General features: G+C 44.6%; 2 protein-coding genes across 12 annotated transcripts in view; one reads left to right on the top strand and one right to left on the bottom strand.

Annotated features, from left to right (window-relative positions):
• MEF2A (myocyte enhancer factor 2A) overlaps positions 1–34,250 on the top strand; it is a 116,118-nt gene extending 81,868 nt beyond the window's left edge. For 4 of the 11 annotated variants that reach the window (XM_060755654.2, XM_060755657.2, XM_060755655.2 and 1 more), the window contains exons 7-11: positions 15,965–16,155; positions 20,084–20,128; positions 27,421–27,547; positions 29,564–29,690; positions 32,655–34,250. In XM_060755654.2, coding sequence (XP_060611637.2) covers positions 15,965–16,155; positions 20,084–20,128; positions 27,421–27,547; positions 29,564–29,690; positions 32,655–33,033 — 869 coding nt within the window. In that variant the 3' untranslated portion in view covers positions 33,034–34,250. The remainder of the gene's footprint in view (positions 1–15,964; positions 16,156–20,083; positions 20,129–27,420; positions 27,548–29,563; positions 29,691–32,654) is intronic. The other 7 variants (XM_060755659.2, XM_060755662.2, XM_060755664.2 and 4 more) reach the window with 2 other exon arrangements.
• A 6,997-nt stretch (positions 34,251–41,247) lies between these two features.
• On the bottom strand, positions 41,248–50,887 carry LYSMD4 (LysM domain containing 4). The gene is made up of 3 exons (XM_060755665.2): positions 50,784–50,887; positions 47,647–47,938; positions 41,248–46,092 (listed from the first exon to the last, which is right to left on the bottom strand). The coding sequence occupies exons 2-3, from the start codon at positions 47,917–47,919 to the stop codon at positions 45,565–45,567; spliced, it is 801 nt and encodes a 266-aa protein (XP_060611648.2). The 5' UTR covers positions 47,920–47,938; positions 50,784–50,887; the 3' UTR covers positions 41,248–45,564.
• Positions 50,888–72,089: the final 21,202 nt, after the last annotated feature.

Below are 72,089 nucleotides of genomic sequence, written 5' to 3'. Positions count from 1 at the left end.
GTGCTTTAAAATATAAGTAAATATTGAGGTGGTGCATCAGGTATAACATTTAACTGCCACAAAGAGCAGAACATCAGGAAGGAATCATGTCACTGCTGCCGTTGACACCTTCGATGAGCTGGAGACCTGATGCATTACAAGTGTGTCAGTTCTATTCAGAAGGAATCCATTTACCATGTCTACAAGATTTGAGGATGGACAATTATCTGGAAAAGGAGAAGGTATTCCTTGTTGAGGCTTCTCTTGTATTTCAGTCACAGAATTCTTTGGAAGTTTTTCCTTTGTAGCATCCCATGTTTATGAGATAAAGCCCATTTTCCCGAGAGACCGACCCTTGCTGAGCTGTTCTGGGGACTAAACCCTTTCAAGAGTCATGCTTCCTTTGGCTGTTCAAACTTTCTTTCCTCTAGGACCCATGACTTTGCACAGCATTGGTAGGAATACATCTAATAAACGTGTTGTCAAAGGATTTCATGGCCAGAATTGGGTTGCTGTGAATTTTCTGGGCTGTCTGGCCATGTTCCAGAAGCATTCTCAACCTCTGAGGATGCCTGCCACTGATGTGGGAGAAACATCAGGAGAGAATGCTTCTGGAACATGGCCAGACAGCCCGGAAAACTCATAGCAACCCATCTCATAAATTCTGTGTAGCGGCACATGTGTTCAGCCAGTAATGCTTTCTACGTGGAGCTTCTTTTGGAAATGGTTCTCACTCAGACCTTCAAAGATGCAACAGGTGGCAGGAAGTCTTGGTCACAGACTTGCTGCCTGACATCTACATAATAGCTTGCTTGTGGTTTCAAAAGAACCCTTATGCTTGACACTTCACAGTAAACACACACATACACATACACACACATGCACCCTGACCTGATCTAGTCAGTTTTAAAACCATTGCTTTGAATTAGCTTTGGATTGGCCATGAAGACAGTGATAAAGTTGTTTTCTGTGTGAAATGGACATTTTGTGTCATAATGTATTCATGTTATTAAACAAAAATATATTTATTACAATTAAATTAAAATACAATATATCAGTATTTTGGAGCAAGTAAAATAAATAAGTGGAAGTGCTTGCTCTTTGTGATTTTGGCTCAAGATGATCTCTGAAGTTAGCCACTTCTCCCATGTTGAGTAATTACATTAATTGGGATAATTGAACTTTTATTTTACTTGATCAATGAATTTCGTTTTATAGAAAGGAAAAAAAATCTTCAGGTAATGGACTTGTGCTAGCAATCAAGTAAAGCTGCTGTTTATGTCAGAGTGCTTCCAAAAAAACCCCATTTTTGGCAAGTGATGACAATTCTGCCTGGATCCTGATGCAAGCAAGGCGCATTAATTCTGCTTTGTGTTTGCTTTTCTCACACTTTTTTTTAAAAAAGATACAAAATACTGCCTTTTATCATAGGTGTGCATATATGTCCACCCAGTTCATGCCTCTGCGAACGCATATTGTGTTGAGAAGAAGGCACTGGCATGGAAAGGGTGCACCAGGCCTCCTTTGGGAAGGCTGCCTGACAATGACATCATGTTGTAATCATTATCTGCCTCTGGCTGCTGACCTTCTGCTCAAAAACCTTGTGCTTTGGAGTGCCCTTTCCGTTGGGTTGATAATTTGATGCACTCACTTTACCAAGAATGGCCTCCATCGACTCAAGCTGTTTCTAAGGTTTTGCAAACACAAATGACTCCTCTTGTTGGGAAAATATATCATCAGGAGGAGCACCATCACACATAATTCATTAGCAGAAGAGTGAGTCTGTATGGGTGAGAAAGAGAAGCACATGCATGCATTCAACAGAGGAGCATACAACTCTTCTGTTGCGCCAGCTCCCCTGGCTGCCAGTTTGCTACCGGGCACAATTCAAAGTGCTGGCATTAACCTATAAAGCCCTAAACGGTTCTGGCCCAGCTTACCTTACCTCCTATGAACCCACTAGGATGTTAAGATTGTGTAAGGAGGCCCTGGTCTCAGTCCCGCCTGCATCACAAGCACGTCTGGCGGGGACGAGAGACAGGGCCTTCTCAGTGGTGGCCCCTCGGCTGTGGAACATCCTTCCTACAGAAATTAGATCAGCCCCCTCCCTGTTGGCATTTCGGAGGAAAGTGAAGACCTGGTTGTTCGAGCAGGCATTTGAATAGGCAGTGTATTGAATATAGGAATATGAAACAACGGATTATGAGATTGGATCTTGATTCTACCTATGAGACGCTAATGAGATGTTATAGTTATGTTTAATTGATTTTTTTATTATATTATTGTTTCTAACTGTTTTTAACTCTTTTTATTGAATTTTGCTATTGTTAACCGCTTTGAGTCTCTCAAGGGCTGAGAAAAGCGGTATATAAATGGTGTAAATAAATAAATAAAATAAATTCACACATGCATGTATGTAAAACATTGGTTCTCAACCTGTGGGTCCCCAGGTGTTTTGGCCTACAACTCCCAGAAATCTCAGCCAGTTTACCAGCTGTTAGGATTTCTGGGAGTTGAAGGCCAAAAACATCTGGGGACCCCAGGTTGAGAACCACTAATGTAGAGCCTCTTGGGCTGAGTACCATAGTTTATGGTTCTTCCTATTTAGCTAGAAAATGGCTTTACTTTCTAACAGGCAGAGTGCTTCAGACCCCTCTGCCTGACTGAGTGAATGAAGCAATGTGCAGAAAAATCATTTGTGGGAAGCTTAAAGTCAGAGAGTGCCACGAAAGGGTAGGAAATGTTCCCTGAAAGACTTGACAGTCCCTTGCAAGCAGTGCTGCAGGAAATGACTGTATTGGGTGTGGAGGCAACAGCAGCTTTAACACATGCGCTGCCTGCCTGCCTGCTTGGAAAAAAGTCATCAGAAGAGGCTCCTAGAAGAAGAAAGGACTCCTGCCCTGTACTTAGGCAATTCCCATTGAGATACACAGACCTTCTGGATAAATATTCATGAGCACCTCTGCTTTGAAGAAGCCTCTCTGGCAATTAAACAGAGAATGCTTGCTTCAGGTGAAGACGCTTAGAGCGTGGCCTTTTAGACTCTACTAGCACTAAAAGACGTCTGAATAATATACAAGCTCCCAATAGTTGTTTACGAGGGCTGTGTCCATTTCAGCCAGGCAAGTATCTAATGGACTTCATCAAAGGCACATTTGGTGATGTTGAAAGAAAACCCTAAGACACAATTAACATTGTTGATAATTTCATAAGAGCATGCTGTAATATTGGTCACCCTGAGTTCTGCATCGTAGACTTTGTCTGCAAAGTGTTAAATGACAAAAGTATATATCTGATGTGTTGCCAGACATTCTTAACGTGAGAAAAACCTTTGCGGTACAATTGCAAGCATCATTTTGTTTGCATTCGAGAATACTGGTGTCCTTCGTCTTCCATTCTTGAAGAGTGGAATGGATGTTGAGTATTCATCATCTGCAAACCATTTTTTCCTTCATATCCGTAGGCAGATTTTTGTGTGAATTTGGATAGATTCTGTCTCTGCCACTTGCGACAGCTCTATTGGTATGCCATCTGTTCCTGGTGATTTATTTCTCCCAAGTACTTTGAGAGTAGATTCCACTGCTCTTTCTAAAACGGTATGTTTGTTTGTTTTTTTTGGAAGGAATCTCACTTGTTCATCTTTTTTCTATAGTTCTTCAGTTCACTGCTCCATCATATGTTTTTATCCTGATCATATAATGCATTTTTTTTCAGATTGTATGATCTTGCAGAAGAGGTTCTCCCTTTTTTGTTTTCTCCTATTTCTTTTCACTGGTGATGATAATACGAGGGGTATTTTTAAAGTAAGGTCCGTTTTGTTGTAGACACTAGTAGTTCGCGTGCATACTGCAACGAGCGCGTGCGTCATGTACCAGCATGCCTCGGGAACAACTGTGCTCAGTTTCCGCTCTGTAGCTAACCTGTACGGTTCTGTTCTGTGCTTTAAAGATGTTTAAGACTATCAACTCACCCACCGCATGTGAGGTTCGCTCAGTGATACAGTTTTTGTCAGCAAGGAACCTACCTGCTGCAGAAATTCATCGACAGATTTGTGAAGTGTACGGTGATACTGTTATGAGTGAAAGCAAAGTGTGTAAGTGGCTACGACAATTCAAAGATGGCTGTGACAACGTCTATATGAGGACCACTTCGATCGCCCTTCTTTGTTTACAGACGATTTGGTGGGTTCAGTTGAAGCGAGGATTCGTGAAGAGAGTATTTTAAAATTGGTTCAGAGGTAAGATAAGTGTTTGAACAAACTTGGCAACTATGTCGAAAAATAGAGTGAAGTATGTACTTTCTGAAAATAAATTTACTTTTTTGAAATAAACTTTCGTTGTGTTTATGTTCAAACGGGCCTTACTTAACAAATACCCCTCGTACTTCGCTCTGACATACACGTTTAGCGTGTTTTCCTGGTATTAGAGTTTTGCTCTCACTGTAGACATCCCTGGCAGCCTCCTCCTCCTCCTCCTCCTCCTCCTCCTCCTCCTCCTCCTCCTCCTTTCATCATTCTGCTTTATTTATGTGCCAGCCATGCTAGGCCAATGTTAGCTGTGATGTGACATTACATCAAAGTGCACACATCTGTTTACAGAAGCAAGCACTCATATAACGGTATTGTACATCCTGTAAGACTTACATGCATGCCAGGTTGACAGCTCTTTAAAAAACAAGACCTCAAAAACATTCCTTATGAGGATGGGCTGTAGCTCAGTGGAAGTAACATACATTTTCCATGTTGATTTCCCAGGTCTGGGCCCCAAAAGGAGAATGCAAAGAGACTGAACTTGTCCTCTCTCTCTCTCTCTCCATTTTCTCTCTCCTGAGTTGTCTTTATTGACTCATTTTATTATGGAGAGCACAGATGGGGTTGGTTAAATGCTTAACATCAACTCCTTAAAAATCAATTCGATGTGTTATGTAAATACTGCCTATTGGTTGACTGTGTGTGCCAACCAGCCTGCGATGACTCTTCAGTTTGGGCTTGGATTCCACATGCTGTTTCTTTTTTCCCCCTGTAGCCAGAAACAAATGCTTGACCAGATTCCCATCTTTTTCAGCCTGGTTACAATTACTGCGTGTTCTTCCCCATTCAGGAGTATTTACAGTTTTCAAAATGCGGTTGCTAAGTTACAGCTCTTAGTGCAATTGTTCAGGCATTTCAAATGCCTGTTTCCAAAGAACTCTTGGATATTGCTTTTAAAAAATGCACAAAGAGCTGGGACATCTTTCGTAGATATAAAAAAAATATTTTTTATATAAACTGGAAGAAGAATAATTACTCAGTGCCTGAAACTGTGAGGTCCTTTCACACAGACAGTATAACATGCAACCAAAACAGAAGAAGAAGAAAACAGAGCAAAAGAAAAATACTCAAAATATCCTTCATATCCTGCATTTCTCCCAATAAGGTTATATTTGAATTTGGGAGAACTCTGATCACAAATGCTAACTAATGCTCAAACTTTCGTATAGTGGCACTTATTTCACATTCCATAATTTTGCTTTCACATACAAGACAGACTCCAACAAGGCATGGAACAAGAGTTGCCAAATGTACAAGGGCTGAAGAATGAGAGACCAAATTGCTATTATCCCCATGATAATGGAGGAAGTTAGGGAGTTCCAGAAAAACATCTGTTTCTGTTTTATTGACTATGCTAAAGCCTTTGACTATGTGGATCATAATAAACTGTGGCAAGTTCTGGTGGTTTGGGGAGACCAAGCCACCTTGCCTGTCTCCTCAGCAATCTGTATAACGACCAAGCAGCAACAGGAAGGACTGACCATGGAACAACAGGCTAGCTCAAGATTGGGAAAGGAGTATGGCAGGTCGGTCTACTCTCCCTTGATCTATTCAATTTATATGCAGAACACATCATGCGAGGACGTGCAGGCTTGACAAATCCAAGGCTGAAGTTAAAATTACTGGAAGAACCATTAACAACCTGAGATATGCAGATGATACCACTTTGATGGCTGAAAGCGAGGAGGAGCTGAGGAGCCTTCTAACCAGGGCGAAAGAAGACAGTGCAAAAGCTGGATTGCAGTTAAACATCCAAAAAACCAAGATGATGGCAACCAGACTGATTGATAACTGGCAAATAGAAGGAGAAAACGTGGAGACAGGGACAGACTTTGCATTTCTAGGCGCTAAGATTACAACAGACGCAGACTGCAGCCAGGAAATTTATTTATTTATTTATTTCATATATTTATATCCCACCCTTCTCCCCACACAGGGGACTCAGCGCAGCCTCACATGAGCCTCAGAGGATGCTAACAGCATAAATACCATAAAAATTACAATTCACAATAAAATCATTTTAAAACATTGTACATCATCAGTAAAATTTAACAATAAATTAATAGATTAACGTGCCAGTAAAACCAAGCCGAGCCAAGAAAATCCATGTCGCAAAATCCAAATTTCCTTTTCCTATTTCCACTGGCCTCTAATCGAACGCATGGCCCCAGAGCCAGGTCTTCAGTTGTCTTCTAAAAAACAGGAGGTGGCCAACCTGATGCCCTTAGGGAGAGAGTTCCACAGACAGGAGGCCACTGCCAAGAAGGCCCTGTTTCTCGTCCCCACCAACCGCATTTACGAGAGTGGTGGGATCGAGAGCAGGGTCTATCCTGATGATCTTAAGCTTCGTGATGGTTCATAGCAGGAGATACATTCGGACAGGTAATCAGAAAACATTTCCTTCTTTGGAGGAGAGTAATGACCTATCTCAAAAAAATAGTGTAGAGATCATTCTGGCAACGAAGGTCCGCATAGTTAAAGCAATGGTTTTGTTATAAAATTAAGCATTCAGTCCCCTAGCATGATTACAAAGAGAAGTTATCAGGCATATGTGTCCATATCAGGCATGGGCAAACTTTGGTCCTCCATGTGTTTTGGACTTCAACTCCCATAATTCCTAACAGCCTCCTGGCTGTTAGGAATTGTGAGAGTTGAAGTCCAAAACCCCTGGAGGACCAAAGTTTGCCCATGCCTGATGTGGACACACAAACACCAAAAATATTGCGGTAGGCTCTTAGGAATGGTGGGAGTTGAAGTCCAAAACACCTGGAGGACCCAAGTTTGCCCATGCCTGGTCTATATCATAATAGCCATAAATAATTTAAATGTCCATATGTTACCAACATATGATTACTTTTACCTATATTGTAAAATAAGTAAGTATGTGTTTTATGAAGTTGTCTTCATAACTGGAGTCAGGCATGATTAAATCACAGTTTATCTAAAATTGGGTTGAAGGAGTTCAAGGTTGATGGTCTTGAAGCCATGTGGGTGGAGGTCAGGAAAGTCATGGGTGAGCCCAAAGCTCGCAGCGGCATGATTCTTGTAATTATAATCCACAGGTTTGGTGTTTAGCCATGGTTTAGTTCTACATTCTTCGCGTAGGCTCAGGCTTACTCCTCCCACCCCTCCCTAGCAGTTCCACAAGCAGGAGATAGGAATATAATTTTGCTTCCATTTTCAAAATAATTGTGGCTTGTCATTCTATTCAGAGCCATGCAGACTATTAATAGCAAACAGGAATTTGAGGTTAGGTTATTTACCTAAATCATAGTTAACTGATTAATCACAAGTTCTTAACGTGAAGGCCTGATGACTCCCTCCAGTTGTGGAAGCAGAAGTCTACCCTTCTGGTCCCCTCCCCAGAGATATGCTAAAGGAGGAAAAGCCCGGGTTGCATTATGTTTCAGCATTGCATTCGAGTAACTCAATTTTGCATCTTGCTCTGAATTTGCAAAATGTCTGAATGGACATTTTGGATCATATTTTCTGTGCAACGTGAGCGCTAGAAATTATTGGAGGCATTTCTGGGGTCCTTCTGTACAGTATGGCATGAGATGTTGATCATGCTTTCTTGATTTCCCAAATTAATTATTTATCGTATCAGAAGCGAATTGAAGGTACAGTTATAATGTATTTTTAAAAAACACACAAACAAAGTTAAAAACCTGACACGATACTAGGTTTCCTTTGACTAGAAGTTGGCTGCTGGTGAAGCTGTGAGAAGGTCCTCTGTTGTGCATGTGGCAGGGCTCAGACTGCATTGTAGTCAGTGGTCTGTGGTTTGTTGTGGACTCCACTTTGTGGCCCCATTTCTGAAAGTTGGCTCTGCAACACGTGGTGCCAGTTCAGCGCCTTCCAAATCGCCCACTCTTCTGTGTACCCAGGAGGGAGTCTCTCATCCGATCTTAGCCACTGATTGAGGTGCTGAGTTTTAGCCTGCCACTTTTGGACTCTTGCTAGCTGAGGTGTTTCTGTAGATCTTGGAAAGCTATTTCTTGATTTAAGGTGTTGGTGTGCTGGCTGATATCTGAACAGAGGCTGGACCGAAGATGTCACCAACTTGGCCTTTTATTACAGGCTGCTACTTCTTGATGGCTGCTACTTCCAGTGGTGTAGGACTTAGTCATCCTGTGATAATGCAGCATGTCTCATTAAGAGCCACATCCACTGTTTTAGCGTGGTGAGATGTGTTCCACACTGGGCATGAGTACTCAGCAGCAGAGTGGCAAAGCGCAAGAGCAGATGTCTTCTCTGTGTCTGGTTGTGATCCCCAGGTTGTGCCAGTCAGCTTTCGTATGATATTGTTTCTTACACCCACTTATTGCTTGATATACAAGCAGTGCTTCTTGTAAGTCAGAACACAGTCCAGAGTAACTCCCAGGAGATTCCTCCTCAAGTAATCGTCAGGCCTCAATATGCTTGTAGATGTTTTCCCAAAGACAGTATAGAAAAGTGTAAACAATGTAGTGTAGACAAGGCATTGGCAAACTTCAGTCTTCTCTCCAGGTGTTTTGGATTTCCAACCCCCCCAATTCCTAACAGCCTCAGGCCACTTCCTTTTTTTCCTCAGCTGCTTAAGTGGAAAGGGAAAAGGAAGGGGCCCAAGGCTGTTAGGAATTGTGGGAGTTGGAGTCCAAAACACCTGGAGGGAGGGAGGGCCCAAGTTTGACCATGCCTGATGTAGACAAAAGAATGGGCGCTCTGACACAGTAAATTGGGGTTTTTGGGGTTTTTTTTGGTTTTTTAGAAATGGAGCCACACAGATGTATGAAGCATTGTTCTAAGTTCTAACCTGAATTCTAACTTACTAGAAAATTGGCAAGAGTCCTTTAATGTGTTCATTAATGACAAGCAAATTCACAAAGACACTCTGCGCCTCACTACTGATCTTGTCTGGCAATATATGGTCATATCAAATGAGGGTTTTTCTAGGGCAGTGCCATTCAAAGTGCTGGTTCACAAGCCACTGGACAACAAGGAAATAAGGCAATAATGTAATGAGTATGTTACTGGTCCCAGGTATATTTGGAAGAAACGTCTAGAATCCAACATCAGTCAGCTTGAGGGCCAGGTTACAGTCAAACTGTTGGAGGGTCGGATAATAATTTGAAAAACACATGAATGAATTCCTATGCGCACTGCACATGTCTTATTTGTAGTGCAAAAAACACTTAAAACAATACAATAATTAAAATTAAGATCAATTTTAACAAATATAAACCTGCCACGCGTTGCTGTGGCCTATAGTAAAAGTTATCAAAGTTGAGGTAGATATCTGGACTATTATGAAAGAGAGGTCCCTACCTATTCCTTCCCCCTTTTCCTCCCCCTTTCTCTCCTTTCTTCCTTCTCTACCTCTTTCTTTCTTTCCTTCTTTCACTACTTGATTTCATCCTTCTCTCTTTCCTTCATTCCCTCCCCCTTTCTTCCTTTGCCTTTCCTCCCTCCCTGTTTGCTTCCTTCTTTCACTTTTTATTTCTTTTTAATTTACCACCATCATAACAATAACAATAATGCAATGCATTGCCTCTGGGACCTGACACCTCTCCCATTCTCCCAGGGTCTCATAGGAACAATAGCATAATAATAATAATAATAGAAATAACAACCTTTACCCGCCACGTGTTGCTGTGGCCAATCTTCCCTCTTTCTCTCCTTCTTTCCCTCCTTTCTTGTGGGGTTGCGTGTGTGCGTGCGGCAGCGGGGGGAGTGATGGAGTGTGGGGTTGCGTGTGTGTGTGCGGCGGCGGGGGGAGTGGGGTTGCGTGTGTGTGTGCGGCGGCGGGGGGAGTGATGGAGTGTGGGGTTGTGTGTGTGTGTGCGGCAGGGGGTGTGTGTGTGCGGGAAGCGGCGCGGCGGGGCTTGGAGTGGGCATGGTTTCCGCCGAGGGAACGTTGGCCGGAAGGCCATGTGCGCGCGCCAGGGAACTTGCGGCTGGGCGCCAATGCGCATGCTCAGTTGTTTTGCCGTTTTGTGAGTGTGTTGTTGTGTTGTTTTTCATTTTGAGTAGATATGTTTGTACCTTGTGGGTTGTGTTATGGGCACGGGAATTTTGGTTAAGTTTTGTTGGGGGATTTTTGAGTTTTGTTGTTTTGCCGTTTTGTGAGTGTGGTGTTGTGTTGTTTTTCATTTTGAGTAGATATGTTTGTACCTTGTGGGTTGTGTTATGGGCATGGGAATTTTGGTTAAGTTTCGTTGGGGGGTTTTTGAGTTTTGTTTCTCCGTTGGATGCCCCTAACAAATTTATATATATAGATTAGTATTTCAATGGGAAGTATGGGCATGCTTTTGGTTGATGAGATAGGATTGTTGTTGTTGTCGTTGTGTGCTTTCAGACTAAGGTTGGCCCTGAGCAAAGGCTGGGTAAATGACCTTGGAGGGCCGTATCCGGCCCCCGGGCCTTAGTTTGAGGACCCCTGTTCTAGAGCTTTTTTAAAATTCATGTGGAGACATAATGCATTTGGACCATCCTGACCAGTTCGGCTCCTTGTTCATTGCACAAGTATGCATCGATGGTAGATGCTTGATGTGCCAAATATTCCCTGCAAGAAGAAACCCTGAATGTCTTTGTCCTGTTTTGTCAGTAATTAGCATGTCATTCTTAACTCATTTGCTCAGGAGGCTGAACAACATGGGTTGTGGAGGCAGTGCTGTTCTGATTTTTGCATGCCTCTAAATTCAGCGTGAATCTGCTGTAATAAAATAGGGCACCGGGGAGTTCTTTGATCCAATTAAATCGTGTATTGTTCATGCCTGCACCATTTCATACTCCCATCACAGAACATTCTTCTCAGTGTTCCAGATGAACTAATAAATCTGCTGATTTGAGATTTTGGAGGAAAGCACTTTGGAATATGGCATATTTGGATAAATGCGTTCATCAGAAAAGTGTCCTTTTTTCCTCTGTGTGTATTTTGGAAATGGTAAATCCTTGCCTGGTTTATTCTTTTGTGCAAGGACGAGTAATTACGAGGCTTATCCTCACTGGGGGAGAAAACGAAAGCTCCTGCAGTCATCTTTCTCTCTTTTGTATTGTGAAAGAAAGAATTATTCTGCATTCTTTTATGCAAGGAAACTGTGTTTTGGGTAGAAGACAAGGTTTTTTGCTCAAAAAAACATTTTCCTAGTCTGCACAAGCAGTGGTATGTTCTGGAGCAGGTATGGGCAAACTTCGGCCCTCCAGGTGTTTTGGACTTCAACTCCCACAATTCCTCACAGTGTTTCTCAACCCTCCAAATGCTTTGACCCTTTAATACAGTTTCTCATGTTGTGGTGACCCCCAACTATAAAACTATTTTCATTATTGCTACTTCATAAATGTAATTTAGCTCTCGTTATGAATCATAATGTAAATATCAGATCTGCAGGATGTATTTTCATTTACTGGACCACATTTGGCACAAATACTCAATACACCCAAATTTGAATATTGTTGGGGTTGGGAGCATGGATTGCTTTTGTCATTTGGGAGTTGTAGTTGCTCGTTGTAGTTCACCTACAATCAAAGAGCATTCTGAACTCCACCAACAATGGAATTGAACCAAACTTGGCACACAGAACTTCCATGACCAACAGAAAATACTGGAAGGGTTTGGTGAAAATAGTTTGGGGAAAATAGACCTTGACATTTGTGGGAGTTGTAGTTGCTGGGATTTATGGTTCACCTACTATCAAAGAGCATTCTGAACCCACCAATGATAGAATTGGGCCAAACTTCCCACATAGAGCCCCATGCCTTGAAGGGTTGCGCTGGTGCGAGCCTTCCACAAACCTCGTGCACTCTCCCTCGCCCACCCATGCATGTGCACCATGCTGCCATGCACTGAGCATGCCTGCCCTCCCCTCACCACTTGGAACCTCAGAAACAGCCCTCCCCTTGGCTTAGAGGCCAGCCAATCACAGCAGAGGTGGGCTTTTGGTGGGAGAATTCACTCTCTGTTTCCAAAAAGGAAGAGAAGGACAGGCGGAGAGGTCTTCAGCCTTCTCTGACAAAAGGGTTCCTAAGACCATCAGAAATATATTTTTTCTGATGGTCTTTGGCAACCCCTCTGAAACCCCCTCACAATCCCTCCCCAGGGGTCCCAACCCCCAGGTTGAGAAACACGGCCTAATAGCCTACCTGCTGTTAGGAATTGTGCGACTTGAGGTCCAAAACACTTGGAGGGCCGAAGTTTGCCCATGCCTGTGCTAGAATTATTCTACATCTCCTTTTGTATAAAATTTTGAGTCTCTTAATCAGTAATTTCACTAGAAAGTAAATGAACTTGGTAATCTTCTAATGACTTCAAGAGTGGATTGAAAATTTATGTATCAGTGCTGTCCTGCCTGTGGACAGTGTTGAAATAATAAGTGTGGGCATTTTCCAGTTGTGGTCCATTTCCAGTTTTGTGCAGTTACTGTGAAGATCAGTGAGGTTTAAGAGTGACCACGCTGCTGCATTGAAAGCATAGTATTTTTCAATAAGAGAGTAAATATTTTAACTTCTGAATTCTTCCTCCAGTGAATGCCAGTGAAGGTGTTCAGAGGCAACATAAGATGCCGTTGTACTTGGTGTTCTTACCGTCAGCAGCATCTAATTCCTCCTTTGGTGATGTGTGAATGTAAAGGACTGTGTGTCAGAGAAGAGTGCTAAAGAAACTGTGAATTCTGTTAGAGAACAGATGGCTTTGGAACATTTCACTGACAGTTGAACTTCATTGGCAATTCAGAGGCTGTAGCACCTGAAGTGGTGCCATCACTGCATATTGGTCCCCCCACCATGGAAAGGTTCTCATCATCCCCCAACCCCATCCTGTTCTAAATTGGAAAATATAATGGATCACTCCACTCTTAGACGTTCCTTACATTTTCTAGCTATTTGGTACCCTTTCTATAGTAATGTCTCTGATTGAGAACTATGCATTGTGCAAGATCCTGGAAAGTGCTTGAGAACATGCAGTTATAAAGGCTGCTGGCCAAAGCTGTTGTACGTTGTGGCAAGATGGCAGCTCAGCATTCCCTTGGAAGCAGAAAAGGCATACTGTAAATACTTGAATATAAGCCGAGTTTTCCAGCCCCCTTTTATGGCTGGAAAATTAAGATACTCATACGCAACAGAGCTCAAAGAGAACTGGTATAAAATATTCTGTAGGTGATATCTAACACCAGAAACATTAGCGAAGATTAGCAAGGGTAGAACAAAAGAATGTTGGAAATGCAGAAAGCAAAAAGGTAACTTTATCCACATGTGGTGGAAATGTAGGAAAATACAGAATTACTGGCCTGAAATATATAAGAAGATTGAACTAATTCTAAATATAAAATTGGAATTAAAAGCAGAATCCATGTTACTAGGGATTATAGACTTTAAAATAGATAAAAACTCAGAAAAGATTTTCTTCTACCTTACAACAGCTGCTAGAATCATTTTAGCCAGAGTAAGGAGGTCTAATGAAAGACCCACAGTGGAGCAATGGATTTTAAAAACAATGGACATAATAAACATGGACATACCCCCCAAAAAATCACAAAATAATGTAAAACCTCATAGAATGGATTGAAAAGACTTTTTGGAATTAATAAAAAAAAGAAAATAAAGAAATTTATATCAGAAATTTTTGAATGAAACTCAAAGGAGTCATCAATAAGAAGCCAACGATTAAAGCAACCAAAAGACAAGAGAAATAGGATGCTTTCCTGGAAGTATTTTACCACCCCTTCTCCTCTTCTTCTTCCGCCCTCCTTTGTTTTTTCTTTCTTTCTCTTTCTCTTTTTCCTACTATACTATAATTCATTGTTTCCACTCTTTTTATGTAAACACGACAAAAATATAGTAATTCTACTTTCCTTTTTTTGCTCCTATCCTCAAGGAGCAAATTTATTCTAAATAAAAATAACTTTTTTTAAAAAAAATAAAAAGTCCCCTTGGCTTATACTTGGGTCAAGGCCTTTTCTCTTCCTTCTTTGTGTGTGCTTGCCTACACACAAAGGCAAGCACACAGAGGGAGAAGAGGGAGAAAAAGGAGCATATTGCCACCTCCCTTCTCCTTTGCAACGGCAGCAGGTCCCCAGAAGCAGTGTCTCCCCATTGATTCCGGAGCGCACTGTATGGAGCATTGGAAGTAGAAGGGGAAAAGAAGGAAGGAAGGAAGGAAAAGAGAGGGAGGAAAGGAGCAAGAAAAGGGAGGAAAGAAATAAAAGAGGAGGAAGGGAAGTTTCAGGAAAAGGAAAGATGGGAAAGAAGGAATGGAAGAGAAGGAAAGAAAGGAAAAAAGAAGAAGGAAATGAAAGAACAGCTTGCTTGCTGTGCCGAGAGTGGCGCCTTCCTCTCCCTAGTACCTGCTGCATTTCCCACCCTTGGCTTATACTCAAGTCAATAAGTTTTCCCAGTTTTTTGTAGTAAAATTAGGTGCCTTGGCTTATATTCAGGTCAGCATACACTCAAGTATATACGGTACTCTTGGGACTGATGAGCTGCATCGGTCTCTTCTGAGCTCATGAAGGCTGCATTTTTCTGCTGCAGACAGATTCCCAGCCATTCTGCTCAGAGACATGATGCTTATGGAATTAAATGTGTACCCCTTTTCCCTGGTAGAATTGTATTCCTTGCATTCTGCTGGGAAACAGGTGTCTGCCCTCTGTGCGTTTCATTTCCCAGCATAATAACTGGGATGTGGGTGGTAGCAGCAGACATCCGAGGAAGCTACACAATGACAGGAGGTCCACCCACCTCTTGCTTGTAGCTTTATCATTGTTCTCCTTAGCAATGCAATTTAGGGATAATTGATAGTGGTGGGCAATTCATGGTTCATAAAGATTTCTTCATCATTCTTGGTCTCTTTGTTGGTAAGTTGCTAATAGGCTTTTAAGGGCAGCCATATTTCCCTAGAATGCTGTTGTGTCCATATCCGTGGTTCCCAACCTGTGGTCTGTGGACTATCAGTGGTATGCAAGAATTAAAATATGGTCTGTAGCCTCACAGTTACTACACCTTTGCAACAAGAGCGATTGGTCTCGTAAAACCCTCTTATGGTGCCGAGGCTTATTAAATATGGTTTTCTCTAGGCCAGCATATGCTAGTAAAGGTAAAGGCATATGTTCTGCATCGGAAACTAGAGCTGATGAGGTCTATCCAATGCAATTTTTTGAATCAGCACCCCAAATAACTAAACTGAATCTAAAGTCAAACAAAAACTGATTCGTAACTCTTTTGGTACTAATTTTGGAGAGTGAGTGGTCCCTTGTCAAAGTGGTCCATTGTCAGAAAAAGGTTGGGAACCACTCATCTATATGAACCCTTATAAAAAGCGATGATCAAAAACTATCAGGTGTGTGTATGAGCCCCCGGTGGCGCAGTGGGTTAAACCCCTGTGCCGGCAGGACTGAAGACCATATCGCAGGTTCTAATCCGGGGAGAGGTGGATGAGCTCCCTCTATCAGCTCCAGCTCCTCATGCAGGGACATGAGAGAAGCCTCCCACAAGGATGATGAAAACATCAAAATCATCTGGGCGTCCCCTGGGCAACGTCCTTGCAGACGGCCAATTCTCTCACACCAGAAGCGACTTGCAGTTTCTCAAGTCACTCCTGGCACGACCAAAAAAAAAAAAAAAGGTGTGTGTATGTTCACAAGTGCAATCTTCCTGCTTAAAACAAGTTTCTCTCTTTCTCTCATTTTTGCTCATTCCTTGCTTTAGGGAATGGCTTTGTGAACTCCCGAGCTTCGCCAGGCCTGCTGAGCAGCACTGGGAGTGGGAACGGCCTGAGCAAAGTGATGCCTACCAAATCCCCCCCTCCGCCCGGAGGAGGCAACCTTGGAATGAACAGCCGAAAGCCAGACCTCCGGGTTGTCATCCCACCATCCAGCAAAGGCATGATGCCTCCATTGGTAAGCTTGACTTTTTCGCTTCTCTCTTTATGCACAGCATCCTTAAAAGTGCTCCTGTTGGTAAACCATGCGCATCTGTGCAGATAGAGATGTTATCTCAAACTGAATTCAAAGGTCTGTGAAGGGGGCAGGGCCACACTCGCAGAAGCTTTGCAAATCCTGTGCTGAACTATTTGCTTTTTTGAAACAGCAGGTTGTGACACCTGTAAGAACTTAGGAAGAACTTTCTGACTGTGAGAGCCGTTCAGCAGTGGAACTCTCTGCCCCGGAGTGTGGTGGAGGCTCCTTCTTTGGAAGTTTTTAAACAGAGGCTGGATGGCCATCTGTCGGGGTTGCTTTGAATGCAATTTTCCTGCTTCTTGGCAGGGGGTTGGACTGGATGGCCCATGTGGTCTCTTCCAACTCTATAATTCTATGTGTCATGACTTAGCAACCATTGTGGATTTATCCGTTGTGGATTTGTCTGACATCCTTAAATGTAACACTTTGCCTAAATTATATTTAGTGTGATCCAATTTTCAGGAGCCAATTTTAGGGAGATTGAAAGGATTATGCAGAACATTGGAATTCTGGCCCATCTAATTGGAATTGGTTATTTCCACAGCATTTCAGACTAGGAAAGTGTTCCAGTATAACGAACGCTGAGAATATTGTTTGTGGTTTCTGTACCTTTATTGACTAGCAATGGAGATATATTGTGACAAAATAGGAAAAGAGGAGCAAGCTAGTCCTACCCTCTCTGTTTCCATTGTTGTTCTGACACAGGAAGCAACCAACCAGAGGAAGAGAATTGTCCTTAGGTATGAGAACTGTCCTTGCAATTGGGCCTTTCTGTTTCATCCAAACCAGATTCCTCAATGATGAAGCAAATGCCCTGCTCATACATAAGGGAAGGGCTTGCCTTAAGAAACATTGCTTTTCATATAACATTAACAACATAACATGATGATGAGGGCAGAGCTAGGATGTGCACCTCTTGCCATCCAGATAGAATATGTTTGCATCATAGGCAAATAGAGCTTGGGGCTCTCTCAAACTGATTTGCCCATCCTATGCATACTTGGAACCTTCTAGAACTGAGCCATCATCTTGTTAAGAACCCATCTGCTCATTGAGCTTTATTGAGGCTTATAATAATATAGTCATAATACAACTTTATTTCTAGACTGCCCTCTTTGCCTGAGGGGCGTTGGGGCGGTTTACATAAAAGAAAGCAGACGTTCAATGCCTAAGCGAGTACAAAACACATCAAAGAACATATCAAATTACACTATAGAGCACAATAATAACAGTGAGTTTGCCACGAGGGATTAAGCATTGAGATAAAAAATATAACAGAATAGTCAGTAAGACACAATTAACCAAGACCAAGACACAATTAACCAAGACCAAGACATAACCAAGACATAAATAAACATTACAACAAATACCTTCAAAACAGTTTAAAACACAGTTATATTAAAAATGGCTGGTGCCAGGGTTCCTTTAAGATGTACCGTGGCAGCCATATAGTGCATCTAGAATTGATCAGCATTCCAAATGGATAATGCGTTTTAGTCCCCCTCTTCTCCGTACGCTAAAGTGCATAAGTACATTTTTAGAAGTGTCTTAAAGGAGAGGAGGGTAGGGGCCATTTTCACTTCTCTAGGATGGGAGTTCCAGAGACGGGGAGCAGCCACGGAGAAGGCCCCCTCTCTCATTCCCACCAATCATGCTTGTGACAAGACTGAGAGGAGGGCATCCTTCATTGACTGCAGTGCCCAGGATGGTCTGCATGGGGAGATGCAATTAGACAAAACTATTTTCTCAGCTTCTTTTTCTCCACCATACTGGTTGTCTTGATGAGCATTTTCTTGTTTCCAAATGAGTAGGAAAGGGAGGTCATGTTTTGGAATATAGGTGAAAAGGGAATATAGGCCCTTTCTTTTTACTTTTACTGCTGCTTTGAATTTGTCTTCATACTTTTGTGATAGATTATACTGTGAGCCATCTGCAATTTCTGGTTTGTGCATACCAAGCCGAGTGAAAGGGGGAAGAGGCGGGAAAGCGGAGGAGAAAGAAATGTCCTCCGCTTTCCTGCTGCTTCTCTCTCTCACTTGCTCATACTACTTCTACAGGAGTAGACTTGGCTGAAGGGGCAGTGGCTCCAGCAGCTCCCTCTATTTCCTCCCCAGCATCTTCTTCTTCCTCCTCCTCTTCTTTCTCTCACAGCCTCAGGAGGGAAAGCGGAGGAAGAAGGAAGGCAAGGAGGGAGGGAAGGCGAGGAGGAGGTGTGCCACGTAGGAGAAAGTGTCCTTCTTGCCAGGAGAGGGTGGCATGAGCACCCGAGGGAGGGAGGATGAGAGGGGAAAGAGGAGAGGAAAAATGTGTGAGAGAGAGTGGGGAGGGAGTGTCCCCACATTGCGGTATTTCACTTATCACGGGAGGTCATGGAACGTAACCCCCGTGATAAGTGAGGGAACGCTGTATATTCATTCAGTAATGTGGTCAGAGTAGATATTGATGTTGAGAGAGGAGTTCTTCCATCCACCTTGGAGTGGGAAGGGAGTGTCCCTACATCGCGATATTTCACTTATCACGGGGGGTCATGGAACGTAAACCCCCATGATAAGTGAGGGAACGCTGTATATTCATTTGGTAATGAATAGAGTAGATGTTGATGCTGAGAGAGCAGTTCTTCCATCCACCTTGGAGTGGGAAGGGAGTGTCCCTACATCATGGTATTTCACTTATCACGGGAGGTCATGGAACGTAACCCCCGTGATAAGTGAGGGAACGCTGTATGTTCATTCAGTAATGTGGTCAGAGTAGATGTTGATGTTGAGAGAGGAGTTCTTCCATCCACCTTGGAGTGGGAAGGGAGTGTCCCTACATCGCGATATTTCACTTATCACGAGGGGTCATGGAACATAACCCCCGCGATAAGTGAGAGAACGCTGTGTAGTCATTCAATAATGTGATCAGAGTAGATGTTGATGTTGAGAGAGCTGTTCTTCCATCCACCTTGGAATGACCCACCCGCTTTCATTTGGTGAGTAATGGTTACAGGTGACCACAAAGTAGAAAAACAGGTTGCTTACTTGTTGCTGTGGTTCTTTGAAGGATCAAATGTAAATTTGTGTAGCTTCTCCATCTCTGTTCTTCTTGTGCCACTTATCCTCTTCTGACACAGAATGGAAGAAAAAGGCACGAATATGATACAATATACATGTGGTCTGAGAACAAACGGGACTCCTACCAAGAGTTTCCAAATGTGCATTGTACAGGCACAAGGGACCTCTATGTGTCTATTCATAAATTCAAAGAATCACAGTTATATGTATGCTTCCTGTTATTTCTTAGTCCCGGAGGCACAAAGCAACTTTCCTCCCTCATCCTGGCTGGTTAATTCCATAGTGTTGCAAGGGACCTCGAGGGCCATTTCGTCCTCATGTTGACTGTGGTGCAAGTCAGAAGAGCACCTCACCTCAGTTACATAATTCTACATTTCCTCAAGCTCTCACAGGCTCTGAGTTGCCAGTTGAGTCCGTACTGGGAATCTCAGCTTGTTTTGGCTCATTGTTCTGAATCAGCCCAATGATGAGCTCCCAAAACAGCTTAGCAGAACTCACCATGCTCTTTGGTTTAAAAATGTTTGCAGTAGGCTTCACAAGAAACAAACGCTGTTGCTGGTGAGCGCACTATTCCTTTGCTCTTAGAAAGTTTGGGCCAGTTGTGCGTAGGGTTTTTGTCAGGCTGGCTAGCAGAGCTTTCTGCGAAATCGCTGTGTTGCACGTGACACGAGTCTGCTTACTGAATCACATTGTAAATTCAAAATACTAGCGAGGCTAAATATAGCCGACTCTTCAAGTATCAGCATGACTCTTTCATTCTTGAATGCTGTCCTATTCTTAGTAACTGTATTATTCCTCTTGTTTGCTGAGTACAGTCGGAGGAGGATGAATTGGAGTTGGTGAGTCTGGGTTCCTACTTGGTATGAAACATCAAAATCTGGAGCGTTCATGTTAACTGTGTGGTGTGACTTGAACCAGTGTTCCCTTTTTTGCAGAGAAAACAAACATTGCCTATGTTTATCATAACCCTCTATGTTTAATACACTTCTTACCCAAAGAGTTAATTTGGAACCTACTGCTGAAAGGGGAACATTGGGGTGGAACCTCGTAACAGCAACTGCTCCCACTCATGAATAAGCTTTGAGGAAATGTTCTGAAATCCTTTGATTGTGCTGCCGTCCCTTACTAATTTAGAGACGGACTTCGCTCATGAAGTTCCGCAAATTGTCACCCAGATCCTGTGTTGCTGCTGCTTTCCTTCTTTGGGATTACATCATTCCTGGTGAGGTCACCCTCCTTCTGGAGACAAAGTTAATTTCATGCTCTACAAGAGGAGCAAACCACACGGGGCTTCCCTATTTACACCAAGTCACACACAACAACAGCAAGCTGATTTTCCCCGTTGCTTGACAAAGGTATTAGCATTGTTTTTTTAAAACCCAACAAACAAAAAATAAAAGCAATAAACAATATGTTCATCATTTGGTTTATTGTAAATACAAGGCTCCTTTTTTGTGGTGCCACCCAAATTAATACATTTTTCAATCAGCACAACTCATGCAGTCATTTCAGAAAGAACATCACAAAAAGGGTAGGGATTTAGTAATTTCAACCCAGATCAGTTGCTGTTATGGGGCTCTTTGCATGAAAGCATGACCTTGCTGTGTTTTGTCTGTTTTTATTTTCGTGAATGCCTCCTCCTCTTGGCTACTGTGTTGTGCGTTGAAGCCAAAATGTAATGCACAAACCATACATGCTGGTCGTAAATGAGCGCTTGCTTATTGCTTCAATGTGAAGTGCTAGTGATGAGCAAAGAAATATCAATGGCACCTGTGTTCAGTTTCTCAAGAGGAAAAAGGACTTTCCCCAAGGAAAACGCACAAGTAACAAGAGGTGGTTGGAAGAGGGTTGCTGTGAGTTTTCCAGGCTGTCTGGCCATGTTCCAGAAGCATTCTCAACAACAACAACATTTTTATTATGGATGTGAGGGCGGTCTGGCTGTGACATCTGTCACCCCATTGATCGCCAGGGTTGATTCGGCTGATCTAGCTGGCTAGGCGGGTGTCCCCTTCCTCCCTCACCGCTCCATGTGCGTCCCTCCCGAAGCTGTGCGCTCGGTGGAAGAGGACGTTCCAGGTATACAAGGAAGGTCTCAAGAAGCATTCTTTCCTGACGTTTTGCCCACATCTATGGCATGCATCCTCAGAGGTTGACATTTGTGTTGGAAACTAGGCAAGGGAGGTGTGTGTGTGTGTGTATCTGTGATGTTCAGTGTGAGAGAAAGAACTCTTGTCTGCTTGAGGATCACGTGAATGTTGCAAATGGCCACCTTGATTTAATAGCCTTGTAGCTTCAATGCCTGGCAGGTTGCCGCCAGGGGGGATCCTTTGTTGGGATGTGTTAACTGTCCCTAATTGATTCTTGTCTGGAATTCAGCTATGGCTGACTTCTCTGGTTGAATTCGTCTGCAGTTCCTTTCATGCCAGAGCACCTGATGAACCAACCTCTGAGCATGCCTGCCATGGATGTGGGTGAAATGGCAGGAGAGAATGCTTCTGGAACATGGCCAGACAGTCTGGAAAGCTCATAGCAACCCAGTGATTCTTGCCACGAAAGCCTTTGACAACACGATTGTTAGAATTTGGCTAATGAAGGTGCCTTTGTCCTCTTTTGAGCCATTTATTTGAGGATGGACCTGGTGTGAGTGTGGTGTGGATGACTATTGGACTGGTTGTTGTTCAGGTTTTGCCTTGAAAGAACCATTGCTCTCCTACATTTCCCAACAAACAGAATGGGTCCCATGTCAAAGATGGATAGTTTTTATTCTCTTCTCTGACCTGTCAGAACAAAAAGTTACATAAATATGAAAGATATTCCTTGTGTTAATTTGAAATGTTGCTGGCACAACGGTGGTGCCCATTAACTGCTAGAGCAGTGTTTCTCAACCTTTCCAGTGCCGCAACCTCTTAATACAGTTCCTCATGTTGTGGTGACCCCCCCCCCTAAAATTATTTTCCTCGCTACTTCATAACAGTAATTTTGCTACTGTTCTGAATCGTCATGTAAATAGCTGATATGCAGGATGTACTTTAATTCACTGGACCAAATTTGGCACAAATACCCAATATGCCCAAATATGAATACTGGTGGGATTTGGGGAGGGGATTGCTTTCGTCATTTGGGAGTTGTAGTTGCTGGGATTTATAGTTCACCTACAATCAAAGAGCATTCTGAACTCCACCAGTGATGGAATTGAACCAAGCTTGACACACAGAACTCCCATGACTAACAGAAAATACTGGAAGGATTTGATGGGCATTGACCTTGAGTTTGGGAGTTGTAGTTCACCTGCATCCTGATAGCAGTGATGAATCTGGACCAAACTTGGCATGAAGACTCAATCCACACAAATGTGAACACTGCTGGGGTTTGGGGAAAATCGACCTTGGCATTTGGGAGTTGTAGTTGCTGGGATTTATAGTTCACCTACAATCAAAGAGGATTCGGAACTCCCAACAACAATGGAATTGAACCAAGCTTGGCACACAGAACTCCCATGACCAACAGAAAATACTGGAAGGATTTGATGGGCATTGACCTTGAGTTTGGGAGTTGAGAGCAGTGATGGATCTGGACCAAACTTGGCATGAAGACTCAATCTACACAAATGTGAACACTGGTGGAGTTTGGGGAAAATAGACCTTGGCATTTGGGAGCTGTAGTTGCTGGGATTTATAGTTCACCTACTATCAAAGAGCATTCTGAACCTCACTAATGATGGAATTGGGCCAAACCTCCCATACAGAACCCCCATGACCAACAGAAAATACTGTGTTTTCTGATGGCCTTTGGTGACCCCTCTGATACTCCCTTGCGACCCCCATAGGGGTTGAGAAGAGCTTCACATGACACAACTGGAATGCATGAAGTTAGGGAAGTGCCATTGAAAATATATCATATTTTTGCCTGTTACGAGGTTGAAGCAGAAAAAGCAGTCCTTCTAATGGCTGCACACACATTAGATTTGGTGCGTATGTACAGTGGACACCGGAATATACGGATGCCACAGGCACATAACGAGATGTGCGCATGAGTGTGTCAGTCAGTGATGTCTTTAATTCACTGAAAAACATGCAAAGTGAAATGCATGTATCAACATCACGTGTTATGAGCGAAAGGGTATGCGTGGTAAATCTTTTAATAAGTGCGAAGGATGATGTGAAGCGGTCTTCATAGACAAAGGCTGGTTTATGGTGATGGGCTGTGGGAGGCGATTGCCCTCTGGTGGCATGACTTGTGGGGAATCATGCAGCTGCCTAAAACATAATTGAGAGGCCTCCTTCAAACTAGGTCATGGGCTTATCATTGGAGCCAAAGCTAGTTAGGACTGGCTCAATCCGTAGTGTGGCTCTAGGCAAAGATTTCAGTGCGCTGCGCTCATTGTGCATCTGTGCAGGAGTTGGAGTTATCATCTCTCCATGGCGTTTCTTGGTTGTAGTCATTTCCCTATCTATGAGTGAAAGGAATAATAAGAAACGTAGAATGGGAACCCCATTGGGGTTGGGGACAACCATCTTCGCCATAGGTTTTGGTAGCAGAGCTAATGTTTTCCTCTTCTCTTTGAGAAGGTTATGCAGATGACCCCGGTGGTGTCTCTTGAACTCTTCTGCCCCAGGCCTTCCTTGCTACTGGACTGAGCTGGTTCCAAAGCTAGCTTTTGAAAAGTTTTCAAACTATTTAGACAGTTGGGTTTTTTCCAGCAGTATCTGCAGCTTGGTTAAAAAAACAAAACAAAAAAACCAACCCTGATCTGCTGACCTGCATTAGTCTTGAATGTGTTTCTTTAAGTGACTCTATGTCCAAGACATGCTGTTAGCAAGGAGGACAGCTTGGAAGGGTTTCGTTTGTTTTGATGCAATTACAGTAATCATATGCACACGAGACCCAAAGTTCAGCACTTAAGGGCTTTTGTGCTGCCAGCTGCCCCATGAAGAATGGTCAGATGGCAGCGAGTGTGACTGCTCCAAGGGCAATCGTTGCCTATCTGTCTTGTCTGAATCTAGCTCATGGGTTTTCTTCACTCGGCTGCTCATACTCAACATAGTACAAAATGTCCAGGCAAGGGAGAGGCTTCTCAGATGATGCACCTAGTTCAGCGCGTGCCTGACAAACAACAACACATATTTATTTATATAATAATAATAATAAAAGTAATAATAATAATAATAATAATAATACTTTATTTGTACCCCGCTATTATTTATTTATTTACTTTACTTGTATGCCGCAGTTTCTCAGCCCAACAGGCGACTCAACGCGGTTTACAACAAGGATAAGAATCAATCAACTATATACAATTTAAAACCATAAAAGCATAATATACAATATTGACACAACAATAAACAACACAATGCATCTCATAACTAGAGTCGTGATCCAATCCGTCGTCCAAATTTCCATTCCTGTAATCATCACATTCATTGCACTGTTTAACCGAATGCCCATTCAAACATCCAAGTTTTTAATCTCCTTCGGAACACCATTAGCGAGGGGGCTGATCTTACCTCCATAGGAAGGGCGTTCCACAGCCGGGGGGCCACCACAGAAAAGGCCCTGTCTCTCGTCCCCGCCAGCTGCACCTGTGAAGCAGGCGGGATAGAGACCAGGGCCTCCCCAGAAGATCTTAGGGTCCTGGCGGGCTGATAGGCAGAGATACGTTCGGATAGGTAACTTGGGCCAGAACCATTTAGGGCTTTATAGGCCAACGCCAGCACTTTGAATTGAGCCCGGTAGCAAATCGGCAGCCAGTGGATCATCTCCCCAAGGGACTCGGTGCGGCTTACATGAGGCCAAGCCCACAATAATAATAATAATAATAATAATAATAATAATAATCCTTTATTTGTACCCTGCTACCACCTCCCGAAGGACTTGGTGCGGCTTACAAGAGGCCGAGCCCAAATACAACAGTAAAATAGCAGCAGCAGCAACAACAACACAATAACTAAAAAAAACCCAAAGCAACAACAATTAACAACACCCAATGACGCAATTAAAAACAATGGCCGGGCCAATTGTAACAAAACTAAAAGTGCTGGGCATGACAGGTGGGGTGTTTGGAGGGGGATGGGCATGCAGATATCCTAAATCTCTGATAAAGTGCGTTGGGACATAGTGCTAGGAGATTCCTTATTCTGGAAAGGCGCACTGGAACAACCACGTTTTCAAGCTCCTCCTAAAGATTGCTAACGACGAGACCTGCCTGATGTCCTTAGGGAGAGAGTTCCAGAGTCGAGGGGCCACCACCGAGAAAGCCCTATCCCTCGTCCCCACCAGTCGCACTTGCGATGCAGGTGGGATCATGAGCAGGGCCTCTCCAGATGAAAGAAGGGATCGTGTGGGTTCGTACACAGAGATGCAGTCACATAGGTAGGCGGGTCCCAAACCATTTAGGGCTTTTTAGGTAAGCACCTGCACCTTGAATTGGGACCGGAAAATGAATGGCAGCCAGTGGAGCTCCTTAAACAGGAGGGTTGACCTCTCTCTGTAAGGAGCACCAGTTAACAACCTGGCCGCCGCCCGTTGGACCAATTGAAATTTCCGGGCTGTTTTCAAGGGCAGCCCCACGTAGAGTGCATTACAGTAGTCCAATCTGGAAGTGACTAAGGCATTTACAATACATCAGTAAACAAAACATCAAATAAAACAGTCAATACAATATAATTCAAATAAATCACATAAACAAAAATAAGCAACATGTTAAAAACCATGCAACATGTTAAAAACCAATGGCGGGGCCAAATGTAATAGATTAAAATTAAAATAATGCTGACGTGACGTGAACATTTTCAGAGAGAATTGAGGGAACGCAGTCAGTCTTAAATCAATGATAAAGTGCATTTTGAGGGCATATTGCTGAGAGTTTTCCTTATTCTGGGAAGATACACTGGAACAACCACGTTTTCAGGCTACTCCTAAAGACTGCCAGAGTTGGGGCATGTCTGATGTCCCTGGGAAGTGAGTACCAGAGTCGGGGGGCCGCCACCAAAAAGGCCCTCTCCCTCGTCCCCACCAATCGCGCCTGCGAAAGAGGTGGGAGCATGAGCTTTATCTCTCCATACAGAGATTCAAAGCGGCTCACAATCAAAAGCATTACAACTGAAAATATACAAATCTAAAACAGTATATTGTGATATATTATCAGGAGTAATTATACTTAATATATTTGTATTACTAAATTACAATATTATACCTGTATGCCATATTTTATTTATTTATTTCATATACTTGTACCCCACCCTTCTCACCCCCGAGGGGGGACTTAGGGCAGCCTCACAGCAAACACCATTTGGTGCCATCATAATGATAAGAACAATCAAAAAAATCATTAAAACAAAACATTAAATAAACAGTTGTTAAAACACGCCAATTAAAGTCGGGGTCAATTCATTGTCACTTCGAAATTGCTTATGTCTTCTTCCTACAAGCTGCTATTCAATGGTCAAATGCAAAGTCCCACAGCCAAGTCTTGAGTTCCCTTCTAAAGGACAGGATTACTATATTGTACTATACCACTGTACTGCAATATTGTTAGTAATATTAATCATATTGCATGTAATATATAATATACAATTATAATATTATAATATAAAATTAAATTATATCATATATAATGTAATATATAATAAAATTACTCTATTATTATTATTATTATTATTATTATTATTATTATTATTATTATTATAAACACAAAAAAGATTAGTACATAGCAAACAAGATCACTTTGCTGGCTGTTGTATTGAATCACACGTAGGACAGTTCCCAAGTGTCTAGGACTGTGTGATGTATTGGCAAATAATGCATGCAGATCTCAGTAGGGTGGCCTTTTGCAGCTGACAGGTGGTAATTTTGTCAGCGCTGATTGTGTTTAAGTGCAAGCCAAGGACTTTAGACACTGCACCCAGTGTGCCAATCACCACTGGGACCACCTTTCCTGGCTTGTGCCAGAGTCATTACTATTATTATTATTATTATTATTATTATTATTATTATTATGTTTTTTGGGGCACTAATGAGGACTAAGCCACTCATTGCAAGGAGAAAACCCCACTTGATTGTGTGGTTGTTGTTGATTGTGTGCTCGATTGTGTGGTTGTTGTTGTTGTTTTAAACGTTGTTTACTACAATCTGTTGTCTTGTCAACCATTTACAGAACACACAACGGCTAACCAGTTCTCAGTCTACACAACCTCTTGCCACACCGGTTGTGTCTGTGACAACTCCAAGCTTACCTCCGCAGGGACTGGTGTATTCTGCTATGCCTACCGCCTACAACACTGGTAAGAGGCTCCAAGCTTGTCATTCTCTTCCATAGGGGGGTATTGTGAATATTCTAAACTAGTTGAATCTAGATCAAGCATGGGCCAACTTGGGTCCTCCCTCTAGGTGTTTTGGTCTTCAACTCCCACAATTCCTGGCCTCAGGCCCTTTCACGTAAGCAGCTGAGGGGGAAAAGGAAGAGGAATTGTGGAAGTCCAATTTATTGGACCTCACGGCAGCATTTGATACAGTCGATTACAACCTTTTGATTCACCGCCTAGCAGTGGCTGGAATTAGGAGGATGGCCCTTAAATGGCTGTCCTCTTTCCTTCAAAAGCGGGGCCAACGTGTGGAGAGGGAAGGGTCGGTCTCTAAGAGGACCCCTCTTGAATGTGGGGTCCCTCAGGGGGGTATCCTCCCCCCCCCCCCCCCCGTTTAACATCTATATGCGACCATTTGCCCAGCTGGTGCGAGGCTTTGGGCTTTAGTGCTATCGGTATGCTGATGACACTCAACTCATTCTGAGGATGGAAGGCCGACCAGACTCCATACCCGATAATTTTCATCAATGCCTTGAAGCCGTTTCTAGATGGTTGCGTGCCATTAGGTTGAGGGTGAATCCAGCAAAGACGGAGATACTTTGGTTGGGTCGCCCGGATGGAGGAGTGATCCGGTTGACTACCCTGGATGGTGTGACATTATGCCCGTCATCTTTGGTAAAGAGTCTGGGAGTCCTCTGCTGACGATGGAGGCCCAGGCCTCCGCCGCTAGCAGAATCGCATTTTCCCATCTGCATCAGGCTAGGCGTCTGGCTCCCTAACTGTCCAGGGACGACCTGGCCACGGTGATCCAGGCTACGGTCATCTCAAGGTTGGACTACTGTAACGCCCTCTACATAGGCCTGCCTTTATTGGTGATCCGGAAACATAAACTAGTGCAAAATGTTGCTGCCTGGCTTCTCGCAGGGGTCCCAGCGAGGTGTCATATCCCTCCAATCTTGCAGCAACTGCACTGGTTGTTCATTGAGCACCGGATTACCTTCAAAGTGCTGATTCTTACCTTTAAGGCCTTCTATGGCCTGGCGCTGGAGTACCTGAGGGACCACCTCACCCCCTAACAACTCCTGAGATCACTCCATTCAGATGATCAGAATCTCCTTGAAGTGCCCAATTTTAGGACCTTTCACCTGATGTCTACTAGGCGTAGAGCATTCACGGTAGTGGCTCCTTACCTGTGGAATGCCTTGCCAGCGGAAACACGAGCTCTCCGAGACTTACTATCTTTTCGTAGAGCTTGTAAAACTTATTTGCTTTTACTTGATTTTTAATTACGCAGGTATGAGTCTATACATTATGTAGTATTTTAAAGGTGCATCTTGCCATCGATATATGTAGCATTTTAACGATTTATAGGATTTTATTGTGTATTTTATATTGTATTTAATAATCTGGTGTTCATGTATTTATTTATTTGCCTTGCCTTGTATGTGAAAGACCTATGGTCTAAGCATCGAATAAACTTAAGTAAGTAACTAGGTAATTGTAGAGCTTGTAAAACTTATTTATTTAGGCTGGCATTTGAATCTTGCTGATTGAAATTTTTCTTTGATTTTCAATGTAATGTATTGCATATGTATATTGTAAACCGCTCCGAGCCTTCGGGGAGTGGCGGTATATAAAATTGATAAATAAATAAAACACCCGGAGGGCCCAATTTGGCCCATGCCTGATCTAGAGTTTGAGATGTAATAATATGTTAGTCAATCTTGGGTCTTGAGGTTGTCATCAATGTGAGATTGCAGTCCTTCAAGCAAGATCAAAGCCAGAAAATACAGGGTTAGTCAAAATGCATAGGCCAAACATACATACAATTGTATGTATGTTTGGCCTATGCATTTTGACTAACCCTGTACATCGCAAGACGTCCAAGCGAGTGTTTGTGAATTCAGAACCATTCTTCCCGGCATTGAGTTGGAGAAAATGAAAATCCTGGATGTTTTGATGAAAAGTAATGGTTTTGCTTGCTCCGCCTTTCAGATTACTCTTTGACTAGTGCAGACCTGTCAACCCTCCAGGGATTTAACTCCCCAGGAATGCTGTCATTGGGACAAGTATCTGCCTGGCAACAGCATCACCTAGGACAAGCAGCCCTTACTTCTCTCGTGTGAGTACAACACACACACACAAACACACACCCCAGTGTTCAAGTGTAGCCTTGTTTGGCTGGGGGCGGTGTTTTCACCTTTTGGAAACTTGCACATGGCTTCCTTCATGAAGGTGGTGATTTATGACTTGGAGATGAGAATAGGGAAATCTCTGTGCTCCTGCTGGGCCCCTTTGTTGTCCCTTCTGCATGCAAATAACGATGTTATGATCTTCCCCCCCATTTGAATAAACAAATAAATGAAACTGGCATGAGTTTAAAGACAGTATTGCCAAGGCAGTGAATGCAGCACATTTTACTTAAAGAGTTTTTGGATGCTGTTCTGCTCCGGATCACAAAGAAGCCGCACTTTGGGAACTCATGGATGTTTCATCCATCTATGTTTGGAAACAGGGGTCCATTTTTCCATTTATATCAGTGCCAAATGGGTTGCGGAAACGACATTGTCCAATACCCCGTTTAGCTCCAGGTGGTTGAACGGATGGGTTGCACAATAAAGGTAAAAACTGTTGGGTGAGTGGGCTTCTTAACTAAAGACCCTCCTCATAAACATATAGCAGAGCAACTTATTAGCAGCAGCTTGAACCAGCACCAGTTGCCCAAAGTGATACAAAGAACAAAACACAGAGATCAATATTATCTCTTCCAAAGGAGACTGTTCTTTGTAGCAAAATAATATGGTTGCACTATTTACAAAAACAAGGTTTCCATGACACAAATAAAGTTCTTTATACTTCCTTCTTTGCTTCAACGCTGGGCTTCTTTCTCATGCAGATAAGCAGCTTCACTCTCACTGAGCTTCCTCGCACACCAAGCTTACACAAAAGCTTCACACAGCATTTATTATTTACTTATTTATTTACTTATTTACTTTTCTCAGCCCTTGGGCAACTCAGTAGCATTTTTCCCATAGCAGCCTTCATACTGGAGCTTCACACACAAGGTCTTCAACCTGGGGCTTCTCACACTATGAGGCCAATGATAGGCAATCTTTTGAGCTTGGTGTGTCAATACTTGCCAAAAAAACGAGCATAACTCGGGTGGGGTGTCACTTCGAGAAAAAACCATAATTTCATGATATTTATAGTTTAATAACAAAAATATATTATTGTAATATATAACTGTATTTAATAAACCAAAAACTAATTATTTAACTTACCTGCTTTTTCTATAATGCCATATATCTCAGCATTATAGAAAAATGCTGGTGTAGGAGCCGAAGATGAAATGTCCTTCTTGGGATGTGGCCCCACCTTCTCTGTATGCGGCCGCATGCGACCAAGTGTCATCGAAAATGGCTACGCGTGTCAGTGCTGACATATGTGTCATAGGTTCGCCATCATGGCACTAGGCCTTCTAACTCTGAGGCCTACTCACACTGAGGCCTACCAACATTATAGCCTGTTTATTTATTTATTTACCGTATTTCTAGCCTGCCTTTCTCAGCCCTAAGGCGACTCAAGGCGGGTTACAAATTGGCAACAATTCGATGCTACACATTTATAAAAATACAATTCAAAACATTCAGCATAACAATATAAAAACCATCAAAACACACAATCACCATATAATTATACTGAGGCCTCTCACACTGAGGCATCTCTCAGATTGAGGTCTCTCTCATAATTATACTGAGGCCTCTCACACTGAGGCATCTCTCAGATTGAGGTCTCTCTCATAATTATACTGAGGCCTCTCACACTGAGGCATCTCTCAGATTGAGGTCTCTCTCATAATTATACTGAGGCCTCTCACACTGAGGCATCTCTCAGATTGAGGTCAACAAACACTGAGGCCTACTAAGCTACAGACACACCTGCTTATATTGAACTGCAGCTTTTGCTGAGTCATTGCATCCATTGACCCTTTCAGTGCTTGGCTCACATTTTTGTAATTAAAAATACCTAGTTAATTTTTAATATTTTTGACAAAAACAGCTACCAATTCATTTCCACTCAGAGTTCTTTTATACCATCCTTTCTATGTCTATCCTCAAATCATAACTACAATATTGTGGACACGGCAGTTAGTGCAAATGTAGTACCAAACCCTGTTGTTAGGTCAGTGTGCTCCATTTGTGTGTGGGCACAGATCACCACTCAAAGATCCCTAGTAATCAACCTGTTTTTTGTAAGCACACCATGGGTTCTAGTTGTAGTTTACTTCTGGCTATTAACCCATAGTTTGCTTGCAGGGGAAAAAACATTTTGAAGCAACCTCAAATTCAAAGGAAAGTACATCCTTGCCATGGCTGAACTGGAGCCCCCAGTGGCGTAGTGGAGTAACCCTGTGCCAGCAGGACTGAAGACCGACAGGTCGCAGATTCGAATCCGGGGAGAGGTGGAATTTTTTTTTTGGTCATGTCAGGAGAGACTTGAGAAACTGCAAGTCACTTCTGGTGTGAGAGAATTGGCCATCTGCAAGGATGTTGCCCAGAGGACACCCCAATGATTGGATGTTTTATCATCCTTGTGGGAGGCTTCTCTCATGTCCCTGCATGAAGAGCTGGAGCTGGTAGAGGGAGCTCATCCGCCTCTCCCCAAATTCGAACCTGTGACCTGTCGGTCTTCAGTCCTGCTGGCACAGGGGTTTAACCCACTTCGCCACCAGAGGCTCCCGGTAGGGAGAGGTGGATGAGCTCCTTCTATCAGCTCCAGGTCCTCATGCGGGGACATGAGAGAAGCCTTCCACAAGGATGATAAAAACATCAAAATCATCCGGGCAATGTCTGCAATCCTTGCAGATGGCCAATTCTCTCACAGCAGAAGCGACTTGCAGTTTCTCAAGTCACTCCTGCCATGACCAAAAAAAAAAAAGGCTGAACTTCACCTCACTGTTGATCAGGGGTGGCGGCTTTTCCGTTCCTGTGATTTTAAGATTGTAGTGTCCTTTTAACAGTCTCATTTGGCAAAAATGACGTTTCCCTTCTCTTCTTTCCCCCAACCTGGCTTTAAATCTTCTCAGGGCTGGAGGCCAACTCTCTCAGGGTTCCAGTTTATCCATTAACACCAACCAAAATATTAACATCAAATCTGAACCGATTTCCCCTCCTCGAGAAAGAGTGACTCCGTCCACGTTCCCGCAACAGCAACAGCAGCAACAGGCTCCACAGCAGCAGCAGCAGCAGCAGGCGCAGCAGCAGCAGCAGGCGACATCGCGGCAGGACATGGGTCGCTCTCCTGTCGACAGCCTGAGCAGTTCCAGCAGTTCGTACGACGGCAGCGACCGAGAGGACCCTCGAGGCGACTTCCACTCACCCGTCGCGCTGGGAAGGCCCCCCAACGCGGAAGACCGGGAGAGCCCCACCGTGAAGCGGATGCGGATGGACACTTGGGTGACCTAATCCTTGCTCCTCCTCCTCCTTGGGTTTCTACACTTGAGTTCTACCAGAGGACAGTCCTGACATATCTAAATTTATAAATAAGGACATGAAATAAATATTTATATGTATATATACATACATGCATATATATATCTTTGTATACATATATATGTGTGAGTGTGTGTAGCGGAGACACGAAAAGCAGCAATCAGCAGGCACTTAATACCGACTCCTTGTATAGCAGCTCCAGGTGCCCTGTGGTGTTCAGAGATAGAGCAGAAGAACCCTCTAGCCTGGCACTTACTCTCTCTGGACGATGTTCCTCAAATGAGAACACGTTCCCCTATGTAACCTCCCAAACGAAAGTGGCAGAAGCTCGAGGGCTTGCCTGTAGTCGTCGTTCCCAGTGTGTGTTTTCCAACAACCGTGTGGTATCCTGTAGTTATCCTTACGCTTTGTAGCAGCAGAGCAGTAGAAAAGAGAAAGCAATACTGTACATAGAAGGACCTCTATTACTACTACTACTACTTCTACTACTACTACCCAGTCTAGCATGGGTCTCTCTTGCAAAGAGTGCATGGAGAAGGGCTGGCATTATTTTACAGAAAAAATAAATAAATAAATATAAACAAAACACACACCTGTTTTTGCACGTGCAAAAAAAAGTAAAATAGAGGGTCAGATACGATTTTTGTAACCAAGTGTGTGTGTGTGAGGCAGAGACATAAAAGTGCATGACGTATTCAGAAGATAATTAGCCTATAGAAGAGAATCCGTAAAGATGGAAATTTTAATATATTAAGTTATGATAATTGGGATATGTTTTCAAAGCTCTTTCTTACGTTCCTCTGACCTTTTTTAAAAAAGATAGAAAGACAAGTTTTAGCTCGTGTATATTTTTTATTAAAGAGAGAGAGAGAAAAAAAATACCCTTCTTTGAAGACTTATCTATATGGAGAATTATTATATACAGTACTTTTGAACACATTCTGCTATGAATTATTTATACAAGCCAAAGCTGTACGGTGTAGCTTTTCGTTTTTTTTTTGGTAGAGAATAGGTCTGACTTGTTTCTATTTTTTTTTTTTTTGGACTGTCTGTTGTTGCTTTTGGTTTCGGGAGAGGAATCGGAAACGCAAAACCTTGCAGGCAGAACCTTTGGGGAAAAATAAGCCATGAATACTTATTACTATTATTATTATTATTATTCTATATGTAAATTAAAAATTTGAGCCAAACGTTGTGTATATAGCATCTTAAATATATTATCACCTTTTTCGGTGTAAGTACGTATGTATTGTACGCTCACCAGATTTAAAAAAAAAAGTATATTTTTGTGTGGATTGACGCCGACTTGAAGAAAAAAAAAAGGCGCAAAGTCCTTATTATTAAGTAGAGTATTCACTGTTTTAATATTTGCTATTTTGTTCAATAGGCTGTATTTCCTTTGGGATTTTTAATTAATATTACCCAGAATTTTTGGTTTTTTTCCAGAGGGTGTTTTTAAATAAGGGGTCGTCCCCCCTCACTGGTGGTGAATGTGTGTCGTTACCAGTCGTACTCTCTTAAATCTTTTTTTTTCGGTGCCGTAAAAATTTCATTATACATTATTTATATATATATATGAGATAGATATATATATACACATACATACATATATCTGTATAGATCAGGCATGGGCAAATTGTGGGCCTCCCTCCGGGTGTTTTGGACTCCAACTCCCACAATTCCTAACAGCTTTGGGCCCTTTCCTTTCCACCCTCAGCCGCTTAAGCGGCTGAGGGTGGAAAGGAAAGGGCCCAAGGCTGTTAGGAATTGTGGGAGTTGGAGTCCAAAACACCCGGAGGGAGGCCCAAAGTTTGCCCATGCCTGGTATAGATACATATATAAATATATGTATATATAGATAGCAAAGCGATAGCCCCCTCTGCAATTCGCTCCACATAAATCCAGCATTGGTTCATTCTGCATAAATAGAAAACAAAATCGTTGCAAACTGTTCGTAAGGAATGGTATGACGTCGTCTCTTTCGGCCTGAGGACAGGGGTGCTTTGGTCCCTCGTAATGGAAAGCGTGGTCAGAGGAAGGACGGAAGGGGGTTGAAGTGGTCTTTCGGTTTGGGGCAAACCATATCCCGATATTTAGATTCCCCTTGAACATTAGGAAGACCTTCCTGATGGCTAGACAGTGCTGCTTTGGAGTCCGTCCCTTTTAGCTCTGGCTTATCTAAAGGTGCTTCCAGGCTCATGTTTGCTTACTGTGTGTAATAGCAGCAGATGCTAAAGTAATAATATACTTTATTTATATTTCGCTCTATATTTCGCTCAGGGCGGATTACAGAACACATATAGGCAAACATTCAATGCCATTGTATAATTAACAGGACACACAATGCGTAAACAGAGGTAAAGGCTTTCCTATCTTTTTCCATCTCCGGCATCTGGAGGCTGTGTTCGACTCTAGCCACTGGGAGGAGCTGTTGCTTCATCTTCCATGCCAAGGAGCTTTTTGTTTTCTGTAGACAGCCTAATCGAATCGTTGGCATGTCCTTATGGGCCCAGTGGCACAAGGTTTAACCCAATAATCCACTGTCCCCGGATTCAAACCTTGTGCCGGTAGGACTGCTGACTGATACGTCAGCAGTTTGAATCCAGGGAGAGCGGGTTAAGCTCCCCCTGTCAGCTCCAGCTCCCCATGCAGGGACATGAGAGAAGCCTCCCACAAGGATAATAAAAAATCAAAACATCTGGGCAATGTCCCCTGCACAACGTCCTTGCAGACGGCCAATTCTCTCACACCAGAAGCGACTTGCAGTTTCTCGAGTTGCTCCTGACACACACAAAAAAAATTATCTCCCCTCTTAAAATGGTACCTATTTATCTACTGACATTGCTGTTTTCGATCTGCTAGGTAGGCAGAAGGTGGGCTGATGGCCAGGAGCTTACCTCGACCCAGGCTTTAACCACCAACCTTTCGATTGGTAAAGTTTACTGCAGCTGGTGGTTAAACCGCTGTGCTAAAGCTCGGCCTCAGTAATGTCTGAAGGCAGGTTTTATGAGATACTGAGATATCGTCTGTGTGTATCTACACACACACACATTTCCAGCAAAGGGGTATTTCCTTAAAAGGGAATAGCAACTCTGTATTTCATCCAGATGTTTTTAGTTCTCCATGATTACCGGCAAATAATCGTTAAGACAATCTAAATGCTCTTTAATTTAAAACCACACCAGACCTGGTCTTGTTAGAAAGTGGTATTAAATTGAAGGGTGAACACGTCTCCTCTCTCCATGTACATACTGTACATGCAGTCCTAGAAAACGGTATGTTTTCTAGTGGAACTGTTGCCCTTTTATCTTTTTCCCCTAGTCATAATTCCTCAGCATTTCAAGGAACTCATAGACATGAGGCACAGCTGCTTCTACAAGGCAGTACGTCCCTATTCCACCAGTGTATTCCTTGTCCCAATCCCTCTTTTTGCCCTGGAAAACCAAACACCACTTCATCGAATCCTTCTATCGCTTCCAAAGGGTATTTTGCCAGCCAATCCCTATTTATGCACCTCCATGAACTTTGCTGTCCATTTGAATGGGAGTTCTACATTTCACATTTTACTGTCTGGTTTCTTGTGTGCCTTAAATGAGATGGCTTTGTTGACTGTATCTCAATAGTCTTTTTATTCCTATGCAGGTTTGTAAGGAGTTGCATCACAATACATGCTTTTTCAAAGGTTTGGCTTGGTACTTGCATCTAGCCACCCAATGTTGGTTTTGGTTGAACAAAAGGAACGTTCCGAATCCGACTGTTAACTTGTGTCCCGTCTCCTTCACTCATCCTAGGACCTGGCCCGGTCTCCAAAGAGGAGAATATGTCATCCCGAACATAACAAATGCTGGCTTTGCAAAATGAAAACACCTAACACTAAACGTGTAACACTAGGCCTTTTTGGATAGCCTACTCCAATATGTAAGGTTAGTAGACTTGGGCCTTCCGTCTAGATGTTTTGGACTCCCAACTCCCACCATTCCTAACAGCCTCAGGCCCATTCGTTTTCCCACTCAGGTGCTTAAGCGACAGGGAGGGAAAGGAAAGGGACTGAGACTGTTAGGAATGGTGGGAATTGGGAGTCCAAAACACCTAGAAGGAAGGCCCAAGTTTTCCCATCCCTGGGAAAATGGGATATGCTTGTGCTAATGCAGTTGCAGCACCATCCTTGGGTTTGGCCTGATAGTGTGCCGGTGTCCCCGCATTGTCGTTGTGCTATATCCGTGTACCAAATGGGTTAATTTTGCACGGAAGTGGCCAGTGGTGATGGGAGAAGGCAAGAATGCAAGGAGTCATGCATGAACCGTGTACCTCGCATGGCAAACCACTTCTGAAATAGGAAAGGGGAGCTTAGAGAGCGTTCAAGGAGGAAACCGGTCTTCGCCTCTCCTGAAAGGCCAGGTTTTTTAGCGACACAGTGGTCCAAAATGCAAGGAAGCACGTGGCACTTTGGGTTGTCGCTTCGTTGCTTGAACGTGTCCTCCTGCCTAGCTCCCAGTCAGGCATGGTGGCTTCTCATTTGCCTGGGAGGAGCTGTGGCAATGGAATAGGTTAAGCCCTCATGCCGTCTGAACTGCTGACCTGAAGGGCGGTGGTTCGAATACGCGAGATGCAGTTATTTATTTATTGTATCAGGAGCGAACAAGTCGCTTTGAGCGACTTCTGCTGTTAGTGAATTGGCCGTATACAAAAATGTTGTCTTGAGGACACAGGGAGGCTTTTCTCATGTCCCCTGCGAAATGGGGTGAGCTCCCATCTGTCAGCTCCAGCTCCCCATGCGGGGACATGAGAGAAGCCTCCCACAGGATGGCAACACATCAAACATCTGGGCAAACATCTCTGCAGACAGCCATCAGATCAGGAGCGAACCAAGGGACAAGTCGCTTTGAGTCACTTCTGCTGTTATTGAATTGCCTAGAGGACGCAGGGAGGCTTCTCTCATGTCCCCTGCGAAACAGGGTGAGCTCCCGTCTGTCAGCTCCAGCTCCCCATGCGGGGACATGAGAGAAGCCTCCCACAGGATGGCAACACATCAAACATCTGGGCAATGTCCTCTGGGCAACTTAACATCTCTCCAGCTCCAGCTTCCCATTCAGGGATGTGAGAGAAGCCTCCCACAGGATGAGAAAACATCCCTGGGCAATGTCTCTGCAGACAGCCAATTCACTCACACCAGAAGCAACTTGCAGTTTTTTCAAGTCACTTCTGACACGGTTAAAAAAAAACTTGCATGGGACTGAGGCTATAATGCAGGCCTGCCCAACTCAGCAATAGTAGTTAAGGGGCTAGTATCAAAATAGGATAAACCTCAGTGGGCCGGTCCTCCTCCCCTCCCTCTGTTTTGATTGGCTGCAACTCCTAACGTGACCACCAGTTTGCCCGCCTCTCGTTCTCCTCCCACTTTTGATAGACTCAGTGGGCCACACGTTGTACTGTCACGGGGAACAGAGTTGTTGTGCGTGGCTGCTGACGTGTGTCATTCAGATCGGGACGAGGTTTTTTTTTTTTTGGTGGTTCAAAAAAGGGCAGTTCTGAAAACAAAGAATCAGTGGAGTTTGAATCGAATCAATGGCATTTAGATCAAGAGTGCTGCAGACCCAACACCTTGCACAAACTCAAGTGAGTAGAACAGAGTCAAATGTTAGGCAACGCTGGCTTCTGGCATGCTATATATATATATATGGTATGTAAGCCATGTTTTGACTCTAAAGGACACAAATGCTTTGGCGAGGGTAAATGTGCGCACAAGAAATACATAGTAAATAAGGAACATAAACGACTCCTGCCGGATCAACCATGGGAAGAAGTTTGGAATTTAGAATGTGAAAAACTTTAAAATTATATATATATATATATATATTAGACCTTTTTCCTCACTTTGCTGTGCAAGAAAAAAAAACACTGCTTTGCTATATTTAAAAAGGAAAAGCTTTTTTAAAAACCTTCTATGTACTTGGTAAATGTTTGTAGTCAACAGTTCACAGGCGAAGGAGCTGTTTGCGGTTCAAGCCGCCTGGCGGCACAAGCTGGACTTTGTTGCCATCTTTGAGACACGAATCTTTAAAGGAAAACAAATCAAAAGTTAATCTCTCTTTTTCCCTGAATGTGGTGTTTTTTCTTCAATATACAATAAATATTCTAGTGAACTTTTTATCAAATGGTTAAGAAAAATGCTAGAGGTTGTTGTAAAATATTTGTATCTTGCATTCACTAAAGTAAAAATACTGGCTTTTACTGTGTATTTCAGGCTCTCTCGTGTTTCCAACGGCGTTTCCTTGATTTCCACAATGAAGCCCTCCTTCCCGATTCCATCTAGGCCAGGCATGGGAAAACTTTCTAACTTGGGGGCCAAGTTAGGAGGAAGGAAGGAAAGAAGGCAAGGAGGAAGGAAAGAGGAAAGGGAAGGATGGAAGGAGAAGGAGGGGAAGGCAGAAGGAAGGAAGGAAAGGAAAAACAGAAGGAAAGAGAAAGAGGGAGAGAAGGAAGAAAGGAAGGACAAAAGGGTGAGAGGGAAGGAGGAAGGAAAGAGAAGGAAGGAAGGAAGGAGGAAAGGGTAGAAAGGAAGGATGGAAGGAGAAGGAAAGAAGGAAGGAAGGAGAAAGAGGGTGAGAAGGAAGAAAGGAAGGACAAAAGGGTGAGAGGGAAGGAGGAAGGAAAGAGAAGAAATGAGGAAAGGGTAGAAGGGATAGATGGAAGGAGAAGGAAAGAAGGAAGGAAAGGGAAAATGGAAGGAAAGAGAAAGGGTGAGAAGGAAGAAAAGAAGGACAAAAGGGTGGGAGGGAAGGAGGAAGGAAAGGGTAGAAGGGAAGGATGGAAGGAGAAGGAAAGAAGGAAGGAAAGGAAAAACGGAAGGAAGGAGAAAGAGGGTGAGAAGGAAGAAAGGAAGGACAAAAGGGTGGAAGGGAAGGAGGAAGGAAAGGGAAGGAGGAAAGGGTAGAAGGGAAGGATGGAAGGAAAAGGAAGGAAAGGAAAAATGGAAGGAAGGAGAAAGAGGGTGAGAAGGAAGAAAGGAAGGACAAAAGGGTGGGAAGGAAGGAGGAAGGAAAGAGAAGGAAGGAAGGAGGAAAGGGTAGAAGGAAAGGATGGAAGGAGAAGGAGGGAAGGCAGAATAATAATAATAACAACAAAAACAACAACAACACTTTATTTGTACCCCGCTACCATCTCCCCAAGGGATTTGGTGCGGCTTACATGAGGCCAAGCCCAAAGTACATCAAACAAAACATCAATAAACACAACATCAATAAACAATAAATAAAACACAAATCATATATAGAAGGAAAGAAAGGAAAAACGGAAGGAAGGAGAAAGAGGGAGAGAAGGAAGGAAGGACAAAAGGGTGGGAGGGAAGGAGGAAGGAAAGAGAAGGAAGGAGGAAAGGGTAGAAGGGAAGGATGGAAGGAGAAGAAGGAAAGAAGGAAGGACAAAAGGGTGGGAGGGAAGGAGGAAGAGGGAGGGAAGGAGGAAGGAAAGAGAAAAGGGTAGAGGGGAAGGATGGAAGGAGAAGGTGGGAAGGGAGGGAGGTAAGGAAGAAGGAAGAAAAGTCAAAACGGAAGGAAGCAACGAAGGAAAAAGCGAGAGAACGAAGAAAGGAAGGACAAAAGGGTGGAAGGAAAGAGTGAAGGAAGGATGGATAGGATGGTGAGAGACAGGAGGGCCTGAGAAAAGAGCCCAAGGGTCCACATCCGGGCCTGGGTTTGCCGATGCTTGATTTAGGCCTACAATCCATTGGTGTTATCGTTATCTATACATATAATATAAGTGAAAATATGTATGTGCGACTGGAGTGTCCACTCCCACAGACAAACTCCTGCCTCCACAAACAACTGTAGTTCCCACTACTCATGAGTCACCACCGAAGGCCCTCCCCCAGTGACATTCAGGTTTCAGTGAGTGCCATGGGCATGTCCAGGAGCCCTGCCAATGTCCTCCACAAACACCATCCTGCACACCACCCAAGGGAAGGCTTTCATATGGGGACCATTTCCTCCTAGATTTTCTATTTTTCCTCCACCACAGACATCCCAGTGTTTCTGAATCTCTCCATTGGTGTGAAGTTGTGATCATTGAAAGAAGCCATACTGGCCTTTTTCAGGGGTTCTTTGCACATTGTGCTCAAAAGAGATTTGCTGCATGTAGATCAGTCATGGGGAAACCAAGCAGCTATGGAAGAAACTCAGAACATGGAAGTGTTTTGGGGTTTTTTTAAATTCATGTACCATTACATTTCAGGAAATTTACTTAGCATTCCTTCCCCCTCCACAGTTAGGTTTGCAAACTTAACAAACATAAGTAGAAGTTATTTAAACAAATGTTGTGACTTATAGAAAAGTGGCTTTCTGACATGGAATTAGCATGTTAAAATTATTGCAATAAGCTCAGGCATGAGCAAACTTGGGCCCTCTAAGCTGTTAGGAATTGTGGGAGTTGAAGTTCAAAACACCTGGAGGGCTGAAGTTTGCTCATGCCTGCTCTGGCTCTTGAAAAGCACAATGCAACGCAAAAACATGGAAGTGTTCAATGAGTTATACCTGTTACTTAGTCAAAGTACAGATGAGTGCCTGGCCCAACAAGACAATGTTTACATACATTTGCTTTGTATTCCAACTTTTTCCCCATTTTCTGGCTTGGATGTTCAAAATATTCTTTTCCTCGCTACCTATGTGTTGTTTTCATCCAAATTCATTATTAACAGTGTCCATTAAGGTACAGGTGAGATGGGATGGAAATTAAGGGTGGGTCAAAATGTTTTGCCTCCTGGGTCATAAAAACATGATGAATAATCCTAGACCAGCAGAAGTGGCTCCAGATCATAGGCTTTACTGTACTCTACGCAAAACTACAGTTCAACATAGTCCCCATCAATTTGCACACATTTGCACCATCATTTAACCCAAGCATCATTTTGAAAAATTCAGGGTTTCGCTTGGTAACCCATGATTTTAAAGCTGTTTTGACATTGCATCTTGAAACCACATAGGTTGTCTTTCGGAGGTCCAAACAGGTAAAAGATTGAGTTATTGTGTATCTTCCAGGCTGTCTGGCCATGTTCCAGAAGGATTCTCTCCTGACGTTTCACCTGCATCTATGGCAGGCATCCTCAGAAGTTGTGAGGTCTGTTGGAAACTAGGAAAACGGGATCTGTTGGAAACTAGGAATACCCCATTTTCCTAGTTTCCAACAGACCTCACAACCTCTGAGGATGCCTGCCATGGATGCAGGTGAAACGTCAGAAGAGAATGCTTCTGGAACATAGCCATCCAGCTTGGAAAACACACAACAATCCAGTGATTCCGGCCATGAAAACGTTTGATAACAGGTAAAAGATTTAATGACTTGAATGATGTTAAAACAGGTTTGAAATCATGGGTCACGAAGCAAACCCCTGATTTTTTTTCCAAAATGGGTTTGATACCTGAGTTAACCAATGGGGCAAATGTGTCCAAATTGATGGTGACAATGTTGAACGATGGTTTTGCACATAGGACAGTTCAGGCTAGGATCTGGAGCAACTTCAGCTGCTCTAGGTTCACTCATAATGTTTTTATGACACAGGAAGCAACACTTTTTGACCCACCACCATACTTCAGATTCTGACAAAGATCTCAAAGGTACGCCTCAAGAAGTCTTGTCTTTGGCAGTGTTTTCCCATGGCCGCCAACTTTTACTACTTTCCATGGCTGTGGATTAAGAGTTTGTGAGGAGTAGTACAAATAGGTGTGTGTTCCCTCCTCACTGTCTGCCAGAAGTTGACACTTGCCATGAGATTAAATGAGGAAAGTCCTGTTAGGCCAGAGGTTCTCAAGCTGTGGGTCCCCAGGTGTTTTGGCCTACAACTCCTAGAAATCCCTGCCAGTACCAGCTGTTAGGATTTCTGGGAGTTGAACGCCAAAACATCTGGAGACCAAAACAGGTTGAGAACCACTGTGTTAGGCCAAGACTTGGTACAACATACAAAATACTTAGAGACCATTTCCTCATATCTTGGACCTTCCTAGACCCCACAGAATACAGTGGAATTTCACAAACACACCAAAACATCCTAAGGACTCTTTAGGGAAGGTACAAACGTGCCGTCATGCCCCTTAATAGTACTTGGGGACAAAGCATTTTGAGCTTCTCGGGAATCAGATGTTCCCTTCCAAAGTCTCCTGAAGGACGGATTCCTTAATGCCCTCATCTTCTTTAGTTGCCTATGACGAAGGAAACATGGCTGCAACTCAAGCAATAGCAGTGACCCATGTTGAAAGCATCCAGGAGAAATGTGTCAACAAAAAGAACTCAATCCATGCAAACCAAAACTTTTGACTTGGAAAGGTTTTGGTTCAGGCCTGGGCAAACTTCAGCCTGCCCTCCAGATGTTTTGGACTTCCACCATTCCTAACAGCCTAAGGCCCCTTCCTTCTCCCCCTCAGCTGCTTAAGCCTGAGGTGTTAGGAATTATGGAAGTCCAAAGCATCTGGAGGGAAGGCTGAAGTTTGTGGAAACTGCCCCAATTATGGTAGGAGAAGGGCAAGGACATGTGGTGGCTGAGAGTGCTCCGGAGAGTGCTCTGGAGAGCTCTCTGCCACCATGTGCCCTCCTCAAGCCGTCCTCCTGACATAAGGATGGGGCCTCCTGCACCGTCCTTATGCTGGTAGGAGGGTGGGACAAGCGGTGGCTGAGAGCACTCCAGAGAGTTCTCAGCCACCAAGTGCCTTCCTTGTGGCATAAGGATGGGGCCGCTTGCACCGTCCTTATGCTGGTAGGAGGGTGAGACATGCGGTGGCTGAGAGCGCTCAGGAGAGCTCTCAGCCGTGTGCCTTCCTCAAGCCGTCCTCCTGACATAAGGATGGGGCCTCCTGCACTGTCCTTATGCTGGTAGGAGCTCAGGGGAGCTCTCAGCCACTGAGTGCCTTCCTCCTGGCATAAGGATAGGGCCACTTGCACCGTCCTTATGCTGGTAGGAGGGTGAGACATGCGGTGGCTGAGAGCGTTCAGGAGAGCTCTCAGCCGTGTGCCTTCCTCAAGCCGTCCTCCTGACATAAGGATGGGGCCTCTTGCACCGTCCTTATGCTGGTAGGAGCTCAGGGGAGCTCTCAGCCACTGCGTGCCTTCCTCCTGGCATAAGGATAGGGCCACTTGCACCGTCCTTATGCTGGTAGGAGGGTGAGACATGCGGTGGCTGAGAGCGTTCAGGAGAGCTCTCAGCCGTGTGCCTTCCTCAAGCCGTCCTCCTGACATAAGGATGGGGCCTCTTGCACCGTCCTTATGCTGGTAGGAGCTCAGGGGAGCTCTCAGCCACTGCGTGCCTTCCTCCTGGCATAAGGATAGGGCCACTTGCACCGTCCTTATGCTGGTAGGAGGGCGAGACATGCGGCGGCTGAGAGCGCTCAGGAGAGCTCTCAGCCGTGTGCCTTCCTCAAGCCATCCTCCTGACATAAGGATGGGGCCTCTTGCACCGTCCTTATGCTGGTAGGAGCTCAGGGGAGCTCTCAGCCATTGTGTGCCTTCCTTCTGGCATAAGGATAGGGCCACTTGCACCGTCCTTATGCCAGTAGGAGGGCAAGACATGCGGCTGAGAACACTCAGGAGAGCTCTCAGCCGTGTGCCTTCCTCAAGCCGTCCTCCTGACTTATGGATGAGGCCTCTTGCACCGTCCTTATGCTGGTAGGAGCTCAGGAGAGCTCTCAGCCACTGCGTGCCTTCCTCCTGGCATAAGGATAGGGCCATCGTCCTTATGCCAGTAGGAGGGCAAGACATGCGGTGGCTGAGAGCGCTCCAGGGGGCTCTCAGCTGCTGCGTGCCTTCTTCTCTCCCTCCCTCATCTTTTTGGCATAAGGATATGGTGGGCCACCATGTCCTTACACCAAGAGGACAAAGAAAATAAGGAGGGCCTCAGGTAAGCACCCAGAGGCTGCATCTGGCCCCCGGGCCTTAGTTTGCCATGCCTTGCTTAGGCAGAAAAGAAAAGGGAAAACCCCTGGGGCTGTTAGGAATTGTGGGAGTTGAAGCCCAAAACACCTGGAGGGAAGGCTGAATTAAGGGATTAGATTTAGTTTGGGGATAAACTTGGGTATTTGTTTCTTCCTGACAAAGGCAGTGAAAGCCTAACTCTATGGGAAAGCAGTGGGCAGTTTATTGGGAGTCCAAATGAAGGGATTCCCACCTTCCTAGTTTCCATAAACTGACCTTGTTTCCCTTAACGGAGGCTGCTGCTGATGCTTGCCAAAGTGCTCTTTTACAGGCATGTCAGCAGCACACCCCTTTCAGATGTCAAAATCCCACTACCCTCTTCCTTTCTGAACAGGGCACGTCCGTCACCGGCCATCGTCCGGATCTCATTTCCCAAAATCCCACCACCCTCTTCCTTTCTGAACAGGGTGAGTCCATAACTGACTGGCCGCCATCCGGACCTCATTTCTGCCCTTGTTTCCCCTTTACAAGTTCAGCGCCCACAACTTACAGTCTCATCCAGAACATTACATCGAAAGCATGGAGTCTCTCGCCCACTTGTGTCTCTCGGCCTCATCCGCCGGCTAGGATGAATGCTCCCGTTTTGGGGACATGCACAGTCAACCCATGCAAGGAGCCATTGGCAGTCAGGTTGGAAGCATCGCCGGCCATATCTAGCTTCTGGGTCTTAAAATAGACAATATAAAACACAGGCAAAACAATTCCAACAAGGAGCATCACGAAGACGGCGTTCCACCACTGGATGCCACAATCTGCTCCGCTCGTGGCTTCTTTCGGACGCGGAGGGGACCAGCCCGGCGTTTCAATGCAATAGTCTGGGCTTGGCGAGACCGTCGCTTGCGTCACTTCTGCCGCTTGTTCTATGTTCTCGTCAATCCCTCTGAAATACTGATCAATGGGTTCTCTGTTGTCACTGTCATTGCCTTCCAGCAGTTCAGCCAGTGACACAGCGGCGCTGTGTGGCAACTCTTCTCTCGTTTCCGTCAATACGCCGTTGACCTTGACGGGAATTTTGATGGATTTCAGAGCATACAAGTCTTGTTCCCGGATAAAGTTATTGACCCGTTTGATGTCTGCAACCTGAGAATTCAGAGGGAAACATCACTTCTGCAAGTAAGTACACATGATGAAAGCCTTTGACAACACATTATCCAGGCTTTGTTCTGATCCAGCATGGCAACTAATTCCCTGAACAATCTTCATCTGCTTAATTCAGTAGTTTTCAACCTTCCTAATGCCAAGACCCCTTAGTACAGCTCCTCCTGTTGTGGTGGCCCCCAACCATAACATTATTTTCGCTGCTACCTCATCACTGAAATTTTGCTACTGTTATGAATCGCAATGTAAATATCTGATATGCAGGATTTAGCTTTATTCACTGGACCAAATTTGGCACAAATACCCGATACGCCCACATTTGAATACTGGTGGGATTGGAGGGGGGATTGATTTTGTCATTTGGGAGTTGTAGTTGCTGGGATTTATAGTTCACCTACAAGCAAAGAGCAGTCTGAACTCCACCAATGATGGAATTGAACCAAACTTGGCACATAAAATTCCCATGACCAACAGAAAATACTGGAAGGGTTTGGTGGGCATTGACCTTGAGTGTGGGAGTTGTAGTTCACCTACATCTAGAGAGCACTATGGACTCAAACAGTGATGGATCTGGACCAAACTCTGAATTCACCCATGATTGGGCAAGGATTCGAACCCTGGTCTCCGTAGTCCAAAGTTTAAATCACCCAAACCAAGGCCAGGAAGAGTGGTTCGGATCCAGATTTGGGCCTAATGCTCTCTCGTCCCTTGCAAATTCTGTACACAGTTTGAGAGTATTTCCCCCAAATTAGATAGATGCTGTGAGTTTTCCGAGCTGTCTGGCCATATTCGAGAAGCATTCTCTCCTGACATTTTGCCCACATCTATGGCAGACAGCCTCAGAGGTTGTGAGGTCTGTTGGAAACTAGGCAAGTGGGGTTTATATATCTGGAATAGTGTCTAGGGTGGAAGAAATAACTCTTGTCTACTGGAGGCAAGTATGAATATTGTATGTATTGTCGAAGGCTTTCATGGTCGGAAAACTTGGCATGAATACTCAATATACCCAAATGTTGGGCATATTGTTGGAGTTTGGGGGAAAACAGACTTTGACATTTGGGAGTTGTAGTTGCTGGGATTTATAGTTCACCTACAATTAAAGAGCATTCTGAACCTCACCAGTGATAGAATTGAGCCAAAATTCCCACACAGAATCCTCATAACCAACAAAAAATATTGTGTTTTCTGTTGGTCTTTGGCGACCCCTCTGACACCCCCTCGCGACCCTTCCAGGGGTCCCGACCCCCAGGTTGAGAACCACTGGCTTAAGTTATACCAGTTGTGACTCTGCTCTCCCCAACCTTGTGCAGTTCTTCCCATTAAGCCAAGTGGCACTTGACCAGCACAAAGGACAGGGAGGATGGCATGGAAAGCATGGAAAACGCCCACCTTTGGGAGCAGATGCTTTCCAATGTTGGCCTGCCAACTTGCATGGCCTGCCTAGACCGACAACCAGAAATCAGTTTCATGAACGGCATCATTTGTAACATGGCAGGTGCAGACAAATGGAATCCTTTGAACCCGTTTGCTTCTCACCTTGCATCCGTACTGCAGGGCCAGCTTGTTGAGGCTGTCGTCTTCCCTGACTTCTCGTTCCAGGAAGACAGTGTCCCTGACTTTCTCGCGGGAAGCGTTCCTTTGCTGGAGCTCCTTCCCCCTCGCTCGCAATTCCATCACATCCAGCTCTTCCTCCGAGGACGACTCTGACTCCGACCGTTCACTTCGGAACAGGTAAACCTGGCTGCTGGAGAATTTGCGCACCGCTGTCGGAGCTTGGAAGGACGTGACCGGCCCTTGGTTGAGCCTCATGGTTTGCAGAAGGTCCTCCCTGCAGGGGAAAACAAAGAATTTGAGAAATGTCAAATCAATGATGGAAAAACTTCCTCTCAACAGCTTGGCCAAGTTACTTGACGCTACAGACTGAGCTGACCTTTAATGTCCAGCAAAGAGGCCCTCATTTCCACACCATCCAGGCCCAACTTGCATTTAAAATCTACTAGAGAAGGCACGTTTTCGAGGGCAGCTCAGAAGCTATGGAACGCACTGCTGGAAGAAGTCAGATCGGCTCCAAACCTGGTGTAATTCAGAAGTCAGATCGGCTCCAAACCTGGTGTAATTCAGAAGTCAGATCGGCTCCAAACCTGGTGTAATTACCTGGTGTAATTACAAACCTGGTGTAATTACACCTGGTGTAATTGCTTGTCTATAAAGCTATTGTCCTCCCAACCCTGCTATATGCCTGTGAGATGTAGACTGTCTATAGACGTCACATGCAACTCCTGGAACGATTCCATCAGCGCTGCCTCTGGAAAATCCTGCAAATCTCTTGGGAAGACAGGCGGACAAACGCAGTGTGCTGGAAGAAGCAAAGACCACCAGCATTGAAGCGATGGTCCTCCAACATCAACTCCGCTGGACAGGCCACGTTGTCCGGATGCCTGACCACCGTCTCCCAAAGCAGTTGCTCTACTCTGAACTTACGGAAAACGGAACGTTGGTGGAGAGGAAAAGAGATTTAAAGATGGGCTCAAAGCCAACCTTAAAAACTCTGGCATAGACACTGAGAACTGGGAAGCCCTGGCCCTTGAGCGCTCCAGCTGGAGGTCAACTGTGACCAGCAGTGCTGCAGAATTCGAGGAGGCACAAGTGGAGGGCGAAAGAGAGAAACGTGCCAGGAGGAAGGCGTGTCAAGCCAACCCCGACCGGGACTGCCTTCCACCTGGAAACCAATGCCCCCACTGCGGAAGAAGATGCAGAGCAAGAATAGGGCTCCACAGCCACATACAGACTCACAAGGAAACCCATAATGGAAGACCATCTTACTCGTCCAATGAGGGATCGCCTAAGTAAGTAAGTAAGTAAGTAAGTAATTCAGAAAACGGCTATTTCCTGTTTAAAATAGCCGTTAACTAAGCGCTTTATGGTTGTATGGGGAATCTATATAAATAAATGCCCTGTGCATAATAAGTACCTTAAAAACAAAAGAACCAATGAATGAAATCACACCAAATTTGGCAACAAAATGTCTCACAACACAAGAAGTGATCATCACGGAGTAGTTCACCTACATCCAGAGAGCACTATGGACTCAAACAATGATGGATCTGGACCAAACTTGGCATGAATACTTAATATGCCCAAATGTGAACACTGTTGGAGTTTGGGGGAAAACAGACTTTGACATTTGGGAGTTGTAGTTGCTGGGAATTATAGTTCACCTACAATCAAAGAGCATTCTGAACTCCATCAATGATGGAATTGAACCAAACTTGGCACACAGAACTCCCATGACCAACAGAAAATACTGGAAGGGTTTGGTAAGCATTGACCTTGAGTTTGGGAGTTGTAGTTCACCTACATCCAGAGACTATCATGGACTCAAACAGTGATGGATCTGGACCAAACTTGGCACGAATATTCAATATGCCCAAATGTGAATACTGGTGGAGTTTGGGGAAAATTTTTATTTATTTATTTATTTTCAGTTTTATATTCTGCCTTTCTCACCCCGCAGGGGACTCAGGGCGGATTACAATGTACACATATATGCCAATTTGGACATACAACATATACAGACATACACAGAGGCTATTTAACTTTTTCTGGCTGCCGGGGAGCTGTCACTTTCATTGTCCATCTGCGACACTGATGAAGCACTTCCGCATTCCCCGCATGCTTTGCTGAAGTCTTTATGGCCTCATAAATCAGTTAATTTAGCCTCCCCATACTTTAATGTCGTACCTTATTTTCCTACTTGAGAGATGCAACTGTCTTTCAGGTTGCAAAGGTCGACAACAGGCAAGACAATTGGTTGGAAACCCACTCCAACCCGGGCTGGCTTCGAACTCATGACCTTTTGGTCAGAGTGATCTTAATGCAGCTGACACTCAGCCAGCTGCCCCACAATCCCAGTGCAACCTTGACATTTGGGAACTGAAGTTGCTAGGATTTATAGTTCACCTACAATCAATAGCATTCTGAATTCCACCAAGAATTGAATTGAACCAAACTTGGCACACAGTTCTCCCATCATCAATACAAAATACTGGAAGGGTTTGGTGGGCATTGACCTTGAGTTTGGGAGTTGTAGTTCACCTACATCCAGAGAGCACTGTGGACTCAGACAATGATGGATTTGGACCAAACTTGGCACAAATACTCAATATGCCCAGATGTGAACACTGGTGGAGTTTGGGGAAAATAGAATCTTGACATTTGGGAGTTGTAGTTGCTGGGATGTATAGTTCACCAACAATCAAAGAGCATTCTGAACCCCACCAACGATGGAATTGAATCAAATTTGGCACACTGTTCTCCCATGACCAACAGAAAATACTGGAAGGGTTTGGTGGGCAGTGTCCTTTGGTTTTGGAGTTGTAGTTCACCTACATCCAGAGATCACTGTGGACTCCAACAATGATGGATCTGCACCAAAGTCTACACGAATACTCTATATGCCCAAATGTGAACACTGGTGGAGTTTGGGGGAAATAGAATCTTGACATTTGGGAGTTGTAGTTGCTGGGATTTGTAGTTCACCTACAATCAAAGAGCATGCTGAACCCCACCAACGGCAGAATTGGGCCAAACCTCCCACACTGAACCCTCCTGTGGCAGGGGACTGCTAGTGACAAATATACTAAGAGTCCCTCCTCTTCTTCCCACTCACTCACCTCTTTCCTTCCTTCTCTTCTTCCTTCTTCTTCACTCTTTTCTTTTGCAACCAGGCCCACCTGTTCCTGCTTTGGCTCTCCGCCTCGCGATTGGCCGAAAAGTCCTCGAGGAGGCGCGTCGGAGCAGCGCCGCGACCAATCGCCTGTCAAGGATTAACAAGCAGCATGGTAGGTTGCGCCCACGAGTCAAGCTTCAACTCAGGGCGGAGGGAGGGGCTTGAAATTAAAGGGACAGGACCCCCTTTCCCCCCTTCCTTTCAATCACAATCTCACCCTTCCCAGTAGAAGAGTATTGCCACAACAGAACGCAAGAGCACATCACATATTGACAAGCTGGAATGTGTCCAGAGGAGGGCGACTAAAATGATCAAGGGTCTGGAGAACAAGCCCTATGAGGAGCGGCTTAAGGAGCTGGGCATGTTTAGCCTGAAGAAGAGAAGGCTGAGAGGAGATATGATAGCCATGTATAAATATGTGAGAGGAAGCCACAGGGAGGAGGGAGCAGATCAGGGGTCTGGAGAACAAGCCCTATGAGGAGCGGCTTAAAGAGCTGGGCATGTTTAGCCTGAAGAAGAGAAGGCTGAGAGGAGATATGATAGCCATGTATAAATATGTGAGGGGAAGTCACAGGGAGGAGGGAGCAAGCTTGTTTTCTGCTTCCCTGGAGACTAGGACGCAATGGAACAATGACTTCAAACTACAAGAAAGGAGATTCCATCTGAACATGAGGAAGAACTTCCTGACTGTGACAGCCGTTCAGCAGTGGAACTCTCTGCCCCGGAGTGTGGTGGAGGCTCCTTCTTTGGAGGCTTTTAAACAGAGGCTGGATGGCCATCTGTCAGGGGTGCTTTGAATGCAATATTCCTGCTTCTTGGCAGAATGGGGTTGGACTGGATGGCCCATGAGGTCTCTTCCAACTCTTTGATTCTATGATTCTATGATCATCTACACTGTAGAATTAATGCAGTTTGACACCGCTTTGGCTGCTGTGTATGTATGTAATCCTACCTACAGACAGAGTCATGTAAAAGCCATGCTTCACCCAGCTGCAGCTTTCACAAGTTGCATGGCATTCAACCAAGTGGTGTGAAACCGCCTTAATTCCATGGTGTAGATGCTCCCAGAGTGCCCCACAGTCTTAGCATTGCTTTTGACTCATGGGGCATTTTTAAAGCCTTATCCCCAATTATGTGGCAGTGTAGATAGTTATAATCCAGTTCAAATCAGATAATTGGGGATCAGATCCTGGGATATAGCGCAGTGTAGATGCAGCCAGACTGGTAAAAAGGGTAAAGATAGTCCCCTGACATTTAGTCCAGTCATGTCTGACTCTGGGGTGTGGTGCTCATCTCCATTTCTAAGCCGAAGAGCCAGCGTTGTCTGTAGACACCTCCAAGGTCATGTGGCCGGCATGACTGCATGGAGCGCTGTTACCTTCCCGCCAGAGCGGTATCTATTGATCTACTCACATTTGCATGTTTTTGAACTGCTAGGTTGGCAGAAGCTAGGGCTGACAGCGGAAGCTCACGCCGCTCCCCGGAATCAAACCTGCGACCTTTCGATCATCAAGCTCAGCAGCTCAGTGCTTTAACCCACTGCGCCACCGAGCCAGACTGGTATTACTGTTATTTATCTATGACTGTTATATAATTATTCCATTAGTCGTCTGTGTGCATTCAGAAGAAGATCTACAAGCCACTCTAAACACCTTCGCAGAAGCATACGAGAAGCTCGGCCTGTCATTGAACATCGAGAAAACCAAAGTCCTCTTCCAGCAGTCACCAGCCAATCCCTCTCCAATGCCAGCGATACAGCTTAATGGTGTAACATTAGAAAATATCGACACTGAAATACAACACCGTCTGAGCTCTGCAAGCGCAGCATTTTTCCGAATGAAGCAGAGAGTGTTTGAGGACCAGGACATCCGTAGGGATACCAAGGGGCTTGTCTATAAAGCTATTGTCCTCCCAACCCTGCTATATGCCTGCGAAGCGTGGACTGTCTACAGACGTCATATGCAACTCCTGGAACGATTCCATCAGCACTGCCTCCGGAAAATCCTGCAAACTAGGAAAAAGGGTTTATATATCTGTGGAATGACCAGGGTGGGACAAAGGACTCTTGTCTGCTGGAGCTAGGTGTGAATGTTTCAACTGACCACCTTAATTAGCATTTGATGGCCTGGCAGTGCCTGGAGCAAACTTTTGTTGAGAGGTGATTAGATGTCCTTGTTTGTTTCCTCTATGTTGTTTTGCTGTTGTAATTTTAGAGTTTTTTTTAATACTGGTAGCCAGATTTTGTTCATTTTCATGGTTTCCTGCTTTCAAGTTTCAGACTTAGGTTGACCCTGAGCAAGGGCCGGGTAAATGACTTTGGAGGGCCGCATCCGGCCCTCGAGCCTTAGTTCGAGGTCTACACTTGGAATAACTAACAGAAATGCAGACGGGACATAGACTACGAACAGGAGATGTGCGACTACTAAATCTTGCCCAGAGGCCCATCCTCACTCCAAGACTATAGTGATGTAGTTCTACTTTAAATGCCATGTCTCTGTCCTTGGAGTTGGCATATGGAATTCTCCACCAAAGAGACCCCTTCGTAAACTACAAATCCCAGGGTTATACAGGGGGGGAAACTATTAAGGCTTTAAGAGGGGCAATGGGACTATGCTACATGGCGATGTATTGAGCAGATAGCCTTGGCTTTCATAGAGGGATCCCTTTGAAATGAAAAAGAGGAGCAATTCTAGCCCTTCCCCAGCAGATGATGCTCGTGCCATGCGCATCCAAGGCTTGCCTGTCCTGGAACTGTTTCTGGAATTAAGAATTGTTCTGTTTCCTTGTCAAAGGGGTTCTTCATACTGTATGGATATGTGTGCATGCCTATGTGCATGTATGTAAATAAACATATTACATCACAGTATTGTTGAAGTTTTTCATGGCTGGAATCACTGGATTTTTGTAAGTTTTCCGGGCTGTCTAGCCATGTTCCAGAAGCATTCTCTCCTGACGTTTCGCCTGCGTCTATGGCAGGCATGACTTTTTTTGATAGAGTTACAAGCTGGGTAGATGCAGGGAATGCCGTGGATGTAGCATACCTGGATTTCAGTAAGGCCATCGGCAATGTCCCCCATGACCTTCTGGCAAGGAAACTAGTCCAAACGATCCAAACGATCTTGACAGATTAGAGATGGGCCAAAACTAACAAAATGAAGCTCAACAGGGACAAATGCAAGATACTCCACTTAGGCAGAAAAATGAAATGCAAAGATACAGAATGGGGGACAATGCCTGGCTCGAGAGCAGTAGGTGTGAAAAAGATCTTGGAGTCCTCGTGGACAACAAGTTAAACATGAGCCAACAATGTGATGTGGTGGCAAAAAAAGCCAATGGGATTTTGGCCTGCATCAATAGGAGCCTAGTGTCTAGATCTAGGGAAGTAATGCTACCCCTCTATTCCGCTTTGATTAGACCACACCTGGAATATTGTGTCCAATTCTGGGCACTACAACTCAAGAGAGATATTGACAAACTGGAATGTGTCCAGAGGAGGGTGACTAAAATGATCAAGGGTCTGTAGAACAAGCCCTATGAGGACTGGCTTAAAGAGCTGGGCATGTTTAGCCTGAAGAAGAGAAGGCTGAGAGGAGACATGATAGCCATGTATAAATATGTGAGAGGGAGGAGGGAGCAAGCTTGTTTTCTGCTTCGCTAGAGACTAAGATGCGGAACAATGGCTTCAAAGTACAAGAAAGGAGATTCCATCTGAACATGAGGAAGAACTTCCTGACTGTGAGGACCGTTCAGCAGTGGAACTCTCTGCCCTGGAGTGTGGTGGAGGCTCCTTCTTTGGAGGCTTTTAAACAGAGGCTGGGTGGCCATCTGTCAGGGGTGCTTTGAATGCAATATTCCTGCTTCTTGGCAGAACGGGGTTGGGCTGGATGGCCCATGAGGTCTCTTCCAACTCTGATTCTGTGATTCTATCCTCAGAGGTTGTATATTGCACCATATATTGTAAATACATATAAAAGCAGTTCCCGAGTTGCAAACATCTAACTTACGAACAACTCCTAGTTAAGAACGAGAAAACAGGAAGTGAGAGAAATCTCCCTTTAAGAAGGGAAATCCACTCTTGGAAGAGATATTACTATCAGGGGGGAAAGGGGCTCCAAGGAAGCTTTATCTCCAATCCTCACTTGCCACAACAAGTCAAATTTTTGCAAAATCTAATTATCACAAGGACCGAAAGAGAGGTGAAATCTTCTGAACAGGGGTACAGGGAGGAAAATGGACAATACAGGAGTGTTAACACTTCCCTATCCAAACTTTAATATATAATAATATAATATAATAATAACACTTTATTTATATTTCGTCCTATCTCACCAAAGGGAACTCAGGGCGGATCGCAGTACACATACACAGCAAACATGAAATGCTGTTTTGGATAGGACAGAGACAGAACAGAAAGGAGACATGTTGTGTCGATGTCCAGCTTTTTGGTGCCTTGGAGGTTGTGCTCAAATCCAACCACAGGGGGTGCTGTTGCTCCATCCTCTATGACGAAGAGCCATCAGGACTTCCTCCATTCTTGTAGTCACCGGGCATTTTCTGATCGTTTTCTTTTATGATGTCGTAAAATACCTCCCCAATTTGTTTTAGCGGTACCTAATTTCTCTAACTACAGTTCAAGCTGTTTTTGAACTACTTAGGTCAAGAGTAAGCTGGGCTGACAGTTGGGGACTCATGTTGAACCAGGGCTTCGAACTGGCAACCTTTTGGTTAGTAGATCTTATCATTGCTGGTGATTTACCAGCTGTGACAAAGCCTGGCTGGTAAAGAGAGAGAGAGCGAGTTAAACTTACACTTGTTCCGACTTACAAATTAATTCAACTTAAGAACAAACATACAGGGCCTATCTCGTCTGCAACCTGAGGACTGCCATATATATGGTACCTACATACACACACATACAATCCAACCATTTATATTATTATACTAGCTGTCCCCTGCCAGGCGTTGCTGTGGCCCAGTCTGGTGATCCGGAAAATAAAGTAATGAGAACGTGTTGGTAGGCTGTTAGGAATTGTGGGAGTTGGAGTCCAAAACACCTGGAGGGCCGAAGTTTGCCCATGCCTGGTCTAAACTAAGACTGGATCATAGAAAAGTCACTCGTGAAAAAGAGGTGGATGCCTGTAATTAAGTTGAAACACTACTCCAGAGAAATGGGACATGTCTCTTGAATTGGTAACCACCGCTAGTTTTGATAATATAATACTTTTTCAGTGTATTTCAAGCCACGGATGGTTGACTCTGTGGCTGGAGAATCCATGGATACAGAAAGCCAACATCACACAACAGTGTATATTAGTACCTTCGAAGTATAGCAATTCCTGCTGGTGCAAGTGAGGAAAAAGAAGGTAAACAGATGTTCCATCTGCGCTGGCAAAGGAGAGACATGTGGGAAATGAATGGCTCTGCAGCCTATAAAAACACACATGCACGCTCGCTCTCTCGCTCATCCCAAACTCACAACTTCAGACATGGCTAGAGTTTCCTTACAACCACCTGTACATTCTCTGAGGTCATGGAGCAATTCGGCTGGACAGAGTGTGTTTGTCCTGTCAGCAGCTTGCAACTCTCTATCCCGGACCTGGAGGAAATGCCTGGCGCCCCTCGATCTGCACACGAAGGAAGGAGCGGCTGAGGAAAACACAGGACGAGTTGGGCCAAGCGACAGCTTGTGTGTCTCTGTCCACATTTACCGCCTCCATGATGGATCATCTTCTGAAAAACACCTTCTGCCAAGACGGTTTGTCTGGCCAAGGAGAGAACTCAATGTCAATACGGACTGCCTCCAGCTGCAGAAGGTCTGCTTCTACCTTACCTTGGTGATAGGGCCTCTTTGAGGAGAAGATGGGGAAATGCTGACAGGGGATAGGGAAAAGGCAGAACTACTTAATGCCTTCTTTGCCTCGGTCTTCTCACAAAAAGAAAGTCATCTTCAACCTCAGCAAGATGGAGTGGATGAGGGATTAGAGGACATCCAACCCCTAATTGGGAAACAAGTCGTCCAGGAATACCTGGCCGCTCTAAATGAGTTCAAGTCCCCTTTAAGGGCCAGATCAACTACACCTAAGAGTACTGAAGGAACTAGCGGAAGTCATTTCGGAACCATCTTTGAGAGTTCTTGGAGAACAGGAGAAGTTCCAGCAGATTGGAGGAGGGCCAATGTGGTCCCAATCTTCAAGAAGGGAAAAAAGGATGACCCAAACAATTACCGTCCGGTCAGCCTCACGTCGATACCAGGCAAGATTCTGGATAAGATTGTTAAGTGATCTGAAAACACTTAGAAACGAATGCGGTCATTGCTAATAGTCAACACAGTTTTATCAAAAACAAGTCATGCCAGACTCATCTGATCTCTTTTTTTGATAGAGTTACAGGCTGGGTAGATGCGGGGAATGCCCTGGATGTAGCGTACCTGGATTTCAGTAAGGCCTTCGACAAGGTCCCCCATGACCTTCTGGCAAGGAAACTAGCCCAATGTGGGCTAGGCAAACCTACGGTGAGGTGGATCTGTAATTGGTTAAATGGATGAACCCAGGGGCTGCTCACCAATGCTTCCTCTTCATCCTGAAAGAAATGACGAGCGGAGTGACATCAACAGGGTTCTGTCCTGGTCCTGGTCCTGTTCAACATCTTTAATAATGACTTAGATGAAGGGTTAGAAGGCAGGATCATCAAGTTTGCAGATGACACTAAGTTGGGAGGGATAGCCAATACTCCAGAGGACAGGAGCAGGATTCAAAACAATCTTGACAGATTAGAGAGAGGGGCCAAAACTACCAAAATGAAGTTCAGCAGTGACAAATGCAAGATACTCCACTTGAGCAGAAAAAACAAAATGCAAAGATACAGAATGGGGGACAATGCCTGGCTCGAGAGCAGTACGTGTGAAAAAGATATTGGAGTCCTTGTGGACAACAAGTTAAACATGAGCCAACAATATGATGTAGCAGCAAAAAAAAAAAAAAAAGCCAATGGGATTTGGCCTGCATCAAGAGGAGCATAGTGTCTAGATCTAGGGAAGTAATGCTACCCCTTTATTCTGCCTTGGTTAGACCACACCTGGAATATTGTGTCCAGTTCTGGGCACCACAATTGAAGAGAGATATTGACAAGCTGGAATGTGTCCAGAGGAGGGCGACTAAAATGATCAAGGGTCTGGAGAACAAGCCCTTTGAGGAGCGGCTTAAAGAGCTGGGCATGTTTAGCCTGAAGAAGAGAAGGCAGAGAGGAGACATGATGAGAGCCATGTATAAATATGTGAGAGGAAGTCATAGGGAGGAGGGAGCAAGCTTGTTTTCTGCTTCCCTGGAGACAAGGATGCGGAACAATGGCTTCAAAGTCCAAGAAAGGAGATTCCATCTGAACATGAGGAAGAACTGCCTGACTGTCAGAACTGTTCAGCAGTGGAACTCTCTGCCCAGAGAGTGGTGGAGGCTCCTTCTTTGGAAGCTTTGAAACAGAGGCTGGATGGCCATCTGTCAAGGGTGCTTTGAATGCAATTTTCCTGCTTCTTGGCAGGGGGTTGGACTGGATGGCCCATGACGTCTCTTCCAACTCTAGGATTCTATTATTCTAATTCCCGACGATTAAGAGCTTCCTCGATGATTATAATTTTGAAAGAAAGGGCTGGAATGGCTCAGTTGGGGCCCAGAGGGACTTAAACGAGGTGTTCCATTATCTGTGCAGGAATTCCCTTCCAGAGGAACCTCTTGATGTCACAACCGCCAGGTCGGCTCGCTGGCAACCTCTCTGGAGACCTTTAAAGCTGTCGACTTGGCTGAAGACCTGAGAAACAGGTGAACTCCGAGGACCAGGAAGGGATTGCTCTGTTCTCAAAACAGTGGATGGAATGAAGGGTTTCCTCACCATTTTCCAGCTCAAGAAATGGAGACAACAACAAAAGCAAACACACACGAGTCCCTTCCTTCTCCACCTCTCAGCTTGCAAAGCTTCGCACCGAGCATTCCTGTCGGACCCTCTGCCAACACAGCTCAAAATTAGAGGAGAGAGTTTATTGGCAAACGTCTTGGATACCTCCAGCCAAGCCTCTTGCAGCATTAATTCTCACCCTCCGGCTTTTGGCTTCCTTAGGAACTCCAGCAGGCCTTCTATTCTTTAGGGAGTTCAACCATTACAACTTCATCTGGCTCATGTACACAATTGGCTTTTCCAAGCTTGAAGATGTGTTCCTAAAGAGTGACCTTTGGGCGAGGCCTGTGGTGGTTGGCCTCTGCTTTACGGCCTCGTTGGGAGACTGTTCTGGTCAGGGCCTTAGCCAGAAAAAAAATTCGGGAGGGGTTGAAATTTTCAGGGGGGGGGGTGGTGTTGAAATTTTCACGGGGGGGGGGGGAGGTTGAAACCTGCCTCCTAGCTCACGCTAAAGCAAAGAGCACAGCGCGGGGGGGGGGGGGGGGGTCTGCAGCTCCGCCCTTGTCAACCACCTCCACCAAGTCTGGCCTCCTTAATGAGAGCATTCAACATCCCCCCCCCAACTTGGTTGCTTCACTACTGTTCTGTCGCGTGCTGGGCCTGTAAATAATTGTCTTTAGAACAGGATGTGCAACCTTTGCCCAGCGGGAAGCCAGGGGGCCTAAAGAGAAGTTCTCAGAGGTTTCCACCACAAACAGTCTTTAGATGGCTTGAGAAGTACAACAAAGTCTTTTATGAATGAACCATCAAACAGAAACTTCTCTTGTCTTCAGTAAAGTTAAGCAAATGATTCCAAGCTTTTAGGCAACTGGTGAATTCCTAATCTTGCCCACGAAGGACAGGCAACTGTCTTCAATAACTTCTTCTTTAAAAGAAAATCCCCGTTTTAACTTCTCCCAGGCTGACTGTAATTTAACCCTTACTGATGTGGGCTCTGCTACCGGGTTGAGCTGCGTCTCGAATGCTGAGTGGACCTACCAGCAAGGCAGTAGATGTTCTCCAGCTGGAGTTCTTTGGTCTTTAGGGCTGTTTTCCTGGAAATTCTTTGGAGACTCTTAAGACCTTTCTCCCCTGGAAGGTCTTAAGGGTTGAAGCTTTTGTACAGGGGAGGCTTGCACACATCCTATACATAAGCTTACCTTGCTGAAACTAACTAAAAATGGCTCCCTTCTCTTCCCAATTGCCCTGAGCAAGGGGCGGGACCAAAACTTAACAATGATGGACAGGTGACTTGCCCTATGACTGCAACCAAAGAAGCCACCTATCTGCAGAGTCCCTGAAACCTAGGACTGCAAGCAAACATTTAATACAAAGCAAATAAAGTTGGAGCTCCTGGTACAGCTGTACCAGAACAACTACATCGGCTATTGCTGCAAGTAAGGACAGTGTGAATAAATTCCTAATATTTGCTTGAGATGGTGCTTTCAGTTCTGGAGGGACTCTTGATTTTTTGCATCTCATAGACTTAGCATGGGGATTTGGTTAACCAGTTAAAATTCATGAGTAAACCAGGTTTTTTTTTTTAAAAAAAGAAAATCTGAAACATTTCGGGGGGGGGGGGGGTTGAACCCCTAACCCCCCCCCTCGCTACGGGCCTGGCTCCGGTTGCTACCTCCAAGAACAGGAAACCTTGTGTGGGAGATGTGCTTGAATCAGCCCCTTGAGCTGCCTCTCAAGGGGCTGATTCAGCATCCTATTTCTGGCTGGGCTATGTAGTCTTCTTTGGCTTTGGTGGCCCAGTCTAATCCAAGGGAGTCCCATTTGCTTGCAACACTACATCAGTGAAATGAGAATCACTCCTTCTCTGTCTCTCTCTCTCTTGGCACAGGGCCTAGCATTCATAGGACTAGGTTCTTGTAGGTTTTTTCGGGCTATAGGGCCATGTTCTAGAGGCATTTCTCCTGACGTTTCGCCTGCATCTATGGCAAGCATCCTCACTACCTCTGAGGATGCTTGCCATAGATGCAGGCGAAACGTCAGGAGAAATGCCTCTAGAACATGGCCCTATAGCCCGAAAAAACCTACAAGAACCTAGTGATTCCAGCCATGAAAGCCTTCGACAATTCCTAGGACTGCCATTCCTATCCCAGTGTTGACATTTTCAACGTTTCTTCCAACTCTATGATTCTATAATACTGTAATGACTTCCTGCTGTTCCAGTGAAAGCGTCACAATATGTTGCATGCAACCATATTGGAGATTGTCAAAGAGCTGGTAACTAGCCACTCAGCACAGATTTCTTTTGATCCCAGCCTTCTCCAATAAATCTCACTATTTCTTCATCGAGATAGGTGATGGAGGCACATACCAGCCAAGACTATATATCGTACTAAGTTCTGAATGGACAGTTTGGCATCCCTTCACTGCCTGGTTGCTCCTACTATTGTCATTTTTGATGAGGAATAGAGAAAGGGAGGAAGTAATACAGACCACAGAGAAGCAAAGAAGATGGAGATACTGGGTTGTTGTAGGTTTTTCCAGGCTATATGGCCATGGTCTAGAGGCATTTTCTCCTGACGTTTCGCCTGCATCTATGGCAAGCATCCTCAGAGGTAGTGAGGTCTGTTGGAACTAGGAAAAACGGTTTATATTTCTGTGGAATGACCAGGGTGGGACAAAGGACTTTTGTCTGCTGGAGCTGGGTGTGAATGTTTCAATTGACCACCTTGATCCAACAGGTGTTGGATGTGTTGGGGATGCATGGATTGTGTATTCCTGCATGGAGGAAGGGGGTTGGACTGGAAGCCTTTGGAGTCGCTTGCAGAAGCAGCCCTAGGTAATTTTCAACGGTTTGTTGTTCATTCGTTTAGTCGTCTCCGACTCTTCGTGACCTCATGGACCAGCCTACGCCAGAGCTCCCTGTCGGCCGTTACCACCCCCAGCTCCTTCAAGGTCAGTCCAGTCACTTCAAGGATGCCATCCATCCATCTTGCCCTTGGTCGGCCCCTCTTCCTTTTGCCTTCCACTTTCCCCAGCATGATTGTCTTCTCTAGGCTTTCCTGTCTCCTCATGATGTGGCCAAAGTACTTCAACTTTGTCTCTAGTATCTTTCCCTCCAGTGAGCAGTCGGGCTTTATTTCCTGGAGGATGGACTGGTTGGATCTTCTCGCAGTCCAAGGCACTCTCAGCAGTTTCCTCCAACACCACAGTTCAAAAGCATCGATCTTCCTTCGCTCAGCCTTCCCTAAGGTCCAGCTCTCACATCCGTAGGTGACTACAGGGAATACCATGGCTTTGACTAGGCGGATCTTTGTTGCCAGTCTGATGTCTCTACTCTTCACTATTTTATCGAGACTGGACATTGCTCTCCTCCCAAGAAGGAAGCGTCTCCTGATTTCCTGGCCACAGTCTGCATCTGCAGTAATCTTTGCACCTAGAAATACAAAGTCTGTCACGGCCTCCACGGTTTCTCCCTCTATTTTCCAGTTGTCAATCATTCTTGTTTTCATTTTCAACGGTAAGCAAATAGTATTTTGGTGCCCCCCCCCCCCCAACCAATCACTGATATATATTTTCTGTTCGTCGTGGGAGTTCTGTGTGCCATATTTGGTCCAATTCCATCATTGGTGGAGTTCAGAATGCTCTTTGATTGTAGGTGAACTATACATCCCAGTAACTACAACTCGCATATGTCAAGGTCTGTTTTTCCCCAAGAGCGCCTCAAGAGTGCTCCTGTGCAAAATCAACTATACTGCAAATGCTTACTTTGCGTAATGGGTTGAGCCGCCCCTGGTCGCTTGCAATGATTCTATGAAGCAGCCGGTCTCCGCTCAGCCATTGGGTATTGGGGAAGAAATGACATTGCCTTCTCAAAGGACAGACTCTCGAAGGAGTCCAAAGGAAGAGGACAACTGTTTTTATATTGTTTTTATTTAAATTGTATATTTATGCTTTTGATTGTGGGTACCATGGTGTGCTGGTTGTCAGCTGCCCTGAGTCCCTCTGCAGAGGTCGAGATAGGACGGGATACAAGTGTCCGAAATAAAATAATAATAAATAAAGGCTTGGAGGCCCTCTTGAAGTCGAACATGACCCCCCCCCCCCATAAGAGATAGTAACTTATAGTTTGCTAAGGGCAAGGACATTCACAAAACTTTCCCCTTTGTGCCCTATCTGATTGTAAAAGGAAAACCCGGATTTTTTTTGGTCGTGTCAGGAGCGACTTGAGAAACTGCAAGTTGCTTCTGGTGTGAGAGAATTGGCCATCTGTAAGGACGTTGCCCAGGGGACGCCTGGATGATTTGATGTTTTTCTCATCCTTGTGGGAGGCTTCTCTCGTGTCCCCGCATGAGGAGCTGGAGCTGATAGAGGGAGCTCATCCGCCTCTCCCTGGATTCGAACCTGCAACCTGTCGGTCTTCAGTCCTGCCGGCACAGGGGTTTAACCCACTGCGCCACCGGGAACTCCCGGTAAACCTGGATTAAGCCATCAATGCTTATCACAGACCCATCTCAGGACAATAAAGTGGCTTCTCTGGAAGGGCAATCCCCGGACTCGAGAAACCTAAGGACATTAAAACTCCATAATCCACTCCAGAATGCATTGTCTCCCTTCATCCTGCCTCCCTCCCTTCTGATTTGCTGGAGCATCGAGGCAGCAGGAGCCTCCTGATAGGCTCTGGCGCCCCGCGAAAGCCCTGTGATTGGCCCTGATGCATGGGGGATGGCCAAGCCTCCTCCCAGCTGTTTGCGTGTCAGCCAATCCCCTTCAAGCTTTTACTTCTGTAACCACATGCTCTGCTTGGCGCATGATTGCCGCTCTGCATCCTTTTCAGCTGAATTGCTAATAAACCTCGGTGGCACTTCCTTCAACTTGGTGAGACCTTTTATTGGGAAAAATCAGGGATTGGGTGCTTCTCTGTCACGCCAGGGTAACGAGCTCTTTAAAGAGTCAGATTGGTCTCTACCTCCTGGCAAAGACCCCTAAATTCCTCCTCTATAACACTCTGGGGAGCTGGGTCTGTTTAGCCTCCAGAAGAGAAGATTGAGAGGAGGCACGAGAGTGAAGCCCCTTCACTGGAAACATTTATAGTCTGTTAATTGTTTTTATTCGGAATATGTGGCCCGCCCATTGTCATCTCTACTGTGATTGTGTCTATTGGTATTTTATTTTTATTATTACTGTTATTATTTTTTTTATTTTTTTATGTAATTTTGATAATTTTGTTGTTGTCTGATATATATGCCTTGATTTTACTGCTGTATTATGTTGTCCGAGCTTGGCCCCATGTAAGCCGCACCGAGTCCCCATTGGGGAGTTGGTGGCGGGGTAGAAATAAAGTTTTATTATTATTATATTATTAAAATGTATAAATATTGTAATCCAGGATTGTGGCGCAGCTAGCTGAGTGTCATCTGCATTAAGATCACTCTGACCAAAAAGGTCACGAGCCAGGTTGGAGTGGGTTTCCAACCAATTGCGTGTAGCCTGTTGTCGACCTTTGCAACCCGAAAGACAGTTGCATCTGTCAAGTAGGAAAATAAGGTACCACCTTAAAGTGTGGGGAGGCTAAATTAACTGATTTATGAGGCCATAAAGAAGACTCCAGCAAAGCATTCCAGCGGGGAAGCATGCGGGGAATGCGGAAGTGCTTCATCAGCGTCGCAGATGGACGATAAAAGCGATAGCTCCCCGGTTGCCAGGAAAGTTAAATAGCCTCTGTGTATGTCTGTATATGTTTGTATGTCAAAAAATTGGCACTGAATGTTTGTCATATATGTGTACACTGTAATCCGCCCTGAGTCCCCTGCGGGGTGAGAAGGGCGGAATATAAATGCTGTAAATAATAATAATAATAATAATAATAATAATAATAATAATAGTAATAATAATGTTGTAAACCGCCTTGAGTCCCCCAGGGTTGAGAAAGGCGGCATATAACTACAGTAAATACTAGGCTTGGGCAATCCATGGTTCTAAATGGTTCTAAAGTACTTACAAAACTAAAGTTCTGGTGGTGAAAATTTCAGAACTCTAACAAAACTCTCAAAATTTCATAATAAATGGCAGTTCCTAATTGGTTCTGTCATTAAAATCACCAATAATGAAATAATAATTAAATTTTGAAAGTTTTGTTAGAGTTCTGAAATTTTCACCACCAGAACTTTAGTTTTGTAAGTACTTTAGAACCATTTAGAACCATGGATTGCCCAAGCCTAGTAAATACATATATATATATATATATATATATATATATATATATATATATATTGAGAAGGAAGAAAGAGTAGACTTTACTTTCTACTGCCCCAGAGACTCAGACTCAATGGAGCCATGGGTTCAAATGGAAGGAAAGGGGATTCACCTGAACATGTGGAAGAGCTTCCTGGCTGTAAGAAGAGTTGTTCAGCAGTGGAACTCTCTGCCTCGGAGTCCGGTGGAGGCTCCATCCTTGACTGGCCAGATGGCCATCTGTTGTGAATGCTTTGATTGTGCTTGATTAAACACATTAAACCTTTTAAATTTCTAAAATAGAATGATCTCTTTTAATTTACAGTTGGTTCTGTTATGCTTGAATATATTTTTGACATGTTTTAGCCAGCTTCAGGATCAAACAACAACAACACAACAACTACAACATAGAATTGTTACCATGTCTACAGTTCATATGCAAGTTCACTATAGAAAAAAAATATATACACTTTTTCCACTCTGTATTGAAAAACAACGTTGCATTGTTGCCTCGTTTGAGAATAATAAAAATATCAAAATTCAACTGCAAAGAGGATTTCCTTTTTAAAAAAACACAGAAAAATACAAAATAAAGCACCCTTTGAGAGCCAGAGTTTACACTCTGTTATGTGACAAACTGTGCAATCATCAATGTACAGTACTTCAGAGAACAGTACATGGAATATGGTTTTGGACACAACGGAAATACCACAATTGTCATGCAAGTACATTGCGCGCAGAGTGAAGTACCAAAGGCATTGCTGGAGCTGCTCTAAAACCGTGATACTGAAACTCGTGTCTGTTTCTGGATCACAATAAGTGAGATTTGGTTCCTGCAAGAGCCAATCAGGAGTTCCTCAGTGAACAAAATAATAGTGATGGAGAGTGATAGTGATAAAGTAATAGTGATAAAGCTATTGTCCTCCCAACCCTGCTCTATGCCTGTGAAACGTGAACTGTCTACAGACGTCACATGCAACTCCTGGAACGATTCCATCAGCCCTCCGGAAAATCCTGCAAATCTCTTGGGAAGACAAGCGGACAAACGTCAGCGTGCTGGAAGAAGCAAAGACCACCAGCATTGAACCGATGGTCCTCTGACATCAACTCCGCTGGGCCGGCCACATTGACCGGATGCCTGACCACCATCTCCCAAAGCAGTTGCTCTACTCTGAACTTAAGAACGGAAAACGGAATGTTGGTGGACAGGAAAAGAGATTTAAAGACAGGCTCAAAGCCAACCTTAAAAACTCTGGCATAGAAACTGAGAACTGGGAAGCCCTGGCCCTTGAGCGCTCCAGCTGGAGGTCAGCTGTGACCAGCAGTGCTGCAGAATTCGAGGAGGCACGAGTGGAGGGTGAAAGAGAGAAACGTGCCAGGAGGAAAGCGTGTCAAGCCAACCCCAACCGGGACCGCCTTCCACCTGGAAACCAATGCCTTCACTGTGGGAGAAGATGCGGGTCAAGAATAGGGCTCCACAGCCCCCTACAAACCCACAAAAAATACTCCTCAAGGAAGACCATCTTACTCGTCCAACGAGGGATCGCCTAAGTAAGTAAGTAAGTAAGTAAGTAATAGAGAAGCATCCCTGAATGATAGCTTGATCACTAATATTGACAAGCTGGAATGTTTCCAGAGGAGAGCGACTAAAATGATAAAAGGTCTGGAGAACAAGCCCTATGAGGAGCGGCTTAAGGAGCTGGGCATGTTTAGCCTGAAGAAGAGAAGGCTGAGAGGGGATATGATAGCCATGTATAAATATGTGAGAGGAAGCCACAGGGAGGAGGGGGCAAGCTTGTTTTCTGCTTCCCTGGAGACTAGGACGCGGAACAATGGCTTCAAACTACAAGAGAGGAGATTCCATCTGAACATAAGGAAGAACTTCCTGACTGTGAGAGCTGTTCAGCAGTGGAACTCTCTGCCCCGGAGTGTGGTGGAGGCTCCTTCGTTGGAAGCTTTTAAACAGAGGCTGGATGGCCATCTGTCAGGGGTGATTTGAATGCAATATTCCTGCTTCTTGGCAGGGGGTTGGACTGGATGGCCCATGAGGTCTCTTCCAACTCTTTGATTCTATGATTCTAATACAAACCTTTTCCAACTATCCAAATTGCAACTGGAAAGCCGGATTTAAGGGCCAAGGCTTGTTAGGAAACATATCACCTGAAAGCAGCTTCGGTTAACTACTAGTTTCCTTAAGGCCCCCTCCAGACAGATCCCAGGATCTGATCCCTGCTTTAAAGTGGATTGTATGAGTCCGCACTGCCAGATAATCTGGGATACAGTGGAGTCTCGCTTATCCAACCTTTGCTTATTCGGTCCTCCGTCTTATCCGACACTCTTACCTGACACCCCCTTTTCATCCAGTATTTCCTCTTCAAAGGAGCGCTCCCCAACTCTCTCCCCATTCCCAATAAGTAAAGAAAAGGCAAGACAAGGAGGAGGAAGAGGGAGGAGGAAAGGGGAAAAAGAGGCAGGACTGGAAGTGGAAGCATCCTCCCTCCTTCCCTCTCTGATTTCCGTGCTCCTCTTCTGCATTCAGGCACTTCCTGCTGGACCGCTCTAGCCCCAAGGCATTGTCTTGTTGTTAGTATTCTAGTTTTCTAGCACCATGTCAGATGGGGAACCGTGGGAAACTCCGTATTATCTGACATTTTTGTCAAACATTCTGCAGGTCCATTTAGGTCGGATTAGCGAGACGCTATTGTAAATAAAGCCTGGGATCAGATCCTGGGATGTAGGGCTTCGTCTGGAAGGGCCTTAAGATCACAGCCATTCCTGCAGAAGCGTTCCCATCACAATGCATAAAATACCAATGGGAACCATGTAACCTTCCAGGCGGATCTGGCTGGGGTGGTCCATGCCTTAGTCACCTCCAGATTGGACTACTGTAATGCACTCTACGTGGGGCTGCCCTTGAAAACGACCCAGAAATTTCAATTGGTTCAACGGGCAGCGGCCAGGTTGTTAACTGGTGCTCCTTACAGGGAGCGGTCAACCCTCCTGTTTAAGGAGCTCCACTGGCTACCGTTCATTTTCCGGTCCCAATTCAAGGTGCAGGTTCTCACCTACAAAGCCCTGAACAGTTTGGGACCCGCCTACCTGCGTGACCGCATTTCTGTGTATGAACCCACATGATCTCTTCGATCATCTGGAGAGGCCCTGCTCACGCTCCCAACTCCATTGCAGGCGTGATTGGTGGGGACGAGGGAAAGGGCCTTCTCGGTGGTGGCCCCTTGACTCTGGAACTCACTCCCCAAGGACATTAGGCAAGTCCCAACTCTGGCAGTCTTTAGGAGGAGCCTGAAAACATGGTTGTTCCAGTGTGCCTTCCCAGAATAAGGAAATTCCCAGCAATATGTCCCTAAATGCCCTTTATTAGTGATCTAAAATTGTCTGCACGCCCCATCCCTCTCCGAAAATTTTCTATCCCACCTGGTCATGTTCAGCATTATTTTTGAAATTTTAATTATTACATTTGGCCCAGCAATAGGTTTTTAAACGTTGTCGTGTTATTGTTAATTTTTACTACTTATTTTTATTATGAGTTATGTATTATTGTATTACTCTTGTTACTGTTTTTACTGATGTATTGTGGGCTTGGCCTCATGTAAGCCGCACCGAGTCCCTTGGGAAGATGGTAGTGGGGTATGAATAAAGTATTATTATTATTATTATTATTATTATTCTTTTTGTTTTTGCTTTGGAACTGCAACTTCCAGCATTTCTCACTACTTGCTAAGCTGGCTGGGTGCTACTAGGAGTTTGCAGTCCTGTATTTCTGGAGCAGTCTGCAATTTCACCTTTGATCTGTGGGAATTACCATGCAGTCATGCTGGCTACATGACCTTGGAGGTGTCTACCGACAAAGGCGACTCTTTGGCTTAGAAATGGAGATGAGCACCAATCCCCAGAGTCAGACACAACCGGACTTAATGTCAGGGGAAACGCTTTACCTTTACCTTAGGCAACAAAACAAGAAAATACCCTGCAATCGTCCTGCCTCTCTGTTCACTTTCGGTTGACCCCTCTTAGGTCATGGCTGGATCTATGGCACATCCTTCGAAGTACGCCTTTTGCACCACATTTTCATGATCAGCACTGAACCCATTGATGTATTGTGGGTTCGGCCTCAGGTAAGCCACACCAAGTCCCTTGGGAGATGGTAGCGGGGTACAAATAAATTATTATTATTATTATTATTATTATTATTATGATTATTATGATTATTATTATTATGTGGTGAAATTGCCATAACAGGCCACATGCTTCTCATTGGTGAACTCCCTCGTTCTTAGGGCTGTGCTACTTTTCCAACCCTTTGCATTGGATTTGCTCCTCCTTGTCTGCTTGGACACTTCTGAAGTCGACAATGTTGGCCTAGAAGCCCAGTGGCAGTAGGGACAGGGAAAGGAAGCTTGGACTGGTTTTGGCCTGGCTTTTCTATGGAGATTTTGCCCTGTAGCGTCATAGCATTGGGGCAGAGTGTTGGATGGCCTCTGGAGCAGGCATGGGCAAACTTGAGCCTTCCCTGTGGGTGTTTTGGACTTCAACTCCCACAATTCCTGGACTCAGGCCCCATCCTTTTCCCCCTCAGCCGCTTAAGCAGCTGAGGGGGAAAGGAAAGGGTCAGAGGCCAGGAATTGTGGAAGTTGAAGTCCAAAACATCTGGAGGCCAATTTTCCCCATGCCTGCTCTGGAACATTGCTGTTGTGGATTAAGCCCAGAGAGTGAATGCAGTCCTCTTGCTGAGTTTTGTATCCGTTGTCAAGATTTCTGTTGCTTTGACAGGGATTCCCATTGCCCTGATTTTTTAGCACCATTTAGAATTTCCTCATTTTTGGCATATTAAGCACTGAGATCCCTACTCTGGTACATCCCTCCACTGCATGCCATACGAGAAGACAGGAGCAGAATTCAAAATGATCTTGACAGATTAGAGAGATGATTGGCCAAAACTAACAAAATGAAGTTCAACAGTGACAAATGCAAGATACTCCACTTAGGCAGAAAAAACAATGCAAAGATACAGAATGGGGGACAATGCCTGGCTTGAGAGAAGTACGTGTAAAAAAGATCTTGGGAGTCCTTGTGGACAACAAGTTAAACATGAGCCAACAATGTGATGTGGCGGCAAAAAAAGCCAACGGGATTTTGGCCTGCATCAATAGGAGCATAGTGTCTAGATCTAGGGAAGTAATGCTACCCCTCTATTCTGCCTTGGTTAGACCACACCTGGAATATTGTGTCCAATTCTGGGCACCACAATTCAAGAGAGATATTGACAAGCTGGAATGTGTCCAGAGGAGGGCGACTAAAATGATCCAGGGTCTGGAGAACAAGCCCTATGAGGAGCGGCTTAAGGAGCTGGGCATGTTTAGCCTGAAGAAGAGAAGGCTGAGAGGACACATGATAGCCTTGTATAAGTATGTGAGAGGAAGCCACAGGGAGGAGGGAGCAAGCTTGCTTACTGCTTCCATGGAGATTAGGACGCGGAACAATGGTTTCAAACTACAAGAAAGGAGTATTGTTGAAGGCTTTCATGGCTGGAATCACTAGGTTCTTGTGGGGTTTTTGGGCTATATGGCCATGTTCTAGAGGCATTTCTCCTGACGTTTCGCCTGCATCTATGGCAAGCATCCTCAGAGGTAGTGAGGTCTGTTGGAACTAGGAAAAAGGGTTTATATATCTGTGCAATGACCAGGGTGGGACAAAAGACTCTTGTCTGCTGAAGGTAGGTGTGAATGTTTCAACTGACCACCTTTGCTCTAGGCCTGACATTGCCTAGAGCAAACGTTTGCTCTTTTTGTACAAGAAAGGAGATTCCATCTGAACATGAGGAAGAACTTCCTGACTGTGAGAGCCGTTCAGCAGCAGAACTCTCTGCCCTGGAGTGTGGTGGAGGCTCCTTTTTTGGAGGCTTTTAAACAGAGGCTGGATGGCCATCTGTCAGGGGTGATTTGAAGGCAATATTCCTGCTTCTTGGCAGGGGGTTGGACTGGATGACCCATGAGGTCTCTTCCAACTCTTTGATTCTATGATTCTAAGGGTTTTCAAAACCTCCAGTATGCATGACAGCTCAGTCCCAAAGCAGTATGATGTGGGTGATCTTTTACAATGGCCTCCACGCTTCAATCTGCCAGATTTCTGGATTGTGGGTGTCTGCATGCCTTCTGAATATTGTCATATTCCAGAGTTCCAGAATAGCAGCTAATCATTGCTACCCTGGGCATGCCATTCTAGAGAGATAGGGAGGAACATGACCTGTGGATGCCTGCTTCGTCTCTTGAGAATGAAACATAATCTCAGCGTGATGCATTTTGCTTGGAAGGTTTAGCAACACGTGTACAGGTCAAATGCCCATAGAAAATGGAGATGGCCCATCCTGGTCGAAGAGAATCACATGAGACTTCAGCTCCAGAAGGCAAACTTCGAACAGCATTACGGTTTCAGAGCAACTCTCAGAAATGACATTTTGTTCCATGAATTCCTCTTTCTGATTCCACAATCAAGAAGGAATTCCACCATTAGATCGGAAATGGCAACAATTGGCAGAGAAGAAACAGAAAGCGAAGAGAAACAGTAACAAGAAGTGTTGAAATTGATACTCTTCTTATTACTGGGTCCATCTCTGTTCCCAAATAATAGCACCAGGGAATGCTACGTCAACCCTGTTTCAGCCTCTGACACCCAATCATTTGGAGATTAATTCCATTCCTGCAATCGAGGATGGATGGACTCACAGGTGGAGACCCACACATACAGTAAAGTATCGCTTATCCAACCTTCGCTCATCCAATTTTTGTATTATCCAACGCAATCTGCCTCCCTCCCGGATCTACAGTTGTTTCAATACATTGCGATGGTTTGTCGCTAAATTCGTAAATACAGTAATTACTACATAACGTTACCATGTACTGAACTGCTTTTTCTGTCAATTTGTGGTAAAACATGATGTTTTGGTGCTTAATTTGTAAAACTATAACTAGCCGTCCCCTGCCACACATTGCTGTGGCCCACATGGGGGTTCTATGTGGGAGGTTTGGCCCAATTCTATCATTGGTGGGGTTCAGAATGCTCTGTGATTGTAGGTGAACTGTGAATCCCAGCAACTACAACTTCCGAATGTCACGATTCT

The sequence above is a fragment of the Anolis sagrei genome, chromosome 9 (genome assembly GCF_037176765.1).
Source record: "Anolis sagrei isolate rAnoSag1 chromosome 9, rAnoSag1.mat, whole genome shotgun sequence".
In the NCBI taxonomy this organism is placed as follows: Eukaryota; Metazoa; Chordata; class Lepidosauria; order Squamata; family Dactyloidae; genus Anolis; species Anolis sagrei.
This window is presented reverse-complemented; position numbering and strand designations above follow the sequence as displayed.

Bases quoted from the DNA above. Each gene is read 5' to 3' on its own strand.
- LYSMD4 (XM_060755665.2), bottom strand. From the start codon at position 47,919: ATGAGGCTCAACCAAGGGCCGGTCACGTCCTTCCAAGCTCCGACAGCG. The intron at 46,093-47,646 runs GTGAGAAGCAAA...CTGAATTCTCAG, and splicing joins CCCTGCAGTACGGATGCAAG to GTTGCAGACATCAAACGGGT.